The following is a 72089-nucleotide window of genomic DNA, read 5'->3' as shown; positions in this document are numbered from 1 at the left end:
ATTTTTGGGTATGTAGCCAAAGGAAGAGGAATCAGCACCTCACTGAAATATCTGTATCCCCTGTTATTGTTGCACTACTCACAACAATCAAGAGATATAAACAACCTAATTCAGATGGCTGGATAAAAAATTGTGTAATATATCTTCAATGGAATATTATTTGGCATTAAAAGAAAGAGATTTTGCAGTTGCCACAAGGTGGATGAACCTGGAGGATATTATGCTAAGTAAAATAAGCTAGACACAGAAAAAAAACTGTACAATATTATAAAGACTACAATATGCATTATAAGAATCATTGTTAAATTCCCACCATCTTGTATGATGAAGCTCTGGACTGTTTCCAATTTTTTTTATTACTTGTTATTATCTTTGATTGTTGGATCAATCTTGCATTCTTACATCTGGTGGACAGAGCACCTTCGTTGAAGATAACAGTATGTAACGTAGCAACCATTGTTAATTCCTATCATTTTGTTTTGAGGTCATGTATTGTTTTTGTGTTGTTTTTGTTTTTATCTTCATTGTTGTTATTTTGTTACCCTTTTCTTTAAAGTAAAAAAATTTAAAAAAATAAAAAAATGGAATAAAAGTGGATTAAAAAGTGGAAAATATAGAAACAGAATAAACCCATGTTTACTGAGAGGTAAAGGAAGAGAAAAAGGGGAGATGTAGGCCAAAGGATCGAAAGTTACAGACATAGGCTAAATATGCCCAGAGGTCTATGGTACAAAAAGAGGGCTATAGTTAACAATGTATTGTGTTCAAGATTTTTTCTAAAGATGTATATTTGAAATACTCTGGATTAAAAAAGGTAACTGTGAGATGACAGATATGTAAATGTGCTTGGATATGGCAACCACTGCACTCTGTGTATTTCAGAATATCGTGTTGCTTATATACGGTTAAGAGAAGACTATGGAAAAACACCTCATAGAATTGTTCTGAAAATTAAATTGGATTACATGAGAAAACACCCAGAAAGAGCTCAGCATGTAATAGGTTTTTAGTTGCATTGGTTAATTTTAGTTGAACACAGAAGACTTAGCTTTCTTCATATAATTTGAAAAGGTACATTTAAACTGACAGTATTTACAAATGTTTCATGTTCTCTTTAGTTTCCATAAAATTTGCCACTTGAAAATGCTTCCACATGTTAGTGTTTTCTTTTTATATTTTTATTCAGGGTTAAAAACATCCATAGGAAAGAAAGCATTGTGTCTAGCTGGCATACAAATACAGATATATATAAATGTCATCGTGCCATCAACTCAGAGACACATGTGAACAATTTCTTAAGCCCAAGACCTTACTGCTGAGACTGAGCAAGGAATTCTGCATATAAACACTTGGATTAGTTTGAGTTCAATTTTTATTTACATATTTTTGGTGACTAGGCTATGGCAAATATGCTAATACAGTTAAAATGTGCATTTTAAGTCTCAGTATATTCTCCATCTCCGTTCTATTGTGACCTTCAAGTTTGCAAAGAGTTTCTAGCTTCTTTCTTACTTCACAGCTTTCAGACCTGAATAATAAGCTCTCATAGGCAAATCTTTATAGAAGTTTTAACTCTACTCTGAGTGTAGGTTTTATGAGCATGTATCAAAATATAGATCATTAGTTTTCCAAGTATGCATTCACTATTAATGTAGAGATTCTCTTTCAGAATCTGGGGAAAGTCTGAGAATTTCCATGTTAATAAACATCACACATGATTTTGATGAAGGTATTTTGCAGGGCATGATTTGAGATACACTGATCTATATTGATCTCCCCTATGTGAGAGTATCATTAGTGAAAGGCAATTTTTATTGTTGAAATTACCCAGTGTTGCCTCTGTAGAGACATTCTCAGTTCAGCAAAACGATAAGTTTCTATGGTTTCTTTGGATTTCTGTCTATCAAGCTTATGGTAGCACCATTTTTCTAAGGCTGCTTCACAGTTCTGGAGCAAACCTAGGCCATTTGTTGTGAAATAGGATCCCTAGATTTAATACACAGATGGCTTAGAAAGCTACTCAATCATTAAATATGAGAACAATAAATGAGATTCTACATTTTGATTCACGCAACATTCACTTCTAATATCCTTCTCTTGTAGGTTAGAAAGCTCTAAAATATTCATTGTGAAGTTCTCAAGTAGTTGAGATAAGCAGGTCTCCAAGATTCTGTTAAGCAAATACAATTGTGAGAGATATGAGAAACTGTTAAAATCAGACTATTTTGAAGAAAACATCTGTTTTTTTTTGGAGAAGCTACAGTACAGGTTCTACTTTCTGGTGAAATCTCAGACTGTCTATGGCATCTGTAATAGTGAGCTTTCCCATTACTGAGACACAATATTCAATATCTACAGTGCAAAAGAGGAGAGATTCATGTTCATGGTGGTCAAGAAGCAGAGCAAGGCAGCAGCATCAGAGAGGAAGGACGAATAACTGGATATAATACCCAAGGTCACATTTCTATGACCCTCCAAGATGCACAAAGAAATGTGCTTTTCTAATCCCCTCAATAGCTGCCAACTCAGTCAAGTTGACACAATTAAACTTAACCACCACAGCCCCTGATCCAGTTTCAACTTTGCTGTATATTTTTGTTGCTAGTAGAGATGTGAAGTCATGGCAAGGTAATATTTTACTATTTGTGGATGATATTTCTTAATTTATAGTCTCTTCCTGGTAGTGTGAGAATATGCTGTATGAAATTTAGAAAAAGGAACAATGTTATATAAATCTAACTGACAGGCAATTAGTCCAAACATTCCCCCAACTAAACAGTGCTCCTTCAGTGGCTGTCTACTTTGGGGATCAGACTCAGTTGTGTTTGTTGTTTGGCATACTTCAGTGTGACCTACAAAGGAGATTGTCCCTGCTCAGGCCAGGATGGACTGATGGTTTTTGTTGTGTAGCGCCTGGTACATAGTAGGGGTTCAACATGAATGAATAATTCTTGTTCTTCTGGGTGTGGCCCTAGGAGACTGAAGATCACTGTCAAAAGTGTTGTGTGTCCTGAGTTCTGGCTACCTTAAGTAGATCTGCTCTGGGATGTCACTTCCTTCTATGAGACATTTATTCTTATTTGCAGGAACTTTCATTCTCTTTGTCTGTTATTGCTCAAAGATCACCTGAAATACAGAGCTTTTATTAGCTGTCATGAAAGGGTGTATTTTCCCTGAAAGTTCTCTGCCAAGTGGTTTCTCCATTCTTTTATTAATGACAGAATGGATTCTCTCTTCACTTGTCTGGCTCTCACTTTCCCCCCCTCCCCTTTCTCATACTTAGTAATCTTCTTCCAATGTTCTCTTGCTTGATGAGAAATGATAGATCTATTTCCACATGTGTTTACTTTTCCTGCTTTGGAGATGTCAGCAACTTATAGGTGGGAATATAAAATCACAAAGGAATTTTCTCATTCTTGAAATCATGATTTTACTATCCTTTTTTTTACGTAATACTAGTCAACTATTGTGGAGCAAATATAAAGAGCTATGCTTAGCCACTTGCTTTCCTTAGTCATATGGATGGCAGACAAGAAATGATTGGGATGATGCAGAGAAGTGGAGGGAGCTGAATAAGACTTGCATTTGATTTCTACTTTGCAAGCTGGAGGTTGCTGTTGAAGAGGTGGCCTGTGACTGACACAAAGCTTTAGGATATGAATTTTTTCAACCTTTGTTGGGCCCTCATTCCTTACCCAAGATTATGAGAAGCAGTTACTTTTTCTAGAATTTGAAATTTGAAAAGTTGCCAAGCTACAAATCTCACTCATTTACATATCTTTTCAGACAAGGAGGGGGAGCATGAGGGATATCTCTGTTGATAGGGATTAAACTCACAAAACAAGACGAGTTTACATAAATCCTGTCACTGGCACTAGTATGCTAGTGGGCATAGGAACCTTCTGGTCTGCATTCATCTGGCATTGGCTGCCTACCTTCATAGCCATCACGCTATCAGGATCACTTTACAACATCTTTAACAGACAGGATCACTTTATAACATCTTTAACAAAGGAAAAGAAGATGAATGCAAAGAGAAGAGAAAATACTGATTTTGAAGAAAAAAAATGTCATGATTTCTTCTACCCTTTTCTAAGCAATGGGTATTAGCTTTGGAATCATACTTTGCACTAGGGTGTTCATGCATCTTCCAACATTTATATGTTGAAATCCTCACCCTTGATGTGATAGTTTTAGGGGGTGAGGCTTTGTTAGGCTATTTACATCATTAGGACAGAACTCTTATATATGTGATTAATACCCACATAAAAGTACTGTTGGAGAACTCTCTCATCCCTGCTGCCATGTGAGAACCCAGGGAAAAGACTACTATCTATGAAGAGGGCCCTTGCCACACACTGAACCTACTGGACCTTTGATGGTGGACTTTCTAGCTTCAGAACTAAGAGATGTACATTTCTATTATTTATAGGCCACAGTCTTGGCACTTTTATATGGTCGTCTGAATAAATTAATATACTTGTGGTCCAACAAATCACATACATAATGACTTTTTGAGTATATTTGTCAAAGGAGAAATTTAAATATCTATCAAACTGGGAATGGTAACATAATATTCAAAGACAGAATCAAGGTTCAAAATGATGCAATAATGGGACAAAAACCAAGGTAAGAAGACACAGGATATCTGAACATTAAGTCCATCAATTAAATGAAAAAGTCAGTTATCTCAGTTCCAAATGTTGTTGCCATGACTTTATTGTTGCTCTTATGGAAAAGATTAAGAAAGATTGAGTTGGTTTTAAGACCATTATTAATCAGTTTCCTAATATGGCCCTATACTCTAAACTTCACATAAAATTTAATGTTATCTTTGAGTTACTGCCAATACTTAGCACAGTTTCTGAAAAATGCCAGATATCAATACAAATTTGCGGAACGTGGAATAAAACAGTGTGATCTTAGAAACCTAGAACAAGAGGTTTGAATTGATGAAAGAAACGGTGGGGAAGAGAGGAGACAAGAAAGAGGATGCGGAAGAACAGAGAAGCCACATTATAGAAGAAGCGAAGAAATGAGAGCTTATTTTTCTTGGCAAAGTATAGATTTAGTGAGGGCACGCTTCATGACAGTTATATTTTGTTTTTTTGAACACAGCACATTTATTTATTTTATCTCTAGAGAATAAATTATGTTCAGTTGCAAAAGCATCAGAGAGACAAACTTCACCCAAATATGAGGAAGAGCTTTACACCATGAATGGCAGAAACTTCCAGTCATCCTTTGGTATCAGTTTTCTCTTTTTTGTCTTTTCTTTTTTTTGTACTGGGAATCGAACTCAGGACCTTGCACTTGCTGGGCAGGTGCTGTGCCGCTGAGCTGTATCCCCAGCTATTTCTCTCTCTTGTTTATTGTAGTAGAATCTTTGATGTTTTTGATAAACATAGAATAAAGGCTTCCTTTTACCATGTTTGACTGAAATGTGACTGAGTTCTGGTTACCTGGAGCCCAGCAGAAAATTTGTTTTGGACCCTGTGAAGGAAGGGGTATACTTCTCCTCTTTCTCTTCCTTGATAATGGGAATGTAGACCCCCATTAGGAAGTGATGATTGGAGCTGGAAAGACCATCTGAGATCATAAGAAACTTCATTTTGTGGCCAATAGAGTAAAGACAGATATAACCATGGCCTCTAATGCATGTACATGTGTCATATCAAATTTGAATAATCTTCCCTGAAAAATAAGCAGATTGTGAAAACCACTATGATTCTGGATCTCTGCAGGACATCAGAATAAACAATACCTTATGATTATTTGGCAAGTAGCAACTTCCTACCTTCAACTATCCTACTATCCTACTTCCTACTATCAAGAGCGGTTCAAACAGAAGTACAGTGGGGGAAAAGTATCTCAATGAAAAAGTGATTAGACAGGATGTCCTTTATAACTCCTCGTGTTAAGACTTAGGGCGTTTGGATGATACCAGAAAACTTTATGTCAGTCTAACATATTTTAGAATATGCTTAATTTCTGATTTAGGTTGTAAGAGAAATAAACCATGTTTTATAATGACTAGTTTAGGATATTTACCTCTGGAAAGAAAAGCCTAAGAGAGGTGGGTTAGGTTGGCAGCATGTGAAAGCTGTCACCATGTAGCTGGTAGGATTTGATGTACAAGATATAAATTCTTTTGGTCTCCAGAGGAATGAATTTGGATCAGTGGATGGAAACACCAGGACTACAGGTGGAACCATGACTACTTTGGCAGGCGTTTTTCTATCTAGTACAAATATCATCCAGAGTTCAGAATTTTATATTATATCAAATTTTATTGGCTTAAATCCCATCTACTTTGGTCCTTTGGAATCTTGTCAACAGTATTTGACATATAAAAGTTTTACCATAACCCAGACATGGCCCATTCTTTCTACTTACTAGAGCTAAGGATTAATGAGGTGGTATTTTGGAGGGAAATTCCAAATATTACTGAGCTAGTCTTAAATTTATAATCTTCATCTTCCCTGTTGATGGCTATAATGTAAATATTTTATGAATATCTCAGTGGATTTAGTAGATTTCATGCCCTAAAATCTGGGAGAAATCCCTGTATTGATCATAGCTTAGTCATGTATTTTTAAGCATTACATGGAAAGAATTATAGTGATGAGGTCTGTCAACCAAATTCTAACATTAACACAGTGATTACAATAAGCAACTAGCAGATCCTCATTTTCGTCTTCATAGTCATATTTCTATTCTTCATGTAGGGTTCAAGCTGTGGGAAATCTTTCACTTGCATGCCGTTTCATTGCTTCCATTTTCCTGGAGCCCATGAGGCCATAGAACTTTCTCTCTTTCCCCTAGGGTTCTGCAAGACATGTGGTTGATTGGGATGATCCTGCAGTTTTGGAGATGGACATTGATGAAATGCAACCTTCTGGAATAATGATCTACATGGATCTTTTTCTCTCACCATTCTATTTCTTTACTATCCTTGTTTCCCTTCAGGATCACTTCTGGTTTCTTGTTCAAGTTTATTCTTTCACAAGCCATCCTTTTATTCAACTACCCCTTCATTGAAAAATATTTACTTAGCACCTATTTCCAGCTTATGTATTCTGCCATGTGCTTGACAGATAGAGATGATCATGGCTCATTTATTCATTCAGAAATGCTTACTATACCATGCAGCACACATATAATAGTGAGCAGGATACATTCTCAAATCTTTAAGCTAGGAAGGGAGATTTAACCCAAAAAAGAAATACTGACTCACATGCAAATAGTAGTTAGCATTTATGAAAATGTTACTTAATCCTGTTACCGTTATAAGTGCTTTGCATGAACTGTACAATAAATTTCTCACTCAGCCTAGCGAGGAAGGTAGTTTCTTGTCCTCATTTTTAAGAAGAAGGATCTGAAAGACAGAACAATGAGTAATATACTGCATATCACACAGCTATTAAATGATGGAGCCAATTATATCAACTCTAAATGTTGAATTTTAATCAGGAGTGAAGATGGGAATAAACTATCTATGTAGGAAGATGTATTTTATTACTCAAAGTGTTTAAAATTGCATGCACATAAAGTTTTTAGTCTAGTTTTAATTGTACTTCTATTCACCACACATGATTCGCTTCTTATTCTGCACGCAGGGCACATTGCTTCTACCACCTACCCACCCGCCTTGTACTTACCCTGCTCTTCTCCACCATTCTACCGCTTCCCAAGATTATTGTAACACATGTGAGAGAAATATAAAAAGACATTTGGAGCCTGAAAGAAATTAACCCAGAGGGTAGATGAGCCTGGAGCAGTTAATCTAAGCTTAAATGAGCAGAAGTTTGCCACACAAAGTGGGAGAGATATCAGGGGTACAGGAAGGTCACTCTAGGCAGAAAGAACTCTGGAGCAAATGCATGGAGACAAAAACAACACATGCAGAGAAGGACAAGTAGTTTGGTGTTACATGATCCAGAAGTCAGAGACAAGAGTTGCTGGTGAAGAGAAAGTAGGATCAGGCTACACAGAGGGATGCAAGAGAGGCTAGGAAGCTAGAACTCCACCCTGAATGTCATAAGGGCCACTGAGAGCATTTAAATAGAAGTGACAGACTGGAGTTTTTATAAAATATACTGGAGAATGAATTGGAGGAAGATGAGCCTAAAGACAGAGGTCTTGCTCTCCCAGCTCTCTCTCGAACAAATGGTCTACTGAACCGTTATTATGGAACAGCTAAGATGGGAAAATTAGAAATTTATTTCGATAGCAGATTGGGGACCCCCTTCAAAAATGCAACACCCTGGTCAAGGAGGGTCTGCTGAGAGCTGTGTCTACAAGAAGAGCTGGGACAGTCATGGTTAATCTGGGGAAAGCTGCATATCTGAATAAAAGCATCTCAGGGAGCTAACTGTGTCAGCGTCTCACTCCAGCCGATAACAAATTACTCGGTCTCTGGCAGAGGTATACTTGCTGACTATTTCATGTGGTAACACTGGATTTGCAACATGAAACACTAGTGTTAGCAGAGGGTGTAGCTAGCAATTTGAAATCGGCACACACAGCGGTCAATCTATCGCTCCCCAGCCCCATCGTCCCCCAAAGTAGGATTGCCATTAAACACAGTATGAGGTCCTGCACGGTGGGGACACATCTACCTGCAGCCAGCTGTGTGCCCTCCACACTCTTCACTCTCCTCTGTCTCTTACAGGCACAGTGGAAATAAAACAAACTGGCATTTGGATAGCTTTTTTGTTCAGCCTTCTGCTTTCTCATCTCTTTGTGTTACATAGGAGGGGAGGAAAGGAAATGGGGAGAGAGAAAGGCTGATGGGGGTGGAGGCAATAAAGGAACACACATTTTCTCAGTCCAATAGGGCAATTTATTGTCTTGATTAAGGACTAGAAAGGAAGAAACAGAAAAATCAGCTAAATTCATTTCAATGAGCATTTATTGAACCTGTATGTGAGGCTCTGAGCACCCAAAGGTGACCAAGACAGGGTCTCTATCCTCAAGTTAATCCAGTTTAGCTGTGGAGACCCAGATACATGTGCATGTCACATGCAGAGTGACAGAGGTAGATGATTGGTGCAGAAGCCACCTCAAAGAGGGCTTGGACCTCAAAATGGCACTCCACAGGGTAGTGAAAGAAAGGACCTTAAAGCAGATAGAGTTTGGCAGCAAAGTACTGTATGCCTAAATAAAAAGGGAGAAAACACCCCAATCAAAGCTGAGGCAGAGGGGCAAGAAGTAGCACTACTAATCACACACTGAAGTCACCAGTGGCAGGAACAGAAATTGTGAGGGGTGACGTGGCAGCATCATGAGGTGCGAGCCAAGAGCTGGTCTCATGGCACAGCGACCCTGGGGACATAGTGCTAAAACCCATCAGCTTTCTCCTCAAGAAAAAGACTGAGGGCCGTAACACGATCAGATCTGATTCTAGAAGATTCTATGGAACTGTGGGGATGGATTGAAGAAGTGAAGAATTGAAGATAAGGAGAAAAGAGGTTACCTATAAAAAGCATGATGATCCTGAATTTTTGCATTTTCAGCAGAGGTGGATAAGAAGGCTGAGCCTGAGGAAAAGATGCTGACGCACAGGTGATGACAGTAACATCTTTGACTAGCTTGCTATTCCTGTGTGCTCCCTAAATTTAGTTGTTAAAACCTAATCCCCAGGTCAGTAATATTAAGAGGTGGGCTATTAGAAGGTGGTTAGGCCATGAGACCAGAGTCCTTATGAGTAGCATTAGCTCTCTTATGAAAGAGGTCTAAAGCTCATTCACCATTTCCTCCATATGAGGACACAGCTAGAAGGTACCATCTATGAGGCACAAAGTAAGCCCTCACCACATGCAGCAATTTGTCAGATCTTTGATCTTACAATCCCCAGCCTTCAGAGCTGTGAGAAAGAATATCCGCTGTTTATATGTTACAGTCAGGCTACTGCATTACAGCAGCCCCCCTGGATATAGACAATTGTTCTACAATTTGCAAAGATACACCCGTTCTACATCTTTCTGTTTTCCCTTCACCTTCCATATAAGGTAGCAGCTATAACACTGTGGTTATTCTTGCTAATTCTGGGGTCACACAACCTAACTGTAAATATCTGGTCTACTCCTTATTGACTGTGGGTTCTGTGCACACAAATGGAACTTCTTTCTGTTTTATTCATAAAGTGGAGACATGATACTATCCATTTCATTGGATCATCCTGGGCCTTAAGGGAGGCAAAATTTTAAAGTGGATTCAGCTGTAGTTGCTGGAAATTAATTGCTTGAAGTTATTGTATTTCTGCTTCAGTACCTTCTACCTGTGTGACCTTGAGCAAGTCATTTAACGCTTGCAACAGGCTTCAGAAAAGCAATAATTTCTTAAAAGACTGAATATGCTACCTTTGCAATATTTTCTTGTTGTCATTTTAAGTGAACAACTCTGGTTTCAGGTACTGGACAAAAAATCAATGATTAAAATTATAACTTATTTTTCCAAATATTTGTTTCCTTATATCATCACTAGCCTCATCTTCTGAGCCTCTCTGTAAGTCACCAATGTGATCAGTGGTTACTCAAATGTCTCAGCAGCTAGAATGGACAAATTGCACCTCTTTTATAAGCACAGATTATGGAGACAATTACTTTGCACAAGTAATTATTTGAAATGAATAACTGGAAAGCTAAATTTCCATCTTAATTTTGTCATTGATTAGCCTGCTGGTTTGCTAATAATATTGCTTAAAATATTTCACCCTGTAGAGATTCATGTATAAGAATCATACATGAAAGTACATTTACAAATGGCTCAAGTGAGCTTTTGAGGGCAGGAAGAATCTAGAATAAAAGGAGAAGAGAAAGAAATGTTTTCCAGGAAAGAATAATGGTACTCTTAAGTATTCAATTAATTATTTCATTTACTCTATAATTCTAACTCATGGATTATGAATTCTTTGATGTTGACTACTTCCAAACTTCAACCACTTTCTCTTTTTTCATTTTGTAGGAATTTAAGAAGCCTTTCCAAGGAAGTTTTAATAACATGCCCTCTTTCCCTCTTTCTCAACTCAAAGGAATCTAGTAAAAACATGTTAATTTTGGAGTCACTACATCTGAGTTCAAATTCTAACTCTACTGCATCCTAAATGTGTGATCTTAGGTAAGTTAACTATCCTCAGGGTCTCTAACTTCTTTCCTTGAGTTATAATATTGTTGAGAGACTTCATAAGAAAATGAACATGGATACCTTTAGCACAGGTCCTGATATATGCAAAATCCCAGAGTGCTTTTTGTTCTGAATTTCCTTCTTTCTTTTTTCCTTTTATCAGTTGATCTTTCTTTTCTTTCTCCCTCCTTTCTGCAAGCTCCTCTGACCCTCTGCTCCTTTGGCTAAGTGGATTCAGTTCTGGAAGCAGAAAGGCTTATGGTTCATTTCAGGACACAGATATTTTGAGCTGTTTGTTTTCCAGCTTACAGTCATGTTTTCCAATTCAGGTTACGTTTCCTGCTGGAAAACTGGGCCCTCACAAGAGCTTTTGGCAGCCACAGACTGATTTGGTTGAGAACCATCCCATCCTTGGCAGGCAGTTCAGGAGAGCCACTCTGTGTGTGCGGGCGGCGATTCACACTCCTCTGAGTTTGGACTGCTCGCCAAAGTCACTACCCACTCAGCTCCACCTCCCTTGAGATGGAGAAACCTTTTCAGCCTAATGGTAATGCGCTTCCTTGGAAGAAGAATGCAGGGGTACTGAAATAGATAAAGCTGAGCTTTGCTCATATCTTTTGCAGAAATTGGGAATAGACTACAAGGCTTTTAAGGGGGTAGATAGGAGAAAGGTTTTAGCCATTAGTACAATACCATGGAAATTGTTCCTAACCTACTAGAATATTACCCTTACCTTTTTCTTTTGTTGAGCCTTTATTTTTTTTTTTAAAATGGAATCTCACTATGCAGATTAGGCTGGCCTTGAATTTACTATGTAGCTCAGACTGGCCTTGAACTCATGGAGATCCTTCTGCTTCAACCTCCTGGGTGCTAGGGTTACAGGACTGTGTCGCCATGCACAGCTCCAGGCTTTGCTTTTTAAAATCTTTGGTAACTTCAATGCTGAGTTTATCTGAAACTTGGGCGGTCATAATTGGGACTGTCTATGCTTTATGTCCCTTTTCAGGCTTATCTCCCAATTTCACTTGCCGTCTCTTGCCATACCATTCAGAAGTTTGCTAATATTTTTGCTTAGCTTTTAATTTTTAGTATTGCCTTCCGTTATTCTATTTTGAGTATAAATCAATACATTCAAAACCAAACACAGTGATTACTGCTCCTGCTTCTCCTGCACTCCGAAGTTCAGGAAAGACCATCGTTAGCTCAGTGGTACCAGCCAGAAAATGGGACCATTTCAGATTCTTCCACATCCCCTCTCTCCTCTGCCCTTGAACAGTCCTTTAGAATTGGTTGTGCCCTAATTGTCTCTTAAATTTTTTTCCCATTCTCTGTACCCCAGTTCTGTTACTCTAATATAAACTTTATTACTTCTCATTTTGACTATTAAAATGCCACTGTGATGGTTAATTTTTTGTGCCATGTTGAGTGGGCTAAGGATGCCCAGGTAGTTGGTAAAATACTATTTGATGGTGAGTCTACTAGGGTATTTCTAGAAGAGATTAACATTTAAATCAATATACTGGGTAGAGAAGATAAAGAAATGCTCTCCCTGATGTGGGCAACTAAAATTCAATTTATTGAGGGTCTAAATAGAACAAAAAGGTGAAAGAAGGACTCATTCTCTCTCTCTCCTCCCACCCATGTCCTCCTCCTCTTCCTCTTCCTCCACCTAGTCCTCTTCCTCCTTTTCTGACTTCAATAATTTTAAATTCTGAATATCCTGGACAATGTCATAATTCTATTATCTTTGAGCTTATAATTTCTCCTACATGCAAAGTCCTCTACTACACATTGAGCTTCACTCAATTGTTCACCCACTCATTCATTCAAGAATTTATCAGCTCTGAACCCCAGTGCAAAGAATTCTTCCATTGAAAGCAGAGTTTGAAAATATGAGACTCAGTAATCTATCAAGTGCTTTCCATCTTGAAAATCCATGATGCTGCAAAATCTTGCATTTCATATTCAGTCGCCTGCCTTTTCTTATTTTTTAAAATCTTAGAACAATATCTGCTTTAAAAACTGTATTGTGGTCTGACAATGTTCTTTAAAAGAAGTCTAAAATTGAAGATCAAATCCACAGAAGTAGCACTAGTTCTGCTTGTAGAAATGAGTCTCAGAGCAGGATGGTGGGGAAAAATGTACCAATTCTAGTAGAAAGAAAATGTGAGCTCAGAGATCTCATGGGACTTGACATTTCCATCGATCATGGCCAGCAAGCATGGAAGGCGAATGACTTGGTTTAATGCAAATCCTCTGGATCTAGTTAACCATTTGGAAATCATGAATAACAATCACTTTCTCCATTAAGGTCCAATTCTTGTCACCAGCTATAATAAATACATATCATATTGTTCATGCATCAATGTTACAAGGTTCTTCAGGAAAAAATCTCCAGAGATATACACGCATGTATAAGCTGGCATACACACACACATGTGTGTGCGCACACGCACACACACAGAGAGAGAGAGAGAGAGAGAGAGAGAGAGAGAGAGAGAGAGAGAGAGACTTATTTATATACCCCTTGTCCTCTAAGGCACAAAGTAAGGTTGAGTGATAAATAGATGGATAAGCTCTATTGCCCTCTTTGTTTCAATTTATAGCACCTCATCCAAACCATGCCTTTTACCATCCCACCAGCATACAGCCATCTCAGAGAGCTTTTTGACACTGAGGCCCTGCACACTTCTTTGCCTTCTTATTTCATTATGATCTCTTCTCCCCTTGCCTTACTATGCTCCTGCATTTACCAAGTTCCTGCAGCTTCCTCTCCCAACACCAGCTCCGCAGTAACTCTTGTCCTGAAATATAGCCTGGCTTCCCACTTTGTTGTCCCGGCACACTCACTTGGACTCATTCATCCTTCAATGCAATTTGCCTCCAAATGTTCTCGGGAACCCTTCTCTCCAATTTCCATATCGTGTCCCCTGCCTGGGGGTATCCACCTTAGCAAAGGCTGCTGGCCTTGTCACAGCCCAGCTGGGCCAGATATTAAACTACTATCTCTTGGCTATAAACCAATCTTCTGATTTATATTTGTGGCTCTGGGGCTTGGAGCCTATAAACCTCATGTCGGCTTTGCCACCTGACTCCAACATCAGTCTTGTCAATAGGGGGCAGTAGAGGAAGATTAGCAGACAAAAGGCGGAAGGAAGGATTTTCTCCTTCCTGTATGCTTCATGTGGACTTTTTATGATTACCCCAAGCTCCTTTCTTTACCCTGGCTACAGCACTGTGTTTCTGCACAGAAGGTGAATTCTTTCAACACTAGAAGAACCAGCCTCCTAGCACCTTCTGCAGAGATACGAGCACAGCCCAGCAGAGGGAGTCCCCATTCTCGGAAATGACAAAGGTGTATTTTGGACTCCAGGAGATTCATAGAAGGCTCATCCACGCTTCTAAATTTTAATATCTTCAGTGTTTTATCCCCCAGCCATAAGGATAGTAGCTTTTTCTACCCTATCTCTGTGATGCCTTTTGCTATTTCAAATACGTAGTTAATAATTCTTTATGTTTAGATAATAGTTCCTTATGCCATATTATTTCTGTCAAAATATCTGGTGTAATTTTTTTTTTCTGAAACCAGCTGCACAGTAGGTGATTTACAGAAGAATTCTCAACACTATCCACCCTTTTGCTGATTTCTTTTCTTTTCCCTTCTTTCTTTTTTTTTCTAGGCTGTGTCTTCCTATGTGGTACAGGCTGGTCTTGAACTTGCTTAAGTAGCCCAGGTTGGCCTTGAACTCACAGTGATTCATTCTCCTGCCTCAGCCTCCTGACTGCTGGGATTAAAGGTGTACACCACCACACCCAGCCATTGCTGACTTTCTTGGCATTAGTCTCTCCCTTAAATTCTTCAGGGCAGTTAGAATACTAGTGCTGGATTCTAAAGAGTTCGACTGAGCCACTTGCCGTCATGCTGGGCAGATAACAGAGGAACAGCACTGTCTCACTTATTTTGAACCTCACCTACCATGTTAATTCTGCCTTGAGATTAGACATAAATATTGGTATGGAGTAGACTCACCAGATACTGTGGCCAGGAAATCTCTCTTGCTTTACCAGCACTTATAACACCCATCTTGGTAAGATTGGAAAGACAACTTGTGTTCAGATAATTGGTTTTCCACTGCCCTAGAACATAGTTGGGTTGTACTTTTGCACCTAACCTGAAGTTAGGTATTACCAAGGCCTTTGCTTTGGTCAGTGATATATAAGAGGAAATGATATGTGTCACTTCTGTATAGGGTGTTAAGATACATTGTGAGATGCATTTCACTTCTGTATAGGGTGTTAAGATACATTGTGAGATGCATTTCTTTGAAAGTTTTAAAGGGTCTTTGGATTTTGAGTTTTTGTCAGCCTGGGTCTTTGAGTGTCTATGATAAACTGTTTCCTTACTCTCCTTGTTCCCTACAACTGACCTGTTCTAGACAGCTGCCTGAGAAATAGATCTCTATTGCATTAATAAGCTATGGACAGTTGGAGGATATTTGTTACCATTTGTAGGCCTAGGAGGAGAATAAAGCTTGAAAAAGAATGAAGTTGGAAGTGAAGATTTTGATCTGGTGAGATAAAGCTGAGGTCGTAATGTTCTGAGTGTGTTTATCTGGATTCATACCTAGCTTTGACTTTTGAGTTTGGTGCTGCCTAGCTGTGTGATGCTAAGCCAGCTTCTTAAATTCTCCGTTTGTCTCCTTTTCAGAAAAATAGAAATATTGTTGTCTACATCGTAATGTTATTGGGAAAGTAAAATAAGAAAACAAAATTGTAGAGTATGATGGTTGGCAAAACAAGTAATTGAAAAGAAGCATAGTACTGCATATTGTTGTCTTCAAATTACCAGATATAAGCAGATCAGATTACCAGATATAAGCATGTAAAATTGGTAAAAAAAAAAAAAAATAAGCATTAACTGCTCCTTTCAATAAGCCATTAGACATCAGCAGAATTTCTACCATCCTGTTTAGTGAAGCTCATGTTTTTAAAAATTTTTTATTCTCTTTAATTGTTTGATCAATATTGCATTCTTACATCTGGTAATCTGAGGAACTTTGCTGAAGATAACAGTATGTAATATAACAGCCACTGTTAATTCCTATCATTTTGTTTTGAAACCCTGTAACATTTTTAGTGTTTTTGCCTTGCTATGTTTTTATCTATGTTGTTGTTATTTTGTCATTTTTAATTCTTTTTTAAAAAAGATGCATAGTATTTTTTCTGGATATTGCAGCTATATTTACAGTATTCTAATTTAACATTTTCTACATATCTCCTCTATTCAGGTCTATATTAGAGGGATAGAAATGAATACATGTTTTATTTGTAGCTGACTGTGCAGCTCTTCTGCCTTATTCAGCTCACTCTTTCTTCTCTTTTCTCAACTTAATGTGTCTTACTCAATGTGTCTTTTCCAATGTGCTTGCCTCCGTATCTGCTGTAAAATAGGAAAATGATCTATGAATTTTAAATTTACAAATGAGTGGATGTTTTGAGTTAAATGTGAGTCCCATATATGTATGTATATATGTATCTCCCTCTCTCTCTCTCTCTTTCTCTCTCTCTCTTTCTCTCTCTTATTTTATAATAGTTTACATTTGTGTAAGATCAATTTGGGTTAAGTAGAAATAGAAAAGAAATGAGGACTAAAATATTCTTGTGGCACTGCCTGTGAACAGAATAAGAGAGGATGTGGAATTATTATTTACTTTATAGCTATATTTCCTTGAGCAAATTATTTGTATTTGAATATCAATGGTATTCTCTAAACAATGCTGTATCTTTTAAAATCTATTGCACATAACTTAAAAGATTATAGGAGTGAAATGTAGCAAAGTATCTGGCACTGTGACAGACTAGTAGAGGATGAAGGTTTTTATCCTCCCAAACTTCAAACCTTAGCCCCAGAGGGATGGTATTGAGGCCTTTGGGAGGTGATTAGGTCATAATGGTAGAGTCTTCAGAAGTAGGATTAGTGCCTCTTATGAAAGAGACTGTAGAGAGATCCCTTTCCATTTCTGTCATGTGAAGTTATGATGAAAAAAATAGCCTTCTATGAAGTGAACCTTTATTAGACACTGACTATTTCAGTGCTTTGATCTCAGATTTCCTAGCCTCCAAAACTGTGAGAAATAAATTTCTGTTATTTATAACACATCTTGTCTGTGGTACTTTGTTATATCATCCTCAATGGACTACAATATAGATTCACTAAGTATCTTTAATAAATGGTATCTGATATTATTTCTTTGATTAAATTATGAAATATCATCCGAAATATATTTTCCCATTTGTGATTGAGGTGAAATTTGGGGGACAGAAATGGGATGAAAGAATAACTATGTATGGACTGCCCTTTCTCCATATTGTTTTCATCTTATTCCTGGTCAATACCTTCAACCTCATCCCTAATATCATTTGTTTTTCCTTCAGAAGAAACTAGACCTAAAATGGAAAAAAGAAATGATAGGTGGATTTGCAGAGAAAGGAGCAGAAAACAAGGAAATTTAGCTTTCAAGAGTAATCCAGAATGATAACTCCAAGTTCATGAGAAGATTCCTCGATGAAAGGATGCTGATATAGACAAACCTACTGTGATGCTAGTTATACAAAAGGGTACCGTGTATAATTATATACAGTATATAATACTTGGTAACAATTATGTTAAAGGCTTACCTATGTATTATACTATAGTTTTTCATTATTTTGCAATATATTTCAACTAACACAAAGACAGGTAGTATACAATAGTATGCTGGGTTACCTAGCAGCAGCTTCATGCATTTTCAGGTACTGTACCTCTTGACTGCACCAAGAGGTCATGTTACAGACATACGCCATCTAAATTTGTAGAAGTACATTCCATGGTATTTGCAGAAGGAAGAAATTGCCTAACGATGCATTTTTCAGAATGTGTCCTTGTCATTAAGCAACACAAGACTATATTTTGAAAACTTATGCTTAGATGCATTCACATTTGTGATCATTATATTTTAATCATAAATTGACCATTCTATAGAAGATTCTCCTCTTTTTCAAGTTCTCTGTCTTGAAATCTATTCTAGTTCTCCAATGCTTTTTAAATATATTGTGCAGAATTTAATTATTGCTATCTATAGATTTAATTTGCCCAAGCTACTTTTCATGACTGGAGGCTGAAACTTCCCCGGATTTACTTTGTCTTTCTTCTTACTGGGTGGTGGTCTTTAAAACTATTAACAATCTTTTTGAGGAGTTAGCTATAAATAAGTCTAAGATATACTGTAGTATGGTTTCATTTTATAAGGAATATGTATATATATATATATTTTTTTCTTTTTTGATCTAGATTCAATCCTATTAGAAAGATGTATATACTGCTCCCATCTTACAGATGAAAAAACCAAAATCAGTGGTGCCATCATTCATCCTTTGAACTCAGTTCTGTAGGTTCTATGCATGGGCTTTCATCACAACACTAAGGCAATATGCAAAGGAAATCTTTGTCTTATAACTGAGTCCCAAGTAGTTTTTTTTTTTTTTTCTGGTACCTGGAATCGAATTCATGACCTTGCACTTGCCAGGTAAGTGCTGTGTGGCCGAGCTAAATCCCCAGCCCCAGTCCCAAGTAGTTTTGATGATTTTCCCTAAGGAAATTTATGGCGAAGATTCCTGAATGGAGATCACAAAGGGCAAGTTTTTCTGAGGGCTGGGAAAGCACCACTGAGAATGTCCTACCAATTCCCATTGATTTGTGGCGTATGGAATATTCACAGTCTTGATGTTTCTTCTCACACAGGAACAGGGCTCCAAAGGCGGATGGACCAGTGTCTGATTAGTACAGTTTTTTTACAGCATCATGCTTGAGGTCTTATCTAAATAGCATGAGCCAGGCATGGGATGAGGGGCCATGAGGAAGCTGTCCTGGCTACAGAGGTTGGCTCTGGAAGTGTAGCTAGGCAGGAAGGCACAGAGCCCATGGAATTTGGCAAGCTTGACATGTACCATGCCTGGATGAGCATACACATGTAGGGTATGGGATGAGAAATACCTACAAGTTTCATGATCATCATCTGGGAGAACTTGGCTTGAACCCAAACAGAACCCCAGAAAAGGCAAGGCTTTGCCACAAAACCTTAACAGACAGCTTTTGAGGGCCTGAGGGGGCCTGGGATGCCTGGCAGAACCAGAAATGGGGCTTCCATTCAACTCATTGCTCAAAGCCATGTCCTATGCCAGGTTTGTGATTTTTAAAAATATCATTTGATTAAGCTGAAGCACAGCCTAATAACTGAGCCAACCAAGAGAGACAAAAGGGGGAGAGAGAGAGAGAGAAAGAGATTTATATGAAGAATGCACTCAGGGGTCTTCCCAAAGCCTTGGAAACCAGGTGAGCCCTGACATTGGAGCTTCATCACAAACACATGAGAGGCTTTCCAAAATTTACACTAGGTATCCAGTGGCCGTAGATTACTGAAGCCAAGATATATATCCATTTCAAATAACTATTCTCTGGCCTCTGCTTGCTCATGTCCCAGTTGATTTTCTGGCTCTTCAGGGTTACTGGCTAGTGGAGAAGGCACGAGCCACTATTCTGCTCAACAGTCATTGCGCAGAGCTGGATGGAAGCTCTCCTAAACTGCCAATTTGACTTAGTGGGGCTTTGATGAATCTACCATCCGGAGAGTGCCCCTAGCGAGCCTGTTCCAGGAGACTGGGGTCTGCTCCAGAACAGCAATTCTGACAAATCTACAAGGCAATAGGAGATCATTATCCTACCAAGTGCCTCTGAAAGCAGATAGCGAGACACTAGATTCACTCACTACCTTTCTAGAGAAGCCCTGCATTAACATTAACGTCCAGTCTGATCCACTGTTGCTCCCTTGCCGCATCATTTTTCACAGATGGCCAAGAGCACTGGAAGCAGGACACAGGAGCTCCTGTGAGGGGCTCATCTTCGAGTGTCTGGTTTTCTGCTTCCATTTGAATGGTCCAGAAAGCCTTTATACCTTGTCCTAACCTCACTCCTGATTGCAGTTTTCTCTCTATTACTATTAATCCTTTTAGTTTCTCTTTGGTCTTCTTCCCTCATTGACTTATTTTAAATTCAATTTCATCTGTTTTTTGCATAATCCACCTTAAATCCTTTCTTGAAAACAGGGGATCCAAATAAATAAGCAGGCAAATAAACATAATCTTTGCATAAAATAGGCTTGGGTTCTTCACAGTGTTAAAAATTTTTACCCATAGCTTTATGTAGTAAGGAAAATTACAGTTCAGTTTTAAATATCGGTGGATTTCCTTGAGTTTTTTTAAATTTTGGTTTATTTTTTTTAGACACTGGAGGGTGTTTCAGTCATGTGGTGGGACTGGTTTGTTTCAGCTCATGAGAGAGGACTATTACACTTTCAGAAACTTAGCAAGTGTGTTGATACTACATTTTTAGCCCCAAATTAGACATAACGGGAGTATTTACACAACCAAAGCTGTCAAAGTTACAAATTAAAGTTGCCTCTTCCTCTGCCCCTTGTTCCTTTCCAGCTTCTTCTTTTTGAGAATTGATTTGCTGGCCTGCTCCTCGGTATTGCTCTTTTTTCTCCCCCAAATTTAGGTTTGAAGACATAAATTGTTTTTTGAAACTTAAATTAGAGATTAATACATTATGGATCAAAAGAGAGGGTGGTAAAATTCTGGAAAGTGAAACGAGTAAAGGCAATAGCAGGTAGCAATAGTGACCAACGCCATCAACTAGGTACACGTGTGTTTCATCTTGTTTGTGTTCTAAATTACAACCTGCTGAAATGATGCATATGCAGCACCTTCTTCTGTCTCTGGACAGTACAGATGCCAGGTTTTGTTCTTTCCAGGTGCTTCATGGGAAGTTAGGGATAACCAGACCCCACAGCAAGGCCATTTTACTGAGAATGGATAGTTGCTTCAGTGAGTGTCTTGTGTGAAACAGCTGCATAGATGGTAGTGAGTAGCTTATCTCCCATTGAGGTGATTCTGCTTGTGGGTATAGAGTATAGTGTGTGTGTATGTGTATGTGTGTGTGTCTGTGTGTGTCTGTGTGTCCATGTGTCTGTGTGTAGTACATGGGTAGAGGATAGCTCTCTGTAATAATACCTTAATCTCTGATTACCAGATACCCTGCTATGACTATCCCTGAGCTACTATGGATCCTTTGAGTTCCCATGGAATTATCCCATTTGGAGAAATTTACTCCATGCCACGTATGACCTGACTTTCAGTACTGCAGTTCCACATTCAGTGGTATGGCTACTTCCCCTGGAACCGTATCTCCCTCAGGAGGACCAGGGAAGATTAGGATCTACCTCACTTAAGGCCATGTTTGTTGCCTTTTCAGGTGACCGATACCCAAAGCAATGATGTATATTTTGGAACAGGGAATAGTTATCCACAGAAATACGGTATTGGAGGTACTTGGGTGGATGCAGGCAGTACCCTTCAGAGTTCTCCTCAGGGTGTGGACACTGGATTTGGAGCAGCCTTTTACATGTCGTAAGGGGAAGAGCTGTCTATCTTGTTGGTCTGAGTTTCCCAGTCAGTGATGGTTGGCAGATGGGCAAGGCTATCTTTAACTGGAACCACAATTGGTTCTTCAGAGCCTGATGCCCTGCAACATATAAACATAAGCTAATCTGATTTTGATATTTCCAAGCTGCACTTTGATGGTGATTAGGCTTATGCATTGGTCTCTTGTAGAGAGAGACTATTTAGGTCCTACTAATAAAATTGTGCTGTGACAGTTTTATTTTTTATTAGAAGTTAAAAATAGATATTAGGATCTATCCTTCAAGATCTTACAAGTATAAAAATCTACTTCTCAGTGATTAATGAACTCTGGACTCCTGATAAAAGTGGATGTTGTATCCATTATACCGTAGACAGCTCTGTTGTGTAGCATCCTCCAAGATGCCCCTACTTTATGAGATTGTTCTGAGCTCACCTGAACTTGCCCTGGTTATAACCCAGTCCCCACATGGGCTGTATCACCCACGGTATGACCAGGAAGAGTATGGTTCTCAGCATTTAAATCAGGGGAGCTTAATGCAGATAACTGCTTACGAGGCAGGGGGAAAGCTGAGCTGCTGAGCCAAACCAAGGGCTGTAATGCAAGCTCAGGCAAAGAATGATATCCATTTGGGGGCTGGAGGGACAAAACATGGAGGCAGTGCCACCAGAGTTCAAGAGGTAAGGTCTGTGGGTGGGAGCTGGAGCCATGGATGGGACATCACTGATTCCAGAGGTTCTTCCTTGAGCAGAGAGAGAAACCAGCAGAAATACCCTGGCTTGTCTACTTCTCCTACTCTTAACTTTCCCTTGCAGGTCTCCCATGAACTCAGTGTCAAATCAGCATGTCCAGTGTTGGGAAATACAATCTTCAGGGTCACTTCTGCAGGATGGCCCCAGAGCAAGTAAAGGATGAAGGACAGATCCTGCTGGCCCTCTTTGCCTCCCTCTCATCAAGAGATTGCTGAGGTATATGACCATTGTAGATCAAATCAATGTTACTTTGATTCCCGAGGCTCCCCTAGAGCTGTGTTCAATTTGTTGTAAGAAGTTTACTCCCGGTGAGGTGATATGGTGGCTGCCTAGAAGGCAGGGGTGATAGAACAAGAAAGTGCTCTTAATTCTCAGGTCAATCTCTGAGAGATTTTGCATCAGAAACTGGCAGGGTACAGCCTTTTCCCTTGCTAAGAGCGGTTGTGGAGAATTCAGATTTAAATTGTTTCTACCTCTTTCCCCTTCAGCTAGAGTCATCAATGTGTTGTTTTTTAGCAGGAGTATTATGGTTTCCAGTATCTAATAGAATTCTCGCTTTTAATTTTCTTTTCACATAGAATAAAAACAATGGCACTTTCTTCCATTTTAACACCTTGAAATTGTAAAGGAACTAGTTAGCATTTATTGCATGCATTTTCTCTAATCCTCACAATAATACTGTGAAGTAGGCACTAATATCCCCAGTTTACAGATGATAATCTGAGCTTCAGGCAAATGAAATAACTAGGTCAAACTCACATGGTTATTGTTATGCATTTGTTTTTTATACTTTGTCTTATTCTGCAAGAGGATTTCAAGGCATTCACATGACTAGTAAGAGGTGGGCTTGAAATTAACACATAGGTCTGTGCTCTCATTGTAATGTGATGTTTTTCCCACTCTATTGTGTCAGCATACCAAGCTGCAGAATATCTCAAAGGATGGAAATGTCTGCTTTCTTCTCCTTTGTCTTTGAGCCTAATTGAATAAATTTGAGGCCTTGATTCAAGGGACAACTACAAGTCCTACAAACAAAAAGGCCTTGATGAGATCATTGATCTGCTGGGAACTAAATCATATTTCTTCTTTCAACTTGAAAACTGACATCTAGGAAGGTTAAAGAACATGTCCAAGACCACATATGGTGCCATCATGACTGTGAGATTATTTTCTAGTTATATGTTGAATGGAATTGCCTGCCTCTGTCCAAGAAAATGTGCACTATTTTGAGACTCAACTTTTCTACATTGCCCTTTCTGAGACCTCATCACTTTTTGCTGAAATCATTTCAAAAGCTTCCTAACTGCTTTCTTTGACTTCTCTTCTTTAACTTCTCCTTCACATAACTGCCAGCATGATGATTCTTTTTAATTCAGTTATTTTAATGCATTTTTATATAATTGGTATATGTTTGTAAAACATAAAAATCACATACATTTTGGAAAAGTTTTACATCTATCTATATTTTGATAGTTTTCAGTACATTTTCCTTCTCTTCCCTTCCCTGCTGTCTTTTCCCTTTCCTATTTCTCTTCCCCACCTCCAGGAAGTCATGTTTCCAGTTTTTTACCCTCTCTTCTTTTCTTTTTACTCTTTAATTCATTTATATTTTAGATTTTTCAAATTGGAAAGACCGCACAATAATTAACCTTCGACATCTGACTTATTTCGCTTAACATTATGGTCTCAAGTTCCATCCATTTTCCTACAAATGATTCCTATTTATGAACAATACTCCATTACATAAATTTACCACATTTTCTTTATCCATTTGCAGTTGTCTATTATTAGGCATCCAGGCTGCCCCATAGTTTGACAGTTGTGAATTGTGCTGCTATAACTATGGATGTTTGTGTGTCTCTATAGTATGATGTCTTGACTCTTTCAGGAAAATATCAAGGAGAGGTATAGTTGTGTCAAATGGAATTTCTAATTTTTTTAGGAATCATTGTACTGTTTTCCTAACAGTTGTATTACTTTATATTCCCACCAACAATATAAAAGAGCTACTTTTACCCCATATACTTCCCAGAATTTGTTCTTTTTTTGTGTTCTTTATGATAGGTGTTCTGATTATAAATAAGTAAGGTGGCATTTCAGAGTTGTTTTGATTTGCATTACCCTAAGGACTAATGACATTGAACATTTTACCTGTGTACCTTCTTTTGAGAAGTTCCTATTCATTTCATTTGCACATTTTTTGATTGGGTCATTTGGTTTTTTTTTGTGGGGGGGCAGTGTAATTTTTGGAATTCCTTATATAGACTATGAGAAGAGTAACTGGAAAATGTTTTCCTCACTCTGAAGGTGGTCTCTTCACTCTGTTTATTTTCTTCTCTGTGCAGAAGCTTTTTAAATTAATATGATGCCATTTGTTGTTTCTTGGTGTTATTTGTTGTGCTATTGGAATCCTTGCTCTGTCAATGTCTTCAATGTTTTCCTACTTTGTCTTCCATAAGTTTCAATGTTTCTGTTTTTATATCTAGGTCTTTAATCCTTTTCATTTTATTTTAATACAGGTTAAGATGTACAGGTCTAGTTTTACTCTTCTGCACATGGGTAGTAAATTTTCCCTAGTACAGTTGTTAAATAGGCTATATCCTTTCTCCACTGTATGTTTTTAGCTCTCAGAAGGCCAAACATATGTGGGGTTGTTTCCATGTCTTCTGTTCAATTCCATTGGTCTATGTGTCTATTTCTGTGCAAGTGCCATGCTTTGTAGTATACTACAGCTATGTAGCTTTGTAGTATAATCCAGGACTGTAATGGCTCCTGCTTTGCTGTCTTTGTTGAAGATTGCTTTGGCTATTCTGGGTCTTTTTTGGATCCATATAAATTTTCGGATTGTTGTTTTTCTAGTTCTGTGAAGAATGTTATTTATATTTTAATAAGAATTGTTTGAAATCAATAGTCTGCTTTTGGTAATATGGGCATTTTAGTGATATTAATCCTGCCCCTCTAGGAGCAGGGTACGTCTTTCATATATTTTTCTTAAGTGTACTGTAATATTTGTTAGAAAGGTCTTTCACCTCCTTGTTTAGGTTGACTCTTAAATATTTAATTCTTATAAATTATTATGCATGCATGTTTGCATCACACAATGTTTACCTTCCTATGTAGAGTTATTATATATACACACAATACATCATAATTCCTTTTATTCATTGGCTTTCCTGTGTTCCCTCCTCTCTTCATCTCTTGATCCCCTTCCCCTTTGAGAAAGGTCTATCTCCCTACTTTTTTATGTATCTTTTATTTTGTCCTTTTTTTGATAATTTGGGTTTACCATATAGAAGAAATCTTTTAACATTTAAACTTTATATGTCTGATTTATTTCACATAACATTATGATCTCAAATCTCTAATAATGACCCCAGTTAATCATTCTTTATGGTGAGTATTACTCCATTGTGTGTAAATACCACATTTTCTTTATCCATTCATCTGGTGACAGACACATAGGCTTCTTCCAAGATTTAGTTATTATTAAATGTGGCGCCATATAACCATATAACCATGGCTATGCATGTATTATTGTACTATGATGCTTTTAACTGTTTTGGGAAGGAACAGAGAAGGGAAATAGCAGGGTCAAACAGAATTTGTATTTTTAGTGTTATGAGGAATCTGCATGCAGATGTCTATAGTGGTTGCAGTGGTTAACATTCCAACAAACAATGTAGAAGTATTCCTTTTTCCCTGAAGCCTTACCAGCATTTATTATTTGTTATCATTTGATTTCTTGATGATGGTCATTCTTTCTGGGGTAAGATGAAATCTCAGTATTGCTTTATTTGCATTTCTCTAATGACCAGTGATGTTGAACGTTTGTCCATTGATTTATTGGCCATTTGTCTTTCTTCTGTGAAGTGTCTATTTATTTCAGTTGCCCGGTTTTTGAATTATTTTTTTGTGGGGTGGAGGTATATTTTTTTAGTTCCTTATATTTCCTAGATACTAGTCCTCTTTTAGAGAAATAACTGGCAAATTCTTTTTCCTATTCTGTAGATCATCTTGTTTTATGAAGTTGGTTGTGCTGTTTTTTGGTGCACATAGGTTAATAATTGTTATCTCTCCCTGTTGGATTATTCTCTTAACCAATATGTAGTGACTTTCTTTGCAACTTTTGATCAGTTTTGACTTGAAGTCCAGTTTGTCCAATAAAGGATACCTATGCCTGCTTTTTTGGTCCTGTTGCATGGAATATTGTTTTCTATCCTTTGATTTTAAGTCTATGAGTTGACTTTAGGGTTAAATGTGTTTCATGTATACAGCACAATTTTGGATTTTGTTTCCTGGTTTATTCTGCACATACATGTCTTTTGATTGGGAAATTAAGATCATTCTCATTGAGAGATATTATTGCTAGGCATCGACTTATTACTGAGTGGTTAAATTTTTTGAAGCTATAGTAAGTTGAATCATTTTCCTGATTTCTTTGCCAGTGCATCCATTATTGGCATACAGAGATGCTGTTCACTTTTATGGGTTGATATTGTATCTTGCCACTTTGCTGAATTTGTTTATTAGCTTTAAGAATCTTCTGGTGGAGTTTTTCTGGGCCTTTTATGTAAATGACCATATCACCTACATATAGCAATTATTCGACTTCTTTCTTTTTTATTCATATCCCTTTTATTTCTTTCTTTTGCTGGATTGCTCTAGCTAATATTTCTAGCTCTACATTGCAGAGGAGTGGTGAGTGTGGATAGCTTTGTTCCTAATTTTAGATGAAATGCTTTTAGTTTTTCAGCTTTTAGTATGATGTGGGCTTGGATTTGTCATAAATGTTTTCTTTCAGTTTGAGGTACGGTCCTTCTATAGCTATTTTTATGACAAATGGTTTTAAATGCAAAGCTGACCATGTCCCTCTTTTCTTTAAACTCCTCAGCAAATCCTTATTGTTACTCTTGGCCAGATGCCTGCCTGTATCCCAATCTTTATTTCTGATTTTTTTTTTCTTTTGCAGACTGTGTATTATAAAAAACAATGAGTAAATTTCTTTGATTTAACCATTTTTCTTGTATTCTTTTTAATAGGTTGTTATGGCTTAAAACAATACACAGTTATTATTCTGTGGTTGTAGAGGCAGAAACCTGACACAGCTCTTACTGGGGTAAGGTTAAGGCGTGAGCTTGACCTTATTGGGCTAAAATCAAGGGCTGTGTTCCTTTTTGAAGGCTATGACAAAAATTTATTTCCTTCCTTTTTATAACTTCTAGAGGCCTCCTTCATTCCTTTGCTCATGGCCACGTTCCTTCACCTTCAAAGACAATAATGTGGCATCTCTCTGGCCTTGAGTCTGCTATCTAATGTCATCTTACTCTCCCCTTTTCCTCCCTCTTCCACTTTCAAGGATCCTTATTGGGTCCATTCAATCTTAATTCATCTGTATCATATGACCTAGCACATTCACAGGTTCTAGGTAGTACGTAGCCATTTTGGGTTCAGGCATTATTCTGCCTATTATAATTTCTTTGCTAGGTTTCTTTCCCCATATATATATTTAGTTCATTTCTCCATTAAAGGTCTTGGTCCAGTTAAAAACAAACGGAATGTACAATTTATCTCATATTTCTCCAAATTTCTTATGAGATAGCTAGCTATTTCATCTTGTTTTATGAATTTATTTTTTGTGTTTGATTACTCAATTCAGAGTTCTTGCTTCTGGATGACAATAACTAAGCATAACATTTCTGTAAATAAGTCATCTATGTGTACTTGAATGCTTAATAAAGTTTGTTGTTGAAGAATGAATTACTAGAAATGTAAGAAAAAAAACAGAGTAGAATACAAGAGAAGAGAAAGGAAGAGCAGATAGGAAGAATGGAGTGCTCTTGAGAAATTCTAGAAATTCTAGAAGTAGAAATTCTACTTTCTCTGCAGAACAAACAGATGATGGCTAAAATCTTAGGCCACATTGTATCTATTGTATAATCCTTTACTGGATGGTAAAATGTGATTTGATTTAATCACTTACGTTCTTTTTGCGTGCAAGTCAGATGCTATTTAGGGGAGCTGGGTGAAATCTTTCAGAGACTGAGGCATTCAAATGTTGACAAAATCTTCATTTATCATTTCATAAATTATACACCCCCTAGATATCCAACAACTGGGAATCTTGAGTCCTCATACTCAACAAAGCAAAATAAAAGACTTTGTCTTATAGATTTCTAGTTTCTTACACCCAAATATATGATATATTCCCAAATTAATGATGGGAAACTAAGTTTTAGGTGGCTACATGACAAACAGAAGTTTGGCATCAAGAGATTTGGTTTGAACTCAAGTTTCAGATGCTGCTTCTCTATTAGGAAATTATTCTACCTGCCTTACAGCATTGTTGCAAAGGTAAAAGAAAACTCCATATATAAAATATCCACATAGTTTCCATACATATGGGAAGTACATAGAAGAAGTTTGTACTCAAGATTCTCACCACAGATGAAGAAATGTTGCAGTTATTGAGACACATGTTCAGATCTGGCAGTGGAATAGATTTGAGTCTGAATTGTCAGCGTTCCTACAGGCACTGGATTTACTCCAGTAATCCTAGGCTTTAGGTCATACAAGTATCAACATATTACAGTCTCTGGGACACCAGCTGATGGATCAAAAGTAACACCTGAGAGAGCAGGAACAGCCATGGCTTGAAAGCCTTCTCATCTGGCTAATGGACAGTGTCCAAGGACAACACATGGGTGAGGCACACAGGTCAGTCCAAGAGACACAGCAGAAGTTTCCTTTGCTTGTATCTATTCTCCATGTCTTATCACAGAGTCAGCGCCATCCTTCTGATGACTGACATTGTCATTTCCCTCCTATCATAAATCAAGGAAAATCAAATCCAAACAAACAATGAGTACATTAGCCATTAATATATTAATTAATGAGCACCCTCTGCTTTCAAGTGTCAAGTGCTATACACACATGGAATTTATTTTAACTGGTCAGACTTCATGTGTGTTCAGCTACTAGGAGCCTTACTTATTACCGTGATGGGGATATAGTTAGAGAGGGGAACAGCCAGAATTTCTTGATGCCTTTTAGAGCCTTGCCTCACTTATAGTGACTGAAGCTGAGGCCAGGAATGGAAGAATTGAGTCCATGTTTGAAAAAATGAGGAGCTGTCAGACACTGTGGCTGGCAACAGAGCTCACTAAAGGAAGAAGATTTTTATAAAGGCTTATGATGAATTGTAGTAACTCAAAGCTTCCTTAATAAAGAAAAATATTGGTCAGGGTCTGGATGGGTGATGACTTGTGGCCAATCACTCTTCTCTGATTTCTTTACACCTTTGGAGCCATAGCTTTTCACTAGAAAACACATCCTTTCTGTGAGATCACTCCCTTAGATTCTGAATATGGTTGCAAATGTGTATGTTCTCACCAACACTCATGTGCTTGGAGATCTACAACACTGAAAGGGTTCATTCATATCTAGAGAAAGCCCACTGATCTACAAGATGAAATGTCAGCTATTGGACTGAAATTTAAAGGCTGATCCATGCTTTGCTCCTTTGGGCATGCCTGAGTGTACCTGCTGCTAAATTCTGCATTGCTAAATCTACTCCCTCTTTTCCTTCAGGGTTTTCACATGCAAGGCTGCCAACTAATAAACAGTTACAAGAGCGGCTCTAGGTAAGCCTTTGGACATGTCCTTGGTTACTAAAGACAGATGACTGGTGAATGTTCTGAAAAATTACTAGGAATTGTTTATGACAGCAAAGGTATTATAAATAGATGATACTACTGCCTGTGCAAAGGCACAGATTGGCCTCTGTTGCCCCCTCCATATCCTTCCAAAAACTGTTGTGGGGAACTCTAAGGAGTTCAGAGTGACTGAAATTTAAGATGCACAGAAAGGGACTTGTGCCAGATGAAGTAGGAAAAGGAAAAAGAACTTCGGTGCCAAAACATTCATACCTTTCCTCTTAAGAAGGATATCTGGACAGATTACTTTCATAATCACATGTCTGTTTCAAGGGGTAAAGTATAGGTACAGCATTTTAGGTGGTGGATGTTGCCTCTTCCTGGAGTATGCAGTAGCCATCATGGTGTCAATATGGCAGTCCAGACTGGAGACCAGGGGCCATGTTTGATTTTGATAGTGTAGATAGTACTGCAACATTCCTATGCTGATTACTAAACCAGGAATTTAAGTACAGACTCTAAAACAGAATCACAAATATCTGCCCTCACATACAAGACAAAGATGAAGTAGTATAACTGTATCTCAGGTTCAGAGAGCATTGCCCTGGGTTGTTTCTAATCCTTCCTGGCTTTGACAAACTATGTAAGTGGGTGACCATATCCGAGAAGCTATAATTTGGCATAATGTATAGTGAATTCATAGAAAGAGCATCAGGCAAAAACTCCAAAAGGATGGAAAGGAGAAAGAACATCTCTCTTGGAAATTGGGAAAATCCATGAAGAACAGAGCAACTAAATGTTTATCTGGATTCAAAAGGCTAATGGAGAAGAGGTGAGAACAGTGAAGGTTTGGGAGAGGAGGCCATAGCGAGGACAAAGTGGTTTAGTTTAGCCACTGTCAGGATAGCTGAGGGAGGTGGGATGGGATGCGTTAAACTGTTCTCTTTCCAGGAAATGAGAGTCCAGGAAGGCAAATAGGAAGAGGACTAATGCTGTAATCTTTAATGACTGAAACTTTTACATTCAGTGAATTTTGAAATAATCTAGGAAGAATTCATTTATTCCACAGATCCTAAGGATTTACTAAGATACAAATACTCTATTTGTTGCTGGGGAAATAGTAATTAATAAAAATAACAATAACAGAGAATATTTATATCTTGATGCCATTGATATTTATATCATTATCTTGATATTTATATCTTGATGCCATCAATTGTCTTGATGACACAGACAATTGTGTCAGAGCATTTTGTTCTGAGACTACTACATGCAGTCACTTACATAATCTTTTGCAATAATACTTTGAAGTGGCTACTGTTATTATTTCCTCTTCTTATAGATGAGGATGCTGAGGCACTAGAACATTTAATTGCCTACTTATGGTCACCCAAATGGCTGGTGGCAGAGCTGAGTTTCAGATTTAAGCAAATGGTTTTAGAATTTGGACTGTGAACCGATATGCTATGTACTACTTCAACAGAATAAACTATAGATCCTGCCTAGAGGGAATATCAATTAGAGACACTAAGACATGAACTGAATTATGACTAAATAAAATTAATTAAAGAACTACCACCAAATGAAAGTGAAATGTAGGTATTTTCAGGTAGTATGACAGGATTTGTCAACAACAGAGCTGCTCAATACAAAACACTAAAAGAATGTATTCAGATTAAAGACAACAGATGAAAACAAATAAAAGTTTCACCCTACAGAAAGGAATGAAGAACATCACAAATGTTGAATTTGCGGGGAAATATAAAGGATTATTTTCTCTCCCCTTCTGAGTAGCTTGACTGTGTGTCTCTGTGATATCCCTAAATGGAGAAATAAAACAAGGTAGCATAAATCCAAATTTCTCTAAGGATAGACAACCTGCATATGTCATATGTCCGTATTTCACATGTAATTTGCCAGTAGAGACTTTCTCCATGAAAAACCAGATAAAATTTTATCCAGTAGAGTCTTCAAACAACTTGGGGATTTTCCTGAAACAGTCCCAAAGCCCCAGTTCGTTTATGACTAGAAATTCTAAATGGGCAATATGCCAGTCCTGTCTGCTCAAAACATCCTTGTTAGAGAGCAGAGTCAAGTGGTGAAAGGATTAGAATGCAGTCTGGGAAATCATGAGAGTTAGAAGAAGGCTCAGGCCTAAGTGAGTTTTCTCCATCCACAAAGATGTGCTGGAGCAGGGTGTGTAACTTAATAAGAGTATTCAATCACGTTGCTATGTGAAGGGCAAGCCCAAACATGCTGACAATTTTGGAAAGTGCTCCAAATTTACAGGAACCTTTTGCATATGGGGAGATCTAACGTGTAGTTTTGGTGTGACTGTATAATAAATTGTTACGATCAAATGAATATTAGGTGCAATGAAAAGATCAGATTATATTGAATAAGTAGTAAATGGCATATCAGAATTTGAGGCTTATCTTAGGTGACATTTCCCAAGAAGTAGATGTTAAAATGTAAAAGCTTAGTATTCACACGTATGCCTTTTTTCATGTTGTTACTTTAAATCTATCTATATCTTTATGTTGACAGCTTGTGATTTATGAACAGCATATACTTGTGTCTTGCTTTTAAAAATTCAGACTGACAATCTCTTTCTTTTAATTGAAATGTTTTGTCCATTTATAGTTAATGAAATTATTTAAGTGTTTATCTGTAGGCTTATCATTTTTGGATTTTTTCCCCTGTTTGAGCCATCTGTTATATATCTACTTTTCCTGACTTATTTGGGTTGATTTCATTTTTCCAGTATTCTGTTCTAATGCTCCTAATATCTTTTGAGTCACACATCTTTGTATTGTTTTTAAATTACTCTGGCATTTTCATTACATATCTTTAACTTATCACAATGCACCTAATTTAATATGGTGTCAGTAATGTAAAATATAAGAGTCACTAAAAATAATTATACTTATAACTACATAGTGGTGTGACTCCCGTCATCTATTTTAGTTATGTATGTTAAAAACCCCAGTATAGGGCTGGGGATTTAGCTCAGCGGCAAAAGCGCCTGCCTGACAAGCGCAAGGTCGTGAGTTCGGTTCCTGGTACCGGAGAAAAACCAAAAAAAACAAACAAAAAAAAAAAACAAAACAAAAACCCCAGTATACAACTGTTGTTCCAAATAATCAGTTAACTTCTAAGAAAATTAAGGGGAAAGATGTACAGTGTTTTATATTTAGTGATGTAATTAGCATTTCTGATGGTCTCCATTCCTTTCTTCACACCCACATTTTTTTCTGTTGTCATTTATCTTTACTCTGAGGAAGTTATTTTAGTACTTATTTTAGTGCAATGTCTCTTAGTGACCATCTTTTCATATTGCTTATTTTAAATTGTGTTTATTTCCCCTTCCTTTATTTGGTCTGGCTAGCAGTTTTATTTTTACTTTTAAAATCAATTCTATTGAAGTGCAAATTACTTACATTAAGATGCACCTATATTAAGGTACAGTTAGAAGTTCTGATAAATTCTTGTATAACAACTACAAAACTCAAGACAGAAAGCACTTAAATTACTTGTACTTTTAAACATTTCCTGTTTACCTCCACAGTTGATCTCTTTTACTCCACATGAGCCATGGGCAATCACTGCTGTACTTGCAGACTTTTTGTCTATCCTGTTGTTTTGTATGAATTGAATTATGAACTATAGTTTTGTGCCTATCTTACTTGCACAACATAAAATTTTTGAAATTTGCCCATATTGTGTGTCTATCATTAACACAATTTCTTCCCTTTCCTGGCTGAGTAGTATTCTCTTATATGAACTTACCATAATGTGGTTTACACATTTATTGTTGATAGACATTTGGTTGCTTCCAGTTTGGCAATAAAAACTATGCATATTCATGTACAAGTATTTGCATGAAGAAATATTTTCTTTTATCTTGAAAAAAAACAATCTAGAATGGGATTATTAGGTCATATGACAAGGATATGTTTAACTTTATCAAAAATCCACCAAACAATGTTTTGAATATACAGGATTTTGCTAAGCGGCTAAGTTGCCGAGATTGGGCTCAAACTTGAATCTTCATGTCAGCCTCCCAGATTTCTGAGATTACAAGCATGCACCACCATGTCTGGTAAGAACAACCAACTTGTATTAGAAGATGGTCATACATTTTTACTGTTCCATAAAAATTTTTGAGAGTTTCAGTTTCACCACCTCCTTGAAAAATCAACACTTGGTCAATCTTTATAATTCATTTTAGAGAGTTAGTAGATGTACAATGATATCTAATGGTTTTGATCTGCAGTTCTGTAGGGATATGGCTTATGTTCTGCGGTTTTATTGACCATACACTTATGTTCTTCTGAGAAGTCTAGTGTGCATTTAGTATTTTTTTCCTTTTTTAATTGGGCTGTCTTGTTTTTATTGATTTGCAAGCATTCTTTATATAATCTGTATAAAGGTATATACATACGTATATATATTATTTTCTGCTAATCTATATGTCACTTTTAAAATTTTAACAAAAATTCCTGAAGAAAAGAATTTTTAAGTTTGAAGGAGTTTAATTAGTCAGTTTCTGCTTTATGGGTTCAAACTTTGATGCAATAGGCAAGAAATAGTTGCCTACCCTAAGCATTTGGAGTTCTATTTTTTCTTCTAAAAAAAAAACTATAATTCACTTTGTACCTATAGGTCTATGTTACTCTCAAGTCAATTTTTTATTTAAGAAGTGGAATAAGAGTTGAGATTATCTTTTATTTTTTCTACATTGTTATCCTTTTGTTGTAAAAAAAAAAGTCTTTCTCTGTGAATTAATATTGACACATTTATTGAAATCAACTCATCATAATAATGTGACTTTATTTGGATTCTATATTCGGTTCAACTGTTCTACATGTCTAACTATGCCATTATCATCTATCTCAATTACTGTGGCTATTAAGCTTTGAAATAAAGTAGCATACAAATCTAAGTATTTTGTTAAATTTATTCTTAAAAATATTCCACCTTTGGATGCTGTTGTGACATAAATTTCAGTTTCCAGTTGTTCTTTCCTACACTGAGAAATGTAATAAATTTCCTCATGTTGCTCACGATTTCTCTAAACTTATTAAAATTAATCCATTAATCCAGTAAGTGTTAGAGATGGGTTAGCATTTTCTGTGTATAAAATTTTATCACTTTTAAAGACAATTTTGTATCTTCCTTGTAAGTCTATGTGTCTCTTATTTCTCGCTCTTGTCATGTTGAATTAACAAAGAGCTTATTCAGTAGAAATGACAGTATACAGCTTGTCCTGTTTTTGTGCTAATATTTTACCTCTAAAAATAATTTCTCTTAATTTGTCATCATGTCCGTTATTCATTTTGAGAAGGTTTACGTTCATACCCAGTTTTCTGAGAGTTTATACCATGTGTGGTTAAGTTTTGTCAAATGCTTTTTTATACACATGATTAACATAATTGTATCTTTTACTAATTATGGAGGTATCAATATGATACATTACATTGTTTGATTTTCAAGTTAGATCTATTTTTCATTCCTTGGAAAATCCCATTTGACAATGATATATTGTCTTTTATATAGTCCTAGATTTTGTTATTTTAAAAAGGATTATTATTACTGCATTTATTCTCATAAGGAATATTAGTCTATAGTTTTTCTTTCTTATTATATCACTCACTCTCTGGTTTGGCTATCAAGTTAACTATGGGTACCTAAATAATTTGGGAATGTTCCTTTCTCTAGTGAAATCATGTTTTGCAAAAATTTTTTAAAAACCATATGACCTTGAATTTTTATTTGTGGGAAGTTTTAAATTAAAAATTCAAATTTTTTAGTACATATGAGGCTGTTCAGAGGACACAGTTTTTTTTGTGTATTTTTTGTTTTTCAAGAAGCTTCACCATTTCATCTAGGTTGGAATCTTGGGATACCTAGATTCTAGGGATGTTTCTGAAAAGAGAGAGTGTCTTTTCACTCCTCATTAGGTAATTTATATCCTCTTTTGCTTTTGTTTGGTTTAGCTAGAAATTTATTAAATTTGGTGAGCTTTTCAAAGACCTAGGACTTAGTTTCATGGATTTTTTTCTATTATTTTTCTGCTTTTAAATGAATTAATTCCCATTTTTATCTTCTTTACTGCTTTTGGCTTCCTTGGGGTTTAATTTGCTCTTCATTTTGTATTTTCCTAATGTGGAAGTTTAGATTATTGTTGAGATTTTCTTTTTCAAACATAAACATCTAGAAGTCTAAATTTCCCACTCTAAAACTCTTTAACCACTACAATCTTTCATTCACTTTAACTTATAGTTTTAAAATATTTAAAAATTTTTTATCTTTCTTCTTTGATCCAATTACTATTTTAAAAGTATGTGGTTTGTCAAATATTCATAGTTTTTATTGATTTGCCATTAATTTCTATTTAATACTGTGTAGCTAGAGGATATAATCTTTAAGAATTGAGCCCTTTAATATTTATTTCAATTTTTTCATAACCAAGGTTATGATCTGTCTTGGTGAACATTCTGTATACACTATAATATGTTTGATTTCCTCCATTATATGTAATTGTGGAAGTATATTTGATGGTGTCACCTGATTTAGGAATTATTCTGCTAATGATATTGCTTCTTGGTGAAGTTTTGCCTGAAAGCCCAGTTGCCTCTCTGTTTGAATCTTGGTTTCTGACTACTCACCTTAACAAGACTGTCAAGTTGCTCACACTTATACAGCAGTTTAAAAACTATCCCTGGGCAGAATTTCTAGGTAAGAGTAGGGTTCCCCTTTTCTCCCTTTTCCTATAGGTCACATTTCTGATATGCTCATTTTTACTGTCCTTTTATTCACTCTATATGTTATATTATTTTGCATTGTTCAATATCTTCCCACAGGTAATCATTTCATTGTAAGGTTATGTTCCATTTTTAGGTAAAGAAGCATGTATTACTCACTCTAGTATTGCACAACATACAATCTAACAGAGTTCATATCAAATAGAATAGAAAAATTAGCATATAAATAATCCTGATGGTCAATTTAATGACAGGCCTTTTAAGCAAATTGCTCCAAATAAAACATAAATAATAACCAAATCCAGAAATGGGCATCTGAGATGAATACACACTTCTCAGATGAAGAAGTAGAAATGGCAAGTAAATATTTGAAAAAATGTTCAACATCATTGGTCATTTGAGAAATATAAATTAAAACAACACTGAGATCATATCTCACCTCAAAAAGAATGGCGATCATCAAGAAATCAACTAATAACAAATGCTGGCAGGGCTGTGGGGAAAAAGGAACCCTTCTCCATTTTTGGTGGGAGTGTAGACTGATAAAACCATTGTGGAAATCAGTGTGCAGATTCCTCACAAAACTAGGATTAGAGGTCCCATTCGACCCAGCTATTCCCCTCCTGGGTATTTGCCCAGAAGAAATGAAAACATCATGCCACAGCAATATATGTGCACCCATGTTCATAGCAACATAATTTGTAATAGCTAAATCTTGGAAACAGCCCAAATACCCATCAACTGAGGAATGGATAAAAAAAGATGTGCTTTTTTGTACAATGGAGTACCAATCAGCTATAAAGAAAGATAAACTTGAGGCTTTTATAGGTAAATGGATGCAACTAGAGACCATACTAATAAGTGAAATAAATCAGACTCATATGTGTGAACATTGTATTGTCTCCCTACTGTAAGAAACTGAAAGAGTGAATAAGATCCAAAAGGTACAATAGATATAGTATAAGGGAAAGAAACTGCTCAAAAGCAAAGAACAACTGGACAATTTAAGCTACCAGTTCATCAAGCCCATGACTTCTTTTTAATAAGCTCTTTATTTTGATTCATCTCAGAGATAGCTCAACTATAACTGCATATAACTTTTCAAGAATGATAAATAAGAAAAATATTTTCTGTGGCCTTGCTTCTTTGATAGCATCTTGCTACAGCTTTCATGCAATGTGATAGCTTGTCTGGGCGACAGACTCACTCCATAATTGTACAGATGTTTCACTACTGTTATAATACATAAGGTCTTGAGATAGACTGGTATTTATTCTGTTTTGTGTGATCTTTTATTTGAACAAATATTTGTGGAATCATTTCCTTTACCTGAAATTTTACAAGATCCCAAGTATATGTCTGCATATTGATTTCAATAACTGCCTAATGACCATTCATTTAATTTAATCTAGGGGAGACATCAGTATACATTTTCTTTCCAGAGCCAGATAGTCACAACTGTTCAGATTTCCCAGCGTACATCTCTCTTCAGATTACCATCGCCTTCTGGTTCAGGTTGGGAGAAGAATAAACAAACTGAGAGGGAATCTACGGCCTTGAAATCTGAGGAGAAATAATTGTCATTAGAACCTGCAGATGATACTAACAGCTAAGGTCTGATAGGTAAGCAGGAGCAGCTGTCATGGAGGAGAGGGCATCCAAGTACGTTTGGAAAATCAAAGGACTACAACAAACTCCAAGGAAGATTTGAAAAACTGTGGGTTGGAGGATAGAAAACAGGGAATAAGACAAAGGTCCAATCGGGTGGATGGAGTGAGGGGTTGAGTCTGAAATACTAGTTCTTAGATGAGGCTGTTATGGTTTGTGTCTAGATGTCCCCCCAAAGCCTCATGCAGTCATGGGGGACAAGTTTTTTTGGAGGTAGCTGAATCTAGAGTTTGTGACTGATTAATAGTGCAATGCTTGAATTAAGAGTGCTGGGATTAAGGGTGGTTGATTTCTGGATCACTCCACTGATGGAGTTAGTGTAATTTGTACTACTTGAATTTCTCTCTTGACTTGCTGGAAATACTTGACTTGCCTGTAAAGTGTCCATCCTTGAGTATATGCTGACATGCCTAGCCACCTTTGTGAGAGCTCTGCTGTTCATAACTTAAAGGAGTACTCCTGGGTTGATGAGCTCATTGTCCTTCATCCATAACTCCATGACTTGAGCAAGAAATGGGAGGAGGAAGCTTTCCTACCTTGGCAGCTAAGGAAACTTGGTTAATATAGAGGTAAAATGAAGCAGAAGCCACCTGGAGTGCTCAGCCAGCACATGGCCAACACATAGCATTCTGAGAAGTGCCTGGGGAGTGGACTTTGCACAATTTTACCTTTTTAATTATTGTTATGGAAGTTTATTTAATCTATCATTTTAATTTAATCTATCATTTACAACAGAAAATAAATAAAAATGACAAAAAATCCCCACAGAAAGCTAATAACTTGCTGGTTATAGAGAAGAATATAAAGTATACATGGTAATCAAACTAAGCAAGGCTCACCGTAGTACAGTACTACTACTTAACATGAAGTAAGACAATGTACATACATTTTACTGATAGGCTGTATGAACTACAATGATAATTCAATCCCTATGAACTGTTTTTGTGTGAATAAATTGACAAATATAAAGCAAACACTGTGTGAAATGTAAGAAAATATAGACATAAATATATTGTAACTTTAATGATAAAGTGCATATTGCCAGAAAGACATACATATCCTGGACCTATAAGCATCAAAACATACAAAGACAGTGAAAGTTGATCAAATGGCCCAGATGCTTTGCACAAGTATATAAGTGCTTAACACCTTACGAGTGGTCTGTTTTTTAATTTATTGGTTTTAAAGGCTTTGGTGGTCTGGGCAAGAGCAGTTCTAGTTAAGTTCTGGGAACAAAAATTGAGTTTTCTAATTGTCATCAGAATGGGAGGGTGGCCAATTTATGCAACTGTGAGGGGAAGGCGAGGAGCTCATGAGTTGAGTAGGTAAGAGAATTGATACCTGAGTATGTTTTCTGTACTGAGGGAATCTGAGAAGAGCATAGCAGATAGAAACCTTCCCTGTGGAAATAAGAAGGAATGGAACCAAAGAGACCATCTGTTCTGTACGAATGCCCCAGTCAGAAGGAGGAATCTTTCATAGTCTAGAGAGCAAAGGGTGGGTGAAGATGGAGAAAACACTGGAAGGGTGACCTGAAAACTTGAAAGAAGGCCTGCTTGGTGGTTTCTTCCTCGTTGGTCCTAACTCTTCCTCTTATCATTGCATAAATCAAACCAAGTATCACTCATGACAGTCATTGCAGCCATGCTTGAAGATAATTACTATGTCCCCTCTGAGATCCAATTCATTGTTCTATACACCCAGGTCATTTAATTATTTATTAGGGTTTCAAATTTTATCCCAATTTCTAAGGCAACAAATGATAATCAAAGTAGTATTATTGATCTCTAAAGAGATAAGTACCTAGAGATATCAATAGATTAATGAAACTTGCTGTTTTTCTTTTTCTAGAGAAAAAAAAGAGTAGATTCCAAAAACAAGAGAATGATGTTTATTATTCTTCAGCAACACATAACACAAGTTACTAGGGTGAAGGTTAAAAATGATAGAAAAGAATGTAAGGTTCAAAAAGCCAATGTAGGTTTGCTGAGAACCAACCAAGCAAACTAAACAACACTAGGATAGCGCTCTTGGGTTCATGTATCTGTTTAAGGTTTACACTACATGACCTCTAGCATGTAACACTACTTTTTTTCCCTCACAGAATTCAATCATCCCCTGACTCCTACACACTCTCTATCACTGTAGTTTCCCTATTACCTTTTTAGCTGATTCTTCTTAATTTACTTGTTTCTTTGATGATCTCCTTTCCTTCATGTTCTTTTAAATTACTGTTTCTTTGAAGGTACTATGAAAACCTTCAGATGTCAAGTTACCTGGAGTAAATGTCAAAATTACCTGGAGCGCTAGTTAAAATACAAATGCCTGGCCCACCCAACATCCTCAGAATTGCTATCTCAGGCAGTGGGTCCTGAGTCTCCAAGTGGAATATACTGCTACACAGGCAATTCTTATGTGCATTGATATTTGTGACACAGCTTTAAGTGCCCACAATCCCCATTCATCCTCATAGTCACAACCAGAGCTCACTTCTGTCTGAGAGAGTTGTTTTCAAACTACAGAAACAAACACTGGATCCCTTTGGACAGCTTCATGTGGCGGCACAGAAGAATCAGTCTATAAATCAACAAGCAAAACCGTAGTCATCATCTCCCCTTTTCTCTTTCAGAGTTAAGTTAATATATATGTCTTGGTATCTATATCTAAAGGTGGTGGTTGGCCATAACATCTTTTTTGTCTCTCTATTATTCTTCAGTAGTATCTTCAAGCAAGGTTTGCATTCTACCTCTTTAGTATATATTACTTTTCTCCTTTCCATTGGCTTGATTTACGCCTTCTCATTTATTAAATGGGTGGTAGACTCAGTCCTCTTTCTTAGTCTTCTTTCTCTACTTTTAAACCATTTTCTACCAAAAATAAGCTTTCCAAAAGGTTCATGTGTTCGGGTCATTCCTCTCCCTCAAACGCTTGGTTTGCATTACATCATGTACAGAAATGAGCTCAAACCTCAGCTTTAAGATATGCCGTTGGGCACCATATAGAAACACTTCCTGCCACCTACCTCATCTTTGGACATTGACATATTCTGATTTCCCAAAGGTATTAAGCTTTCCTGTGTTTTTATTTTTTAAAAAATTTCTTACAAATGATTTTCTTCTCCTGGAGTGTGCTTTCTATACTTTTTTCTTCAATCAATCTTACTATTCATTACTGAGGTTAAGACGTCTTTCCTGAGTTTATAGCTAATATAAGTTAGAGATCTGCCTTTTATGAAGAATCTTACGCTCAGCTCTACCACTGAATTTAGTAAGCTGCATTATGGTATTCTGTTCATTTTATCATGTTTCCCACAGAATAATTTTTTTGAATGTAAGATAAGATGTAGGTGAAGTTAAGTGGATCTTTAAGCTTATACATTTCTCAACTTCAACAAAGTACGTAACTGTATTAAGAGAATAAGATAAGGAAAGAACATCAGGTAGACTTGTAAGTCTATTTAACCAAAGCTTGATGATATATTGATTAACCACTTGATATTATATTTGTAGCAGAATGAAACAAATTTTTCTTTTTGTTGTTTTCTTTCAATATTTTTATCAGTACTGTATATAAAGACAAAGCCTACATCATTATCAGAACTACACATCATACAATGTTGGGAGTGAGTCTAAAACCATCCATGTAAAGCTTGTTTAAATGACTCAGCAGACAGGAATATTGACAGGCAATCCAACAAAAATTAAGCAACCATAAATAAACTCCAGATTTTAGCTTCGAGTCTATTTCACAAAAATAGATGAGTGGATTTGTTTTGTTATCAGCTCATATGATATAGATTTAGGTATGTTTGTTTATTAGAAACACAAAAATATTCATCAGTATGAGTGATTATAACATAGATAAATTGAATGAAGCAATATCAATCCCAACTAACACAGTATCTGAGTTTGATATTGATTTGAAGTAGTGCTGTGATTTGGATAAAGGCTTTGTGAGAGCTCCTTAAGTCATTGGGGGAGTGTCCTTGAAGTGGACTGTGGAACCCCATCTTTTTCCTCTTTCCTTTTGCTCTCTGGTTCATGATATAAATAGGCTTGTTTCACCACATGCTACTGCCATGATGTGTTGCCTCATCCAGTTGGCCCAAATAGTTGAGACCAACTGATCATGAACTGGAAACTCCAAATCTGTGAATCAAAATAGAACTTCTTTGTAATTTAATCATTTCTGGTACTTCAGTATAGTGACATAAAGCAAACTAACCCAAGTGTTATGACCACTTCTAGTTCTGACTGATGCATTAGAAGAGGGACCCTGAGCAAATAGAGCATGTACTCAAGAAAAAGGAATCTAGGTAGATACAGTAGATAAGTATTATTTTATGGGGAGGTGCAAAGATGTAATTGTTAAGAGCCATTGAATAGTTTGTTTACTTACTTATTCAACAAGTATTTGTTGAACACCTTCGTATGTTCCAGGTATGAGTCTCAGATCAAGGGACAAAGTGGTGGATAAACCACTCTATTCCAGCTCTCATGTGATACAGGTTATTTGGTGAAGAAGGAAAAGGAAAATGAAAACCAATTAAGGAAGTGAATGAACAATATCATTTGAAATACTTATATTATTAACTTTTAAAAGTCAATTCAAAGTGATTATGGGCACTTTGTATCGGGTGTGCTGGGATATCAAGAGAGTGTCCAAGAAGACACTTGGGCTAAAATTTTAATGTTTTGAAGGAGAATTTAGCAATGTAAGTATTTAGGGACAGAGTGTCTGGGGTAGAGAGAAGACCAAGTGCCAAAGCCCTCAGAGTGGGAGTGGGCTGTGTGCGTCTGAAGAACAGGAAGAAAGCATATGTGCTTCCCTGTGCTGAGCTTGGGGAAAACTTCCAGATGAAATTGGAAAGAAAGATGGGTAAGTGATTTTTGTAGGGCACTATTGGCTAATGTAATAGTTTTAAATGATAAGTCCTTCCAAGAACTACAATATAGTGAAATTAGTGGATCATTTTATGACAGGGAAGGGTCACTCTGGCTGACGTTCAGAGAAGGTGTCAAGAGGAGCAAAACTGAACATATGGAGGGCAGTTAGGAACTTATATTGCACGGGTATGAGTAAGGGATTTTAAAGCTTCAATAAAAATTGAAGCAGTTGATATCGAAAAAAGAAAATAGATTTTGGGTACATTTTGGAGCTACAGAAAAATAGGTTTGGTTACCAATTGGATGGTGTATGTGTGGGACCAATAAAAGAATTGAAGTGTGAGTGCAGTACTTAGTCTTGAGCAACTGAATAAAGAAACATATTCTGGAGTGAGAATTGAGAATATAGTTTAGGTCATGTTAACTTAAGCTAAAAATCTATTCTAGACTCCAATAAAGATGTTAAGTAGGCAATCACATGTAAACATTAGAATCTCTGTAGAAAAAAAAGTTACTGCTGAGTGCTTAGGTCTAAGTTCAAGATGGATTACAAAATATCTGTGTGACTTTTAGCAGAAGTTCCCTGGTAAGACCTTGACTTCAAATTTGAAAAAAATGGGAAGAATAATCATGCTCATTTTATGTGTATGTAAAATGCTGAAAGTAGATACTGAAAAAACATTGCCACCATGACTTCTGGAAGGTAAGCTTTTGTGGTACACTATTTATTTTATTAGTAAGAACACTTTCGTTTGCAAGTTGCAAATATGATAAGAGCTCATTGGGTCAGAACACTCTACAGTGACTTAAGAAATCAAGAGGGACCCAGTTCTTTTCATCTTTTTGCTGTGGTTCTTCTCAGTGTATCCACATATTCTTGATTACAGCAACTAAATGATAATACCTGGTGGAGGGAGCAGATCTGTGTATTTTTCATCCTTCTCTCTTTTCTTTCATCAATCTTTTACTTTGAAAAATTTCAATGGCCCAAGAAAATTGAAAGAATAATCTTTCCAATCCACTTGCTGACATTATACCATTTTATTCTAAGTACCTTAATATCTCCAAAGAATAAGGAAATATCCCACATTAGGACTGTACAGTCATCAGATTTGAGGATATTAACAGTTAATCTATAATGTCATTTCAATCTAGTGCCCATTCGAGTTTTCTGTTGGCTCCCAGTTATGGCTTTACATCTATGTTTCAAATCTAGGACCCACTGCATTCATTTATGTCTCTATAGTCTCTTTTCATCTAGAAATCTGATACCTTATTTTTCACCATATCAATGCTTTGAAGAGTTCAGGCTTTGTAACATGTATGGTGTTCTGGATTTATCTGATGGTTACCTTATAATACCTTAACTTTTTTCTCCATTCACCATATAACCAGAATCTAGATATTAGGTCTAGCATCTCAGGTAGATTTAACCTTTCTTCAGCAGGATGACTTCATGGGTATTGCTAGGTACTGGATGTCATAGCATAGTGATCTGGCCATAATATCAGGCTCTTCTGTTATTGATGCTGATAAGCTTTACCCCCCAGTTGAGCTAGTGGCAGTCATATCTCTGTTATAGTGGCCTGTATTCCCTTCAGAGCTCGGTAATTTATCTGGTGACGGGAGTTGTGCTTTACCACTATGATGTTTTACCACCCATTGTTGATTCTGACTTAAACTGTCACGCTGAGAGTTAAAAAATATTAATTCTCTACTTTCATCATTCCTTTATGTTTATTAATGTGTATTATTCTGTAGACAAGATTATTCATCCTTTTACTTAAGTGTTACTGTGGATTTCTACATTTATTTCAAATTCAATATGACATTTATAGCAATTACTCAGTATGATGTTTAGACTGTCCCAAATTTTGCCAGTAAGAGCATCTTCAAGCTTGCCCCTGCGTTTTTAACATTGTGCTGTTAGTTTTGGCTTTAGCAGAATAAGGTATCTAATATTAATTTTATACTTCTCTATCTCACACATAGAATTAGCCATATATGAGGGAAGCTATCATTGCTTTAAGTGTGGACAGGCATTTAGAAACCAAAATATGTCATTCAATGTGCTTTTTTGGAGGTGCCCTGTCATTCTTTCTACCCTCTTGTAGGAGAAATAGCTGGATATATATACATACACACACAATGCATATATAATATATATACACATACATATATAACCTGTATAATAAGTTCATGGATATCTTTCCAGTTAAAATCTAACTTTGCATTGTCTTATTTTGCTTCTTGTATATATTTTCCCCTTAAAATGAAGGAAATGTTAATGCAAATATGTATCAAAGAAATTGTTAAGCATACAAAAATAACTTAAGAACTGTAGTACCAGCATCACTATAAAAACCTACTCAGTAAATTTTAATATAATTTTTGTAATAAATACCATTAAGGGTGTATAATCAGAAGGGAATGTTAATGAGTTATATGCTGTGAAGATTGTGGTTATGTTATCACTTGGGTATGGAGATGTGCTCAGTGGTTTCATGTCCCATTTTGGAGCAAAGAAACAATTCCTAGGAAATATAGGGTGACCTCTTCCATGTCTCACTGGCAAGGAAATGGGATTTTTGAGTTTGGCTTTGACTCACTGGTGATTATTTCTGAGTCAGATGGAGGAGAGAGAAAAACCAAGACAAAATCTGGGCTCTATCAGCAGAAAGAATGGAAAAGTCTGTTTGCCAGCATCACTGTGTGCTACATCTATTACTGCGATAATCGTTACAAATTTCTAGGCCAGTTCATTAGGTACATGCATATATACTTTTATGCTAATATGTGAAAACTGTGTAAATCCCCAATAATGGCATAGCTGTGGAAAGGATGGTTTTTTGAATGTTGCTAATAGCTATGTAAATATGAATTATTATTGCAAAACTCACCTTGACAGGATATTTTATGGTTTGTCTTCAGAAACTTAATACCTTTGAACTTGTCATGTGCAAAGAATCCAAATAATTCAAACAACTTAGATGTCCACGCGGTAAAATGGTTAATTAAATCATAGTGCAGTTGCTTGATGGAAGTATAACTTCATAAAAAATAAATACAACTACTATGGGAATCAATTGGAGATTTATTAAAAAACTAAAGCTATAAATTTCATGTGACTCAGCCATTCCTTTTCTAGGTATCCTCCCCCAAAGATAAAAGACCTTATATTACAGTGATGTATGCATACTCATATTTGTAGCAGCAAATTTAATATTAGCTAAATCTTGGAATGGCCTATATGTCCATCAGGGGATAACTGGGTACAGAAAATGTATTTATACACAATGGAGTACTACTCTGCCATAAAGAAGGATAAACTTGAGTCATTTGTAGGAAAATGGATGCATCTTGACACTATAATATTAAGTGAAATATGTCAGATACTCAAACTTAAATATCAAGTGGTTTCTCTCTTATGTGATACCCAAAATATAAATAAAGAGGAAAACAAAAGAGAGACAGTAAGACATAGGGAGATAGATCTTTGTCAAATAAGAATGGGAACAAGAGAGGGAGGGAGGAAGTAGGGTGGAAATGCATCAAAAAAATAAAGTAATTAAGGTGAAATATGTACATGTGCAACTCCCTACAAGAAATGTAAATATTATATACTTCAAATGTATAATAAAAAGTAAAAAAGAATAAAATTTAAAATAAAATATAGTAATAATTATGAAAACCACATAGTAGCCATGTAGTAGGTAAAATGTTTATAAAACTTGGTGGGAAAAAAGAATATAAATGAATGTCTACATGATGATTATAATTTAAGAATTATATCTGGCAAAGGCTCAGAGAACGAAAAGAAGGAATTCAGTTTGTTGGGGACTGGTGGACAGTAGACTGTAAATAAATTTTCTAATTTATTTAGGATTTTGTTAATGTTGGTCAACTAAATACAAAACAATGGTGCAAAATTATTTTTTCATGTTCTGAAGTTAGCTAGGTTGATCTGAGCTCTCAGAAGAATCTATACCCTTTTGAGAAAATTCTCATTGTATCTGCAAGCACTTTTGTAGCCTACCTAGCCCCATCAACTTGGAAAGTATAAGTCAGATTCCGCAATTACCCTAACAGAATGTCAATTGTGCCACTGGAATGTCTCATATCAAAAGCCGATGGAATTCGCTTCGTTCAGCCACACAGAATAAATGCACCCTTGGCGCTGCCAGAAAGCTCAGTCTGGAATTGATTGCTGTAGTTCTCTCCCGGAGCACAGTTGAGTTGATTGCTTTCTGAGTTCTCTGAAGGATTTACTGCGCATGTGCCTACGGGGCTGTCTGTGTCCCGGGATGGGGCAGCACCTCATATCTGGGGGCATGGAATGGAAGGGTCTTTTGGAGGGGCGAATCCACACTTAGAAATTCAGTGCCAAGAGTTGAAACTTAGAATTTGGAACACATGAGAAAGGGAAGGAACTAGAAGTAAATATTCAGACATCCAAAATAAAAGGTCAGGTAATGGAAACAGAACTCAGTAGAAAATGAGTTTCTCAGAGTATGCGTGTAAGGATACTTACGTAGGTCTTGGCCAGAGCAGGGATAGCCTCTGGAAAATCCTACCTCAGTATAGATAAGTAATGGAGTCCTCGGGTTTTTCTGCTCAAGGAAAAGTATATACTTTTGGTTTATATTGGCTTTGCTCATTTAGAATGGCCTTTCCTGAGTAGCAATTTCACATTTTTTCCTTTTCTTTAATAAAGAATCTCTAGGAAAAATTGCTATGTGAAGACTACTGCTTTCTCTTCTGTAGAGCCACTTTGAAGCCACCGTCTGTTGTTTTACTCAACAAAGGGGTGATGAATTCTGAATTCTTACAGCTATGTGATGAAAGCTTTTTAGAATTCTTTTCAGAATACAGTGTCAGGAAAACAAATCTCTTCTTTGTACATCATGGTGAAAACCATGGAACTATGGCCTTAATTCTTTTTTTGCTTGAGGACCCAGAAGCTCACCACTAAATGTAAAGTCTACATACTTTTCTTACTCTCGGCGTCAGGATTAATCTCCTGTGCTGTCTTTGTCATCATTTATGTATATTTGGACTATTTAATTTACATATGTATTCTTTACTGAGTCACATCAAATTTAAAAGGGGGTATAGATTATTTGTAAATAAACATCTGATGTGAAAACTGAAGACAACAATTTGGTAGAGGAAGGAGAGAGGTTTAGTTATCTTGCAGGCATAAGTTTAAATTGCTGCTCCTCTATTTTTGAGCCTATTCCTGGCCTTCATTAATACTCATGTCTTCATTTGCTAAGTGGAGAGTGTTGATCAGATAAAAAATCCAGAATACATCTGTGTAAATTAAAAATTGTTCTCTCCCTTCCTCATCATTTTGACCTGGAAAAGGAGACTTAAAGTAGACACATATTTCATATACAGGAAGGACTGTCATGGTCCAAAGAAAAAGCAGAGATAGGATTGGTAGATGAATATAATAAATCAGATACACAAATCTCAATATTGCCTGGATTCTCTCATGTGAGAAACCCAAAATATAAAAAAGAACAAAATAAAAGGTAGATAATGGGAAATAGAGAGATAGATCCTTTGCAAAAGGGTTAGGGACCAAGAGATGTGGCAAGGAGGGAGTTACATGTACCAACCCGCCTCAAGGACTCTAATCATTACGTACTGCAAAAGTGTACTAAAAAATTGAAAATGCTTTATTCAATTCTAAAAAAAAAATGTGGATTCCAGGAAGGGTCAATTTTCTTACTTATTAGGTCATTCTAGATTCTCATCGCACAAGTAGTGAGCAAATCTAGTTGAGTGACCTCAAGGTATTTGAAACCAAATTAGGATACTGGATGGAATACTGTCCCAAGTGCCATAAGAAGCTCTGCCCTGCCCTTAGCTGCTCTGATTAAGCTACCTTGAACCTCCTCAAACCTGCTCTTAGCAACTAAACTGACCATGTCAAACCCTGATCTCACTAAGCACATGAAAAACAGTTTAGAAAGTAAACTGAAGATTCTGGGGATCCCTTTTGATGTTTTCAGAGTTGGTTTCTCTGATTTCCTACAGGCTGTGTAGAATCCATGAAGACCTTAACCAAAAAGAAGGAACCTAGAGTTAGAAGTAAAAATTTTTCTTCAGACTAACTTAGTGTTGTCTATAAATAAACTGATTTCTGATTATAAGTAACAAACCTTCCACAATTTTTCCTTGAAACTTTACTGAATCCATTTATCCATTCTAACAGTGTTTCGGTAGAGTCTTCAGGGTTTTTTATACGTAAAATTATGCCATAAGTAAGGACAATTTCGTTTCTCTTTTTTCCCTATTTGATGCTTTCAAATTATTATTTTTGTCTAAGAATTCTACCTAGGACTTCTAGTACTATATTGAACAGAAGTGGTGGGAGTTGATATCCTTATCTTACTCCCGATTTTAGAGGAAAAATCTTCAACTGTTCGCCCAAATATGAAGTTAACAGTCAGCTATGCATATTTTGCCTCTATTATATAGAAATGCATCTTTCTATATCTAATTTATTGTGAACTTTTTTATCATGAACAGATGTTAAATTTTACCACATGCTTCCTGTGTGTCTAGTGACATGATCACATAGCTTTTGTCTTTTATTCTGTTAATGTGGTGAACCACCATTGTTGATTTGCATATATTGAAACACCCTTATATCCCAGGAATAAATCCTACAGGATTGCAGTGAATGATCCTTTTAGTGTATTCCTGACTATAATTTTATAGTCTAGTCACGTGTCAATTAACAATGAGGCATTCTGAGAAATTCGTTGTTGGTGGTTTTTTCTCACTGTGTAAACACCACACAGAATACTTACACAGACTAAGGTGACTACAGTGTCACTTGGTAATACAATCTTAAGGAACAACCACCATACGTGTGCTCCATCATTGAACAAAATTTCATTATGCAACCCAGGATTGTGGGCTTTTAAAAAATATTTTTGTCTTTATAGTCCTAAATAATACTGACCTTTAATGTCCTTTTCTGGTAGTGTCAGCCTGGCTTTGATATCAAGGAAACACTGGCCTTGTAAAATGTATCTGGAAGTACTCCCTCCTGTTGAACTTTTTGGAAATTTTGAGGAGAATTGGTATTAGTCCTTCCTTAAATATTTAGCTATAAAATCATCTGTTTCTGAACTTTCCTTGATGGTAGTCTTTTAATTGGGATTCAATCTCCTTGCAAGTTATTGGTCTGTTCAGATTTCTGAGTTTTTCATAATTCAGTCATGATGGGTGTGTTTCTCAAGGAACTTATCTCTTTCTTGTAGGTTTTCCAATATTTTTGTGTACAAGTGTTTGCAGTACTCTCATAGGATCTATTTTATTTCTGAGTTATCAGTTATAAAGTCTTCTCTTTCATCCCTCATTTTCCTTAGGTCTCTTCTTTTTTTTGCTTTAGGGAGTCTAGCTAAAGATTTGTCATGATTTTTTAAAGGATTTCTAAAAGCCAACTCTTAGTTTCCTTAATTTTTGAGTCACTTTTCTAATCATTACTTCATTTATTTCTGCTTTGGTTTTCAGTATGTAATTTTTATTTTTAAATTTTAAATTGAAAAGTTATAGCTGTACATATTTATGAGGTACAAAGTGATGCCATGATCACATTCTACCTATTTCTCCCAGATATTCTGATTCAAACTTTGTGGGTAAACCTTGTTCTTTTCCTTACTATCAGGTTAAACCAATAACCAAGGTATGTCTAGTCTTCTTTTGAAATATTTTCACACCCACATTTTTTCTCACAGGTTGGCCCAATGAATTTAGGTACTGGGATCACACATTACTTCTTTCAAATCCCAGTTCTAAGCTTTTCTACCTAGAGGGACTTAGGCAGCTACTTAACTACCATGATCCTCTGCTGATAACTGTAAAATACTCTCACTCACAGTTGTTACATAGATTGAACAAAAGAATTATGTAATTCACCTGGCATAGGGCTGAGTGTATAACATTTGCTTAATAAATCTTAGTTTGTTTTCTTCCTTCTTAACTTATCTGAGAGTTTCTCTAATACCTTTCATTAAGGAATCAATTACATATTATTCTAAAGTATTCATGGAAGTATCTTACTTTAGCTTTGATGACTGTAAAATTTTTCTCCCAACTAACTGTAAGTTCTTTTTATTCCGTCAGTCAGATAGGTAGAAAATATTGGGAAAGGAAGGAGACCAATTAGGTGATTGTCATAATAGGCCATGTGAGATAAAAGCAAATTTCTGAAGTAGAATAGTGACAAAAGAAAAGGAAAACCTGGGGGATAATCAGGTGTAAGATTTTGGACAGGAAAGAGCTCTTGGAGGTTGGCCATCAAGAATTACCAGGGTCTGGCTTTCCAGGAGTTAGAAGGGAAGGAGTGGTCAAACATAATACCAATATTCTGAGTGAAGAATTCTTGTGAGCTTATGTTCTGCCGGTGAGAGGCATGGAAGACTACAAATTGGAGGGCTTTGGGAAGGAAAATGAGTTAAGTTTTAAAAGTTTTCAGTTTGAGGTGTTTTTAGGACATTCAAAAGGAGATATAGAAATGTTAGCGAGAAATTTGGCACAAGATACCAAGACAGAAACGAAACATGTAGCCAGAATTTATCCTAGAAACACTGTGGAGATAGAAATTTCAGGCAAAGAAAACAAATGTGCAGAAGCCTAAAGGTTAAATAAAAGTGTTGTGCTCTGGTTTTCTGCAAGTAGTGTGATAAGACTAGGGCAGGGTGTATGGGGCACAAGGCAGAAGAAGCCGAGACTGGGATTGTAGGACACAGCTAGGATATGTATGAATATGTTGTGTGCAAAAGAAAGGATTCCAGAGTTTATCATGTAGGTGCTGGAAGGTTACTCAACATGCATGTGAGCTCAGCTGAGCCGTTACTCTACAGAAGATTTGTAAGTAGATTTTAAAAGCCCAAAGATTTGAGTTCACACATTCACTTGTGTGTGAAGTTTTCTGGATTTTGATAGCTGAAATTACACATCCAGACAAGTTCTTCCTTGTTAGGCTCAGTTAAGTTTTCTGCCCTGGATACAAAGCCTTTAGTCTTCTACTTCTGCTCCTACTCCTCTTTTGCCTTCTTCTCCTTCTAAAAGAGACCAGAAAGAAGATGACTTTTCTTAGGCTCAACACCTCATCAAACCCTCAACCTAGATTCTGAAGGAGGAGAATTAATTTTCAAAGTCATCCAAAGGCTATTCTACAAGTGCTGCTGCCAGAAGAGTAAATCTACCAACTTCCTGGTGTTAAGTATCAGTGGGGAGGTAGTGGAGGATTTCTGCAGGAAGAGACAGTTATGGATTCCTCTTCACATGAGAATTCTCTGGCACAAATCCTGGAGTTCCCATTTCTTAGGGCCACCTCCTCCTTGGTTGTAGTTGCACTTGATAGAATGATTCTATAATGAGAAGCAGCATGACATTGCCATCTTATATCTCTGACCTGAATGTGAATGTGTTACCAACAGCAAGGAAACTGGGAGATGAAAACAGGAAGGATTCTATTATCAGGCCTACATGCCCTCTATTGCTGCGCTAGGAATGCCTTATTGACATTCCTATTCACGTCCAACCCCAGCGTAATTAATCACTGGTGCATTTGCTATCCCAGGCTACAAAGATATGTCTTGAAGCCTTTTCAAGTTTCTTCCAAGCTTCTTGCCTTGGCATTTTCCCAAGCTGCTTCTTGAAGAACGGCAAGCTGGTATTTGGAACATATGGCGATGGTCTGTTTGTGTGTTCATTAAATCAAGATCCCAATGAAAAGAAAGCAGAAAGCTTTCTGTCCTTTAAATGAAATTGTCAATCCAGATATCTGCTGCCTTTCCCAAGTCCTGGTCTGAAATGCCTGGCAAGTAGGGCTGTGTTATAATGACAAATTAATTCATATCAGACTTTGATCACAGCCTGGAAGTTTTCTGACATCAATTTTCAGTAGTTGCATTTAGAAAATCAGAAGTCACTCTGATGCCTCCAATTCCTAACAACAAAAGTAGAGACCTCTTACTTTATCTGGAACATCAACCTCTAACATGAGGCTAGGAGGGGAAATTTTAGAACTGTTAGAGCTCTGTGAACGTGCTACCAACAGCAGGATGACAATGTTGATGCATAGTCAAAACCCAGCAGAAGGGGGCTCTCTTGCTGACATGAGGCCTGTGTACAAATACTGCGGTTGCTACCTCTCTCCCTCATTTTCCCTTGCTCTTTCCTCCTGCCATGTAACATGTCAAAAGCAAATGAAAATTGAGAGGATTCAGCTGAAAATAGAATTGAATTCTATTAGTCGCCCTAATAGTGAAGGTGCATTTGGAAATACAGCGCAGTATAGCTAATGTTTACCACTTGAGTACTCATGCCCCAGGCTCAAAATGCATAATGATGCAAATTAAAACCTAGCAAATGGAGGAGCTGGAATCTCAAAGATAACCATACCTAGCGCAGGGTATGACAGAACATCTGCTCTTTAATTAATCTTACGTAAAGACTGAAGCGCTGCATTAAGATGCACAGTGTTTATGACGACTGTTTTTGTGTGGCTAACATGCTCCTGGCCTCCCTCACGTAATTGTTGCTGCTTTGTAACTCACACAAAGGCCAGCCAAACAGCCCCCATCAGCCAGAAAGGAAAATATGGGCAGGAAGGGTACCGAGAAGAATATGATGATTTTAGAATATAAATCAGGCCAATTTCCACTTCATTCTTTATTTGTGGGGTTGGATTGTGAGGTAGAAACTTAATCAGGATATTTTATTTTTTGTGGGAAATCAACTAGATGCATGTTTGCATATATACATTCATCTAAACATATATATTCCATATATTCCCATATACATATAGTATCTTACGCTTTACAAACAGCTCGAATATATTTTACAATAGTTAAAATGATCAGCTTTGGGACCAGGTTATCTGTTGAATCTAGTGCTTCTGTTTCTTCCATCTGCAATATTGGATAAGTCACTTTTCTTCGTGCCTCAGTTTCCTCATCTGTGCAAAGGCCTAGTGACAATTCCAACTTTAGATGATTATTGTGAGGACTGTATTATTATTGTTATTATTAGAATTACCATGTATGATGAATGAACCATGTGCTAAGCCTAAGTGTATTACTTCATTTACATGTATTAACCCAATCTTCCCAACAGTTTTAGCACATAATTAATAAGTTAGTATGTGTCAAACTCTTATAACTGTGATGGATATGTTATTACAGCCATAAACGTTAACTATAATGATTATCATTACTTAATAAGTCATCTGTAATATATATTATTATTTAACACTTACCACTACTCTGGAAGAATGCGTTTTTTGTTTTTTTCACTTTGTAACTGCCAGTTAAAGCTCAGATAGGTTAATCAAGTCCCCAAAGCTGCAGAATTGGAGAGTGACAAAACAAGGATGCTAGCCCCACATCCTTGGGCTTCAAATTCTGTACTTTAAACCTCTTCTTATGCTGAAATTAGAGTGATGGGTAATTGTAGAAATTAAAGGGGTACAAAAGAGAACAGTTTGAGATTCATTGTAATAATGTGCTCAAATCAGTCCTACCAAATCAAGCATGCCTGACTCCAAAGAAAACGGAGGTTATCTCAGATGTCAAAACACTTCCCTGTGAATATTACTGTTTTGGACAGTGGCCATTTTATAAATTTCAATATTCACTTTTTTGCAACCACTGTTTGGTATTCCTGTGTATTTATTCATCTAACATAATGGTAAGATTATAGAAAGGAAGAGACGTCGAGGTCTTAATATTTGCTCTGACATGAAGTCTATTCCTACTGTATATACAGGTTGGCAGTTATTTTCTAGCAGCTGCTTTAAGGTTGATACATACAAAATTCATTCACTGTTTAGAATTAAGTAGAAGGGGAAAAGGGAACAGAAAAAAAAATGATGAAGAGAGAAGTGAGACGCTAATGTTTTATTGACACTGAAATTGAATCTTACAGCGTAAAGATTTCAAAGCCCTGACAACCATCCTCCTGTTTGCTGGGTGAGCTTCATTTAGTGGTATATTTCCCCATGGATATTAAGAGTCTTCCTGAGATGAGCACAAGAAGCTAATCACAAACAAAGGGAAGACTGTGATGCTTATTTCTCAACCACCTTGTTCCTTCCACTGGAGGGGGCTCTCTCAACCCCTTCTCTTAGGATGTGAAAACAAACCAGATGGGTGTGCTATCTCCATCTTTTGGCCTTTAGCAGTCTTTGGAACAAAGCAGGGCAGCAGGGCTTCTTGAAGACTTGCTTGGAGAGAGAGAGAGAGAAAGAGGCTGGATGGAACGTTGAATAAAAATGATAGGTTATGCTTTAAACTGAATAAAAATAAGCCATCGGAAGAATATATAGAAGTGGCATGCATGTTGCCTCTGGAAAGATTCATTTTTATTTGTCTATCTATGTATAAAGGAGGAAGATAGATAAATTGAAAGGAAAGTGCCATTTCTGTAATGTCACTCTGGAGAAAGGTTTGCAAACAATATAAAAATAGCAGCTCCTCCAGAATGAGGGCTTTCCTTGAAGTTTAGCCACCTCCCTTCCCATTTCTAGCACCCCCCCTCACCCAAAATTTTAAAAAAAAGAGAGAAAGAAGGAGAATAATTCAAAGTTCACATAGTCACTGTATGGAGAAGACAGTGATCTTTTGTACGTTGTTATAATTAACCAGGCCCGTTTCATCATCAGATTATAGAACGGGATGCAGTGTTAAAAAAAGAACTAAAGGAAGAAACCAGGAGAAATGGCCATTTTAATTGCATGTTTATTCTCTCTTCGCTTTTCCAAATTGGTTTAGTTTCCTCTGAGTGGGGTAAGTGCCAGGGTATTCACATGAACAGGGGGCCAGCATGGATTCCAACATTTACCAGCATTTGAATTACCTCCGGAAGGTTTGGCGGCCTCTAAATTTATACCCTTGAAGGCACAGCAACAAGCCTTCATCTCCTATGGAAGCAACTTGAAAGCATGCCAGAACAGGACCTCCGTCCTCCCTTCTCAGAGTCCTGGCACGTAGAATCACACAAGAAAACAAAAGGCATTTGTGAGGAGCCGTCCAGGAAGAAAGATTAACAATATAAACCGAGGGGGAAAAGAGAAAGAAAAGAAAAAGCCCTTTAAAATGGTTTTGTGCTTATTTTAATAGAACTTGCACAGTCCCTGAATATCCTCTAATCAAAACCAAATGCTTGTTGCTGTACCGCAGTCTGTCTTTGTTCACCGGCAATGCCCACTCTGCTGTGATTGGGGAGGGGACCCGGCCGGCTGGCTTATCTTTCCACCAGGAATAAACAATGTTGTCCTCAAGGTTAGGCCACACTGCTGCCTTGAAAACCTGAAGAAAAATCCCACTGGCAGCTGGACCTTGTTCTCCAGTCATCCCAAATACCTGAGGAAAAACTCAGAAAATTTTTCTTCTTGCTTTTGTTCGGGAAATTTGTCAGGGAAGAGAAATAGAAGAAAGGAGTTCCTTCTTTTTATTTTTTTCCCTTCGTCTCTGTCTCTCATTTACCCTGTCAACCCATCTGTTCATCTCTCTCCGTTTGCGTTTCCTTCTTCCTCCTCTCTTCCCTCTCACATCTCCTTTCTCTGTCTACCTCTGTGACCCTTTGTTGGTTTCTGATTCAATGCAGAAAATCGGTCAGCTTTCAACTGGATTGGCTGATGGTGTCTGACCTTGACTTGACGTGGGCTGGAAGGATTTCAGCCCTGGTTTTATCAGGATTAGCTTTTTATCTGCACAGAAGTACCCAACCAAGTGCCTCATCTCCTCATCTTTCACCTTAGACTTGCTGCTTTCTCCTCTAATTTCTCAAACCACGGGGAGAAAATAAACAGAATGATTGTGATGGTTATGGCCATATGACTTTTGCTATAGGGCAGAAGGGATGAAGGCATAATCTAGTCCTGGGCTCAGGATCAATGTCTTTGGATTGTACTGGGCAATGTTATTAAGGAAGTCTGTAACATGTTTTGTTTTCAACGCCAGGCAATTCTTTTCAAATGCTTATGGGGTGTCCAAGGCATCCTGCAAGGGGCAAATGGGAAAGAGGAAACCCCGATACACAAGATCTGCACCTTTTCATGTCACCCCCCAGCTCCTTGCAGCACAAATTGACTTTGTAAGATTGGCTCTGAAAATGAATACCCAGGACATCTCTCTGTGTTACTTTCCTGTGAAATTACTTCTCTGAATGAAAATATTGAATTCCTTTGAAAGCAAGTAGTATAATATCTCTGGAAATGAAAATCCTGTGGAAATCACAAAGGAAAGAAGACTGAAGGATATGAAAGCTTTATATCTCTAAATGTTAGCCAGGCCCAGGACTTTTTTTTTTTCCTTGACAATAATCATAACTGCTCTTTCTGATGTTGTTACACTGGGTGCTGGAATCTGCTAGATGCTTCTAGTATAGAGTTATGTTTTATCTACAGTAAACAGCCAATATCATTATCTTAATTTACTGCAATATTTATATTCACTCGGCACTTTTATGGTCACTTGCTTAGCAAGTCTGACCTGCGGAATTTTCCTTGTCTCAAGGGGAATGTATTGACTTACCGCCAGGAGTCTGGCTGTCACAGACAGAGCCTCTGTTGAACTGACAGATGAACAGGGCAGGCCCTTGTGAGGTGCAGTGGCGTGGAAGACAGTCTTCTCACACTGCATCAGCTCTCTGGTTGCTCACCATTATCCCTTAGATCATTTTGAGAGGGATGATCTCCACCTTTCTTGTTATGTTGACAGGTTCTCCTACCATAGAGGGAATTTCCTGAAAATAAAGGCACTCTATAAAACTGTTTCCATCTTCTCATTCATGCAAGTTCATCTAGACTTCATTGGTCGGAGCACTTTATACTACCCGTAGTGTCATTACTTCTTTTTTCTTAAAAGAGCAGGTGTCAATTGTCAAGTGAATAAATTATAAAATCCCTCTCTTAGCTTCTCCCTAGATCAGTATAAAAACAGGCAGGGAAAAGAGGAACTTGTATTAAGGGGATGATTAGAAAGGCCAATCAAGGTAAAGTGATTCCCAAAGAGTATTACCTTTCCATAAAGGAGAGGGAGCCTTCTGCCCAGATGGAATGTCAGGCCTGGCTGATGACCGAGAGGCTGCAGATTGGATGGCTGAGATGCTGTCAGCCATGTTTGAGAAATGTGGAGAGCAAAGAAGTGCTGAGCCAACAGCTCCATTTCCAAAAGGCTTAAAAAGCTTGAAGATGTTTCTGACTTTTCAGATCAATTAATATAAAAACTTTTGAACACTTCAAGTAAGTATGGTGATTCTTGAGAGATGGTCCATCATCTCTAAAAAAAAAAAATGCCATGTTCTTCTTGTTTGATCTGTAGATAAAATCTTGGCCATTTATCTAATCCTATAATCAGAATAGTAACATTAAGATAGGAGCTTTGTAAACTCTTCAAATGGGGTTTGATGGTTTTCAGTGTAGAGGCTGGGTTAGGGTCCAAAAATATTTCAATGGCTGGAAGGGTAAGGATTTCTATAGGCATGGCAAATCTTGGCTCTGGTTTACATTTTTTTCAGCAGTTAGACAAAGACTTATTGTTAAGTGTATAGATGACATGAAGTTGGAAGGAATCATAAAGAATATATTTTATATTAAAATTAGGTACTGATTTTTAGGTAAGTGAAAATACTCTAGATGATTCCATAACTTGGTATAGGTGTCATTATACATTTGTTCAAACCCATAAAATATACAACAGTGAATCCAAATGTAAGCTGTAGACTGTGAAGGATGATGATGTGTCAGTATAGGTTCATCACCTGTAACAAATGTACCACTCCAGAGGGGATGAGGATGTTGGTAATGGAGACTATGGGCATGTGGGAGCAGAGGCTATGTGGGAAATCTCTGTATCCTCTAGCCAGTTTTTCTGCAAACATAAAACTATTTTTAAAAATGAAATTTTTAAAAAAGAAAGAGAGAAAAAATGATTGCCAGGTACCAAAGATGGGTGAGAATTGGGAAGTTAGTATACAATTTTAATTTGGGAATATGCAAAAGTTCTACAAAAGGATGGTATCGTGCTTGAAAAGCAGTGCAATTCTACTTAGTACTACTGGATTGCTTACTCAAAAGTAGCTAAGATGGTAATATGTATATTTTACCATAATAAATAATTAAAGCCAGGTTTCCTCATTTGCCTGATAACAACAACATGAAGTGAAAAAAAAAACAAACCAACCCTTAACAAACTAGAAGGTTAACATTTAATATGATGATGAGAAGTCCAATATTTTAACATGAAGATGGGTTAATGTGAATTTAAACTTGATATATGAAAAAGACAGAAGATTAGGGTGAATTCAGTCCATATGAAAAACTACTGATTATTCTGGCCCCGTGCAAAAATTTCCCAGAGGATGTTTTCCAGCCCAAGTCAATCTCTTCGAAAATGTTTTTAGTTATTCCTTAGGATCCCTGACACCTATTTTTTATGTTACTCTAAAGAACACATAATTATATCCTAAATTTACATATATTGCTATATAATTTTATCTACTCACATGTTCCAGCAGATATTTGATGCTCAAAAATATTCATGGGCTGCATCTAGTTGCTGAACTGTGTAGGTGCTGTTGTTCCCTGTGCAGTCCATGCTCTCTGTATTTGGGGCTGTCATTTGTAGAAACATTTCATTAGTAACTAGTAACAATTAATGTACTAAGTCAAACTTTTGATAGTTTTTTTATAACAAGTATTCTTAAAGCCTTCTGACCAAGTAAGATATGACACTGATTAATCTTTCTTTAACGTATAAATACAACTCCAATGTCAAGTGGGTTAAGAATTAAACACTCAAGTGTGCAGATATGCCTTTGACATGACAATGGTAGAATTCTTTAGAAAGGTTGCCAGACAAACATAAACAAACTTTGAGTAATTTTCCCGTGCAAGGAGGTCATGGAAGGGAGGTATGGCATTTCCGCCACTTTATAAAATATCTCTATTTAATCTATAGTTATATAAAGCTAGATTCATTTAATAAGTACATAGGGTGGCAGGTAGATGAACAGAGAAAGAATTGGAGAGGATATATAAGCTTCCCCAGTACTGACATAAGCTTGGTAACTATGGATCATATCTGATCTTAGACTTTTCTTCTTATGCTTAAATAAATTAAAAATCACTAACAGTAAAGTGTGTACTGCCATTGTTTTTTGTAGTTGAAAAGCCACAAGTAATTTATTAATGTAAGGAAAGAAGCATCGGTGCAGAAGGACACAGACACTGAGGGAATACATTCCATTTGACAGGCAAATGGGACATTCTGGAGGTGAACGATAAGTTCTGGAACTTTGCCACTCATTGCAGTTAAGGTCCCCAGGTATGGAGTGCCCACATACCATGGGACTTGACCCAACTAATGGATTATATTACTTCATTCTGTCACTAAATATTTGGAACAAAATTATGTAAAATGCAACTATGCCTAAACCTAGAAAAGGCTGTGTAAATGGTTATAAGAGTAATAATAGACCCAAGAAATATTTATCTTCATTTTTCCAGGTTTGTAATACAGAGAATGCATTGCAACTGGCCCCTTGGATTTTCAGTATCAATTCAGGACACTAGTTCCTGATGTTCTTAACAACCACTAATATTTATGGAATCCTAATATTGACAACCAGTGTGTTAGTTAATTTGATCTTGTTGCTGAAACACAAAGTTAAAGGATGAAAGGTTAATTTAGTTCACAGTTTGTGAAGGTTTCAGTCCATAATCAGCTGGCTCCAAGGCAGAGTGGCACATGGCAGAGGGGCAACAGTTCATGACAGCAGAAGACAGCAAAAACAACAAGCCAGGAAAGAGAGAAGCCTCTTTTTGCCCCTTATATTGTACACAGGCTATCCACCATAGTGTGGGTGTAGCACTCACACCCTAATCCCAGCACTGGACCATGAATCAATCATAAATTTTAGATTCAGCCACCTCTGAAAAGCCCATCCTCTATGACTGCATGAGGCTTTGGGGGAATATTCAGACACAAATCATAACATATTACCCCTGTCCCCTCCAATCTCATGTACATTCCTTTATCCAAAAGGCAGTTAGTCCTTCTTTAAAAGTTGCCAATGTCCAAACAGTTTCATCATTGCCAAAAGGTCAAACTCTCAAGTCAACTCTGAGGTTGAAGGCAGACTCTTAGTTGTAAGCCCCTATACAAATGAAAAGAAAGTTAAACACTTCCAGCATTGAATGGCACAAGATAGACATTTCCATTCCAAAAGTTACAAATGGGGGATACAAAGGAATGGGACCAAAGCAAGTCCAAAATTCAGCAGGGCAAACATTAATTCCTGTAGTTCCATGTGCAGAATCTAAGGCAATCTTTAGCAAGGTATGAACTCCAAAGGGCATGGGAGCCTCCACTCCTATGGCATGTCCTGTAATTGTAACTCTCATGGCTTCTCTTTTCAGCCTGTTCTTCTCCCTCCTTGCAGCTTTCTTCAGAGGAACCATGTTTCTGGCTTCTCCAAACTGCTGGGGTCTCCACTGTACCTTGAATTTCAGTCTCACAGCTTCACACACTGCCCTCTAAGGGGCATACTGCCTGCCCTCCCACGCCTTCTGTAATCTGAGTGGAGGCCTCCCTGATGCCACAACACTTTCATTCTGTATGCACCTCAAACCAGCTCCATGTGGATAAAGCCAGTTTCTGCTATCAGCAGGAGTAGTATTCAGGCTTCCCTCTCTCTTGGCTGTAGGGGTCCGGTGCCTGGATTGCTGAGCACTCTGAATCTAATTCTGAGGAACAAATTCTCTAGACTTCTGTCATTCTGGAAGATGGTGCTCTGTGGCTTTCTTCTCAAAGCAGTCTTTCACTTTTACAGTTTTGAGGCTGCAAAGGGTAGAGTCCTCCTTCTTCTTGTGATGCTCTCAGGCTATCTTTTCTATTCTCCCATTCCTTCTCAGCAATCAAGATCTCTGCTCTATTTTTGCAGTCTACATCTTTCCTAGAGGTTCCTTTCTGGCCAAACTCACGACATTTTAAATCTTTCTGGGAGGCTCTTTGCTCTTGATTCCAAACATAAATTTGACTAAAAGTGCCAAAACAGTAACCATGCCATGACCTCAACATCAGACCACCTTGAAATTTCTTCTGCCAGATTGGTGTGCTGCCCTTAATCTCAGGGTTAAGCAAAGTCTTGGTATGCAAGCAAATTCAGACAAACTTTCTACCAAGGCAGCAAGAGAAGAGGAAGACTCTTCCCGTCCCTTATATTGTATACAGGTTACTCACCACATGGCTGATGTAGCACTCACACCCTTAATCCCAGCACTGAACCATGAATCAGTCACACACTCTAGATTCAGCTACTTCTGAAAATCCTTCCCTTCATGACTGCATGAGGCCTTGGGGAGACACCTAGACACAAATCATAACACCCAACCATTATTATTATTAACTAATTAGTAGCAAACACATTATGTACTAGAACGTGTGCCTTGAGTTAGTTGAAAAAATATATGCATCAAGAATTTTCTTCCATCTTCCCTCCATATCTACCTACCTCCTTTCCACTGTAACAGATGTAGAGAACCAGGTGGAAAAAAAGAGACATATAAAGCAATTATTATCGTACAGTATGGTCAGTGCTATTTGAAAGGTATGTACAAAATTCCAAGGGGACACTGACTTTAAAGTAGATAAGTGTCATCACAAAGATTTGCTAAATGAGGTAGCAACTAGGTGAGCCTTGAAGCTAGCATGTTATTTTCAGAATTTAAATGAAATGTCAAGCAATAGAAGAATTTTTCTAAACTTTCTAGTCTTGCTTTAAAGCAGGGAGACAAAGAGCTAAAACTTTGTGGAAAAGTTAGATTATCTCTTCCTACCCTCTGTCAATTTTCATTAGAAATAAATCTGAAAAACCCAAAAGTGAATTGAGCTGGTTACTGTATTCAATTATTTAAAAAAGAAAACCAGGATTTTCTCACATGGACTATACGGCAAATAAATCGAGCAATTTTTTTCTCTAATGGTGTGGTGGTGGAAATCCTGTCTTGGTCAAGGGAGACATATTTTTTTTGTTCTGCAGAGAATCAGGTGTGTATATGGGAGGGTGGTATAGTTTCTTCTAACTATGCAACTAATTCCTATTCACAAAGATTCTGGAGATGCAAACTATATTCTATATGGGGAAGGAATAGCAACTGCATATTTGATATTATTTATATGTTACAATTAAGATAGCCAAATTCCGAATTTGAAACATTATGTGTGGGTATCACCACCTTACTTTGGTGGAGTATGAGAAAGATGTGGTCAAGGTGAGCAGAGAGATGTCCTAGAGGATAAATTGACTAAGTCTCATTTACTGCTTATTGATAGCATAGTCTTTTATTGATATTAAAGCTCTAGGACTCACTTTCCTTACCAATCCAAGGTTGTAGGTAAAGGGGACAGGTTTGTAATAGATTATCTCCAACAGCTTATCCAGTTTAAAAATTTTAACTAAATAGCCAAAAGATAATTCAATTTAGTTCTTACACCCATTGCATACTTATCTTTTATGAAATGTTACATATATATATATAAACATACATATCTAGAAATGATGTAGGATGTATATTATACCCTACAGCTAAAACAGATCCACTATTTATCATTCTTGCATTTGTAGACTTCAAACAGCTAATTTCAATTTCTTTGTCTAAATCTATCTTCAATTATTCACCTTCAGGCATGTTCCATTTCAGTCAATTCTTACAATTCTCTAAAAATGTCAAGTGTACTGTCACTCTCATCCCTTAACTTGTAACCTTAGAAAGTACTATAGCCCAGAAATCCCGTATTTAAATTTAGTCCATTCTTTAAGGCCCATCAATAAAGGAACTGCCTCCATGGCCATATCCAATTGCGTCCTTGTAGAAGTGATCTTGACTCCATAGAATTCTATTTTTGTAATGCTTGCCCAATTTCTATCTCACTTTAGATTTGTCTAAGTATCTGTTTTCATATATCTCATTAATATATCTCATATATCTCATTAATATATTTCATATATCTCATTAATGTCTGTGTTCTCACAGCTCATCAGAGATCTTAGAACACGGTGGGTAATCAGTTCATGCTGGTGGAATAGAATCAGGGAAATACTTCACAGAACATTCATTCAGAGTGAACGCCTAAGCCTTGCTCCTTCACTGTTCCGAACCATATTGGTCACTTCTTGCTCTTGGAACTGTTCCAGGCCTCTTCTGGTTGTGAGATAATTGTACCAATTATTTCCTCACCTCCATTGCTGTCCCCTAAAAACAAAGTGCCATATTCTTTCACTCTAATGGATTTCTGCTCAGTGAGGAAATTTCTGACCACCCCACTTAGGGCAATTTTACAGAACTCCCTCTACCTGTCTCTTTTTCTCCTTAACACTCATGACCATCTGATACACCATTCATATATTCTTTGTTAACCATCCATTGCTCTTACCAAAATAGGAGTATGGAGAGGCATAGCCATTGTTCAATCTTTGTCTGCAGTGCCTAGAGCTATACCTGTTGGATGGTGAACTTCCTTCACTTTCTGCTTATTCTCATCCATCTACTGAGGCTTCTTTAAACTCAGGTCAGCTTGAAATCAATGCTGTGGTTTTGCTTCTAAATCTTGACCTCTATATGTGCAAAAGCCACATTGTCTCCTCTGTAGTGTAGACCTCAGGTTAAGAACCTCTGATCTAATGAAAGTGAAAGATCAGAACTAGTATGGTAGGCATAGTATAACTGATAGATTCGAAAGGAAAGAGAAAAGTAAACAACTGAAGAGACAAAATATGCTTGTTTTTGCAGAGAATATCAAAATCAGAAATAGATTTGAATCATACCCATTCATTTGAGAATAAACGTAAGTTTAAGAGAGTGCTACTGCCCTATGCTTACTTGGCTATGTGACTCAAATGACGCTCAAGCATGTACAGAAGCTTTAGTAAGAAGGTTCCATGCAAAAAGGATTTAAAAGAGCTGTCTGGACTCTATTCTTAAAATGTTTGTTTAAACAATATGAATCATATTTGCTCACTGACAGAAGAAATATTTTGCAAAGATCCATCAAATTTTATTTTGATACTGTGTAGGAATTTAATCTGAACACATCAAAATTTTATCTATATTTCATGACACTAGTACTTCTGTTAGAATGGTTCTCTCTCTTTTTTCCAGTACAGGGGATTGAACCTAGGGCAGAATGAAGGAGAATGGTATTCTTTTTAATTGATCTCTCTGCTTTATAGATAGATGATAAATAGATAATAGGATAGGTAGACAGAGATAGGTGATAGATATTGGATGGATATATCAATAGATGATACTGAGGTATGTATATGAGGCATTTTTATTATTTCAATATTGAGATAGGAAAAAAAAGAAAAAAATATTGAGATAGGATCTTGCTGAGTTGCCTGGGATGGGCTCAAACTTGTGATTTTCCTGCCTCTGCCTCCCAGAGTGTTGGGATTACAAATGGGACATACCATGTCTAGCTAGAATGGCCCTTATATTTATTCAGATGCATAATGACTGGGAGGGAACCTCTGGCCTCTTAATTTGAGGTCCTGTCCTGTTTTGGATTTTGTTTATTTTTATTAGTACATACTTGCAATTACGTTTATCTTTGGGAGTTGGTACAAAGACATATCACATCATGCTCAGTTAGTTTTACTTCCTTTTCCCCTCTACCACCTCCCCTCTTCTCTAGCCTTCAGATCCCCTTCCCATCTTCATGAAGTCTATTTTTGTCTTTCCTATCATCTCTTTCTTAATTATAAACAGGCTCTACCCCTGATCAAATGGGCCGTGTTTGTTACTTGGGTACTCAAATTGTAAAATACAACTGTACAAGGATTTGAAAATGTATGATACAGAAATGAAACAGAAGAAAGAGGAAAAGATGTTTTTTAAATCCACTGGTTGGCTAAATGCTTACTGAGCATCTCTGACATACCAATACCGCCCCAGGCATAAAGACTATACTGATGACTAAGGCAAGCTTCCTGCCCTTCAGGGAGTCAATGTCTAGGTTTTGAGCCTACGTGACTGGCAGGAAAAAAAAAAAAAAAAGAAAAACAAAGCAAAATGGAAAGGGCGTTGGGTGAGAAAAGATTAGAAGTTAAGACTTGTGCCTATTGAATTTGAGCAGAGAGCACTACATCTAAATGATACCACTGTATTTTGGAAAATCTGTGTTCTATGGGGAAAGCAGTAAATAATAATGATCCGAAGTCTGTTTTCTACTGGGAAATATACATTTGATACTCCAGGATGGAAGATTTTTTTTTTAAGTTAGGACATCTTGCCAAGTTTTTGCTTAGGAATTCTGAACTGAACTTCAAATGTTTAGGGGCTTCTGTTTTAAACATATTTGGAGTTGTGGCTTCTTGTTCAAGGAAGAAAACCCCTTTAAGTACATCAAAGAGCTGTGAAAAAAGATGCAGTATGTTGACAATTTGTGTGCGGGCAAGAAAACCAGAAAGATTATCTGTGCAGTACACGCACATTTCAAAGTGGGAGGTGGGGGTTCTGGGGAGGGACTTGAGCTGCGTGCGACGCCAAATACTGGGGAAGTAATTTAACACATTCATTGTACTTCCAACAGGACCTGACTCACCCAGCAATTTCAGACTGAGTTCTCCAGGGTACTTCCTCTGCTGAGTGACCTTCAAATAAAGGAGGAGGCTTCCTAGTGCTGTGCCCAGGTGAGAAGAGTCAGGAGCGGGATGCAGAGGGTGAAAGCTTCCCAGAACAGCAGAAGCCATTTGACCCAGAGCCTTGGTGAAAACTGATTATAAATTCAGTTTGAATCACAGCGGTCAGGGTCTCGGAAGGGAAGATGGAAGACTGCCTGTGTTGGTCCTACTGAGGACTGTGTAAAAGAGGATACAGAGTGAAATCCATACTTTCAAAATGTTTTCCCGCTATTCATTTCTCGAGAGAGGAGCATGAAAGTTAAATTTGCTCAGACATCATCTAGAGTTCCAGCTTTACCACTTAGGAGTTGGGTGACCTCGAGCAGCCTTCCTAAGGTCCTGAAGGCTCTATTTTTTTCATTTGAGAAGTGTAAGTAACAGCCCAAATTTCATCAGACTGTTGTTTAAACCAGTGAATGTTTCATATAATTTGCCTACCAGATTATCTGGTGCTTGTAAGAAGTTCAGTAAAATGCTTTTTGTCCCCGTCTTGCCACCCTTTTTCTTTCCCTCCCTTGTAGGATGAAATAAGCTTGGGTCTAGTTAAGGTGAAAGTAAGGATTTCAAGAAATCAAGGAGGTAACAATTAATAGACAGGTTTCTGATCTATAACACCTTGGTATGTGACCTGAGGCAAGTCACTTAACCTTTTTCACCTCTGTTTTCTCATCTACAGATTGAGGGTGAGGTTGGAGTTTACAAATATTTGTAAATTGCAATGAAAGAGGAAGTTTAACTGCTGGGGAAGAATAACCAGAGTAGCAGAATAATTGTTGGCTTTGGAGTTTGATTTTCAAGTTCCAACAGACTCCAAAAATTACTTGTGTGACTTTGAGCTAGTTATGAAACATCATTGTATCTCAGTTTCCGTATCTGCTAAATAGGAATTATAGTAGTTCATTTTTTTAGTTATAAAGAGCAATGAAAGAATAATGTAAAACACCCGCCAGCCAGCATGTGCCTTTCATAGAGTAGGTTCTCAGTACATAGCTCATCCTAATTTTACCAGAAAACACTCTTGGAAAGCTCACAACTTATAAACAGAGAATGAAGATTGAATTAGAACAGAAATCTTTGGAATTATGACCTTGAGATCTTGAATAGATCTGTCAGATTTCTGACCCATAATGAGGTTGTCCAGGTATTTGGGGACCATTTTGGGAACAGCACTGGCTTATTTTTTATCAGAATTTCTCACTCTTTTGAGTCTCTCTCTATGGTTGACCTTCCCTGGACTAGATGGAACCCCAATCAGGACCTCTTGGAAAAGTGTTACAATTTCTCTAGTATGGAATAGTTTAATGTATAATTCAAGGTGCTTGCCCAATGGTAGTCAAGAGTTTCAAGTATTGAATGCATAGAATATCCCAATACTATTGTTGAGATCCCCCCCCCAGAGTCTGATATATTATAGTTCCACTTTTATTGCTCAAATAACCTCACTTAGTTCAAACCTGAACTGGCTTGCAAGAGTTATTAGCTGCATTCCTTTGCTGTAACTTGACTAAGGGCAAAGGTGAAATCCTTAGCATTGCTATGAATGATAAACTCAACTCCTGGCACTTCTGCATGCGGGTGTCTAGAAACTCCATAAGTGTTTCCAGGGGAAAAAAATAATGTTGTCAGCCAGCAGTTTGCTAGAGCAAAAAAGGTATAGTAAGGGCCACTACACGACTTTAGAAGATTTAATTGCTAAAACTTGTAGTATCTCACCATCACCACTGTTTTCTATATCATATGTGATTAAAAACAAAAGTACACTATAAAAGTAATGTACCACAGTTAATATTTACAAGTTTTTATGTTCCGATTGATTTTGCATGCTTGTGTGTGGTGGTCTGAGCAACTGATTTGAAGATAACAACATGTAATGGAATTACAATGGTGAACTCCTACTATGTTATCTAGTGAAACTCTGTATTATCTCTAATGGTTTATTGAAGAATTATTTTCTTATTCTCTTTAATGGTTTGAGCAATCTTTCATTCTTACATCTGGTAATCTGAGCAATGTAGTTGAGGAGAGTGATATGTAATGTAACAACCACTGTTGATTCGTATTATTTTGTCTTGAGGCCCTGTATCATTTTGAATGTTCTTGCTTTGATTTGTTTATATTCATGATACTGGTATGCTGCTACTGTTCTATTTTGTTTCATTTACTACTCTCTTTAAAATAAAATTGAAAAAAAAGTAATGTACCCAACCACCCCCCCCCAAATTGTGATTTTTCCATGATAGGTTACAAATGTGTCTGGATATCATTGTTTTTCTTTTTAAAATATTTGCTTTTCTAGTTGTCAGATAAGGATATTAGTCTGCCTTTGATAAGCTAGTCCTAGCCACGACCTTGGGATGACCAACCAGAAGGAGTGTCTGAGAAACCGTGAAAGTGATTTTCCTTCTAATAAAATAATATAATTAACCTAGTGGGTGGATCATTCGCTATGTGTTTCCTTTTCCCAAAGGAAGAGCAGCGAGGACATGATACACGAGTGATGTGCAAGGAGTACAAACCTCCAACAGTGATGACGAACATGACTTTGGAGTGAGCTCGCGTTACTCTGCACTTTGGAATTAAATTTTCACTGGTTTGTCTTACTTTAATCTTACTTAAAATAGATGCTCTATATTGTTGTCAGAATGATCTCTTAAAAGGAATGTAATCATGAGAATCCTCAGCATATAAAGCTTTATGTGAAGCCTCACTATTCACTACAGAATGAAGTCCAACTTCTTTGCACCTCCAGGTTCTATAAAACCTCTTTTCTTTTTAACTATTGAATCCATCTCTCCTTGTTGCTGCACCCAATGCCTGGCTCTAGCTATGCACAAATACTCTGCCTAGCTTCTAGATTGTTTCCACTGCTGGTCTTGTCACCCCACTTTCATTCATCTGATGAAGTCCAATCATTTCTTAGAATGTAGCTTACATGATCCTGATCCTCCAACAGCCTCTATGTCTCTCAGCTTTGTTGCTCCACACGTTGGTTCATGTCTCATGTTGGAATTGCTGGCATGATCTTTTGGATATGATGTGTATTATGTCATCAGCTTCTTTGAAACTGTGAGCTCCTGAAGTTGGGGACTACGATTTGCTCACCTTTGTATCCTCATTGACTTATACAGCATCCACCATGAACTGGATGCAAAATAACATTTGCTGAGTAAATAAAAGAACTAGTTAATAAATTGTCAATGATATACTAATAACCTGCCTGCAGAAAGGCAGATACCATGTACCTATTGCTTTATTGGTTGAGTGAGTGAGTGAATAAATGACAACTTCATAGACTAGCTATAAAAATCAAAATAGAAATTGTGGCGGCTTTGTGCGCTTTGAGTGGCTGGGTCCTGGTAAGGTAATGTTAGTATAATTGCAATGACACTGGCTCTCACAGTGGTGTGGCCATGGGCAAAGGGCCATAGAAGCCAGCTTTCAGCTGCCTGACTGTCACCCCAGGTAAGAAAAAGGCAGCGTTCCATTGACTGGACATGTAATGGGGTGAAAGTGAGCCTGCTGCTATTTCTTTCACAGCTTGTGAAGGCTGTAATAAAAAGGTCTGAGAGACTTTTTCTCCTTGGTCCTGGAAGAGAGTGTCATAAATGTCCAATTTACCACTGATTGCCACGTTGGCCCCGGGACTCTACAACAAGAGATCACTGAAACATAGCAAACCAGAAGTGCACATACTGAGAGAGTAACTCAACCCCATTTATCAAACTGATTGAGTGGCAGATTAGAGGTAATAGGAGCCATAATTAATTGAACAACTTGTCTGTATCATATATAGCCTAAAAATCTCATTTAATCTCTATAAAAATGATAGGATTATTTGTCACTATTTAGGGACCATGAGGCAGAGTTAATTTGAACGATTTTTCCAAAATTAGCCTATGTATCAGTCAGTCACCACCATATTATTCTATAGTAACAAGCAACCCCTATGAAGTAGTATTTTGGGGCAATAAAATTTTACACTTCTTCATATTCTATGTCTGCCAGTATGCACAACTTTGTGTGTGACTGTACTCCATGTACACTATTTTAGAACCCAGTCTGAAAAACAATACTGATTTAAAATGCAGAATTCTCATAGCAGAGAATAAAAGAGCAAGCTTCCCAAGGTGCTTGATTCTCTTAAAGTTTCTGCCACATGTTGCTTCAAATCACCTTCCCTTGGCCAAACCAAGGTATATGACCAAACTTGAAATTAAGGTGGTAGGACTACATGCCCGTAGTGAGACACCTAAGACACATGGCAAAGAACGGGAATGAATAATTGATCAAGAATAGGGGCACTGATCACATCACCCAGTAAATGATAAAGGTGGGATGAAAATGGAAGTTTTTCCTAAGCCCAGTGCCATGTTCCTTCCACCATATTAAACAGTCTCCTACAGAAACCTGACTGGAGCTTTATTAACTTTGGGATAGGTGCCCTAAGGAAGACTACAAGTCTCCTGGAAACACAGGAGAAGGAACTAAGGACCTCACCTTTCACCTAGCAGAACTGGATGGCCAATGTGTGTCAGTAAAGCCTTGCTCTGTGGTCTGTCTGTGTAATTGGCATGAAAATCCTACTCTCTTTCTGCAGTCATTGCTCCAGTAAATCTCCCACTGTACTTCCCATTACCCCTCGCTTAAAGTACCAATTATTCCTTTATTAGAGCTCAGCCACAAGTAGGCCATGAATTTTTATGGCTTTTCCGGATCTCATAGGCAATGGGAAGCATCCATTTAAGCACAGTCACTAAACTATACCACAGGTTTATGGCCTGATGTAGCATTTCACTAGTTTAGAAGTGAATTCCACTCATCCCTTCTTGGAATATTTAGTTTCCTCTTTGGAAAAACAAGAGAAATTTCAGCTTCTAACTTCCAACCTCTCTAGCGGTCACCCCGAAGTGGGACCAAGTTGAAATGCTACCATTCACCAAAATCTGAATGCTGCATCTTTGGCAATCATTTCTACCGAGAAAAAGCATTCTCACAGTATTCTACAG

The 72089-nt window shown here is 37.2% G+C and overlaps 1 long non-coding RNA gene across 1 annotated transcript; it reads right to left on the bottom strand.

Moving 5' to 3' along the window:
* Positions 1-42214: 42214 nt before the first annotated feature.
* LOC102026870 lies at positions 42215-48139 on the bottom strand. Its single transcript, XR_260647.1, has 4 exons — positions 47900-48139; positions 46269-46417; positions 42881-42975; positions 42215-42630 (listed from the first exon to the last, which is right to left on the bottom strand). It is a non-coding gene; the product is annotated as an uncharacterized LOC102026870 (long non-coding RNA).
* Positions 48140-72089: the final 23950 nt, after the last annotated feature.

The sequence above is a fragment of the Chinchilla lanigera genome, unplaced genomic scaffold (assembly GCF_000276665.1).
Source record: "Chinchilla lanigera isolate Chin_1 unplaced genomic scaffold, ChiLan1.0 scaffold00018, whole genome shotgun sequence".
In the NCBI taxonomy this organism is placed as follows: Eukaryota; Metazoa; Chordata; class Mammalia; order Rodentia; family Chinchillidae; genus Chinchilla; species Chinchilla lanigera.
This window is presented reverse-complemented; position numbering and strand designations above follow the sequence as displayed.